Source organism: Thalia democratica, chromosome 9 (assembly GCF_965202585.1).
Source record: "Thalia democratica chromosome 9, ktThaDemo2.hap1.1, whole genome shotgun sequence".
Lineage (NCBI taxonomy): Eukaryota > Metazoa > Chordata > Thaliacea > Salpida > Salpidae > Thalia > Thalia democratica.
In genome coordinates this window covers 13,666,487-13,738,575 of record NC_139173.1, presented here as the reverse complement: position 1 = coordinate 13,738,575, position 72,089 = coordinate 13,666,487, and the positions used below count along the sequence as shown (strand labels likewise).

Sequence of the window (72,089 nt, the reverse complement as noted above, 5' to 3'; positions counted from 1 at the left end):
AAATAATTACTGTAATGAAAGAATAGAAGCATAGAGTAAAGTAGGTGTATACATGTTTTCATTAAAATAAAATATTTTATACAGATAATAGTTAATAATAGGGAAAATAATTAATATTAAATCCGACTGTTATAAAACTATATAATATTTGTGATTATTTTACTTATCTTAGACTTAATAATCACAAATAATATATAGTTTTATAACAGTCGGATTTAATATTAAGTATTTTACCTATTATTAACTATTATCTGTAGAAAATATTTTATTTTAATGAAAACATGTATACACCTACTTTACTCTATGCTTCTATTCTTTCATTACAGTAATTATTTTCTTACAGAACCCAGTTGAAGTGTGTTGATTCGTTAACACACAAAAACATATGTTGGTACAATAAAGGAAGATTACTGTACAGTTTGTTATTATAATAGTTAATTTTCTAATTTTGTTCTCTATTAACACTACATAAAGCTTTAAATATTAAGCATCCAGATCCTAATTAGTAGATCCAGTAGATCACTAGTTTTATTTACATTATTTCTTTAAGACTCGACGCTTATTGATCTGAATTTAGGGAAATATAGATATGTAACCGCTAGATTTACACCATAACAAACTTTTGACATAACTTTAAAAGGGTCTTTGAAAAATTTATTTACACAAGGAGAAATTTACTAACACTAAAAGTTTTATGACTACTTCAACACAAAAAAAAACTTTTTATAATATATGTATTTAATAATAATGAACATTAATATAGTTGAACACGATAGGAAATAGACGTTTGAAAGTTTGGTCAAATAAACTGATATATAGAAAGTTCTTTAAATCATTTAGCTACACATCAGTGGCGTAGCGTGGTATTTTGGTCCGGGGGTGCGCAAACTTTTTCTCAAAAAATCCCCTAAATTAAAACTTTTGTAATTAGCTATAAATAGATCTTTTTATAAGTAATATAAATGAAATAAATTCATTAAGTAAAATAAGTTCGAAGTAACTGTTTGTTACTTTAAAGTTTTCATGTAAAAAGTATACTTTTAAAATTTAATTTATCTGATTGTATTTGTATGAAACAAAAATTAAAAACAAAGTTTATTTCTCATAGGGCGACAAGCTTTTTCTTGTATGTTTACAAAAATAAAGAACAGAAAACTAGCAATAGTCTAAACATTTATTGCAGCATAAAAAAAAAACTTGTAAAATTGTTTAATTTTTCTTTAAGCGTGACGTATTTTTGTAAACTTTTTGTAGAAAAATCTGTCATAAGGTTATACTTTTGCGGTGCACTACATTAATTGCGTGCTTTTTGAGTCTAAATTCTTATAAAGTTATAAAATTTTTCCTTATGGAGTTTTTCATCAACATCGGTGCGCACTTTCGTTTGCGCACCGAATCAGTATATTAAGTAATTTCCCTAACTTGTCACTAATTGGTATTCAAAATTTCGTTTAACTTTTCGAATACTAGATAAACATAGTTGAAAAAATGGCAAATTAAGCATTGAAGTCAGCAGATACTGATGGCTCAGTATCTGCAAGACCCGTTAACTTATTTTTTTGTCTCAAGCCCTTCTTAGTCTTAATCATTTCTATTTGTATAAAAACCACTTAAATAATAATTTAAATTAAAAACAAAAGGTTATAAGTTAAACAGCAAAGTTTAATATACAATATTTAATAACGAAAGTAATTTAAAAAAATACGTATTAACTCAATGAAATTGTACAAAAAATTAATAAAGCTAAAGAATAATTTAATAATTTAGTACTTTCTTTAAAAGCAACAAATTTATATAAGTTCAAAAGCTTAACTGAATTCCACTCAAAGATTCAATTCAAATCAAAGTGATGGAAAGTGATGTGTCATTCATCAGAGTTCATCAGTAACTGACCGTTGCTACAACAAGAAGAGCATTTTGTATTAAAAATTGGTCGTTAAGCAAACGTCATAGTTCTTTAACAAATTTAAACTTCTCAGTGTTACAACTACTTAATTTGTAAACTTAATTACTATTATCAAAACGCAGGGACAATTAGCGATTTCAGTACAGCATAAAAAAATAAACAATAAAGGATAAAGATATTAAATTCTTTTTTTAATTTCTTTCTTTTTTTGGGTGGCACACATGCGCCAATGTCCCTCCCCACGCTACGCCCCTGCTACACATCAATTATTCTGTTTAACTATTATGAGCTATAAACTGAACGTATTAAACGTTGCAGCATTTAATGTAGTATACGCCATGAATTCGATGTAATCTTGTTTTGGAGAATTCTCCTATAAAAAGTCAAAAATAATCTTAAAAAATGGTATGGGCGTCTTCCTCATGATCTGTATTTTTGCAATTCAATCTTTGATTTTTATTTTTGACGTATTCTGTTCAAAAATGACGTCACAATTTTTTTTTCCTATAAAAAACTTGTTTTGGAGAATTCTCCTGTAAAGAATCAAAAATGGTCTTTAAAAAACGATTCTATACTTAGCTGAATATTTGAATACTTTTATTCATAATGCTTTATCTTGTGTGCGAAACCTTCAGTTTACGTTCTATCGTTTTGATACTTTGAAATTCCGTTCTGATAAGTCGTCTTAAGAGAACTCCTGTTTTTCAAATCAAATAAACTAATATTGAGGTTATAATCGACATTTATAGACCCGTATAAATCGTAAATCTACGTCTTATCTTGTGTACTAAACCTTAAGTTTACATTCTATCGTTTAGATACTTGCCACTTAGGCACGCATTTTAAGCACAGCGCAAAAACGAGTACTACATCCGCAGTGCGTACGTAAGAAATTTGGGTCTTTATTTCTTATTTATTTTTTATAGAATAATTATAATTATGTTTTATTATATAAAACTTATATATGTTTATATAATATTATATAACTATTATATAAAATTTATGTAGTTTAATTATACATTTATGTATCATTCATGGGGTATATCAATTGCAATGTCAATTATTTTTGCTAATATCGCTTTTTTCTACTCTTTCACATTTATGTTTTAATCATGGGTATTTATTTTTTAATTTCACTGCTCATTATTTTGGTTAAATAAATAAAATGCAACATGTTTGCTTAAAATATTATATTCAAAAAATATTTTGTTGGTTCATTACTTTTTTTCTGGTTTCTTTAGTTTTAATCCTTGGTTTTGAATATTTATGTATAGATGTAATTTTAAAAAGACTAAACTAAGATTTCTGTGTATCTACCTTCCTCCACTGGCTGCAAAATGCGCCCCACCAACTGTTTTAAATGTAATTAAACTGGTTAAGTTGTTTTTAAAGGATAGCTATTCTTTTTTTTGTTCTTGGAGATCTCAATCTGCCAAAAATGTATTGGAAAATTCCTAGTACAAACTTTAATTAATCTCATGAATTTTTTCTTAATGTTTGCACAGATAATTTTTATTTCAAGTAATTGAAAAACCAACTCATAAAAATGGATACATACTCGATCTACTAATTTGTAACCTTTTTGGTTTAGATAGAATAACATCTCTATTAACTAATTTCCCATTAACAACCCTGTGTGACCACAACTTGATCTCATTTAACATTAAAACTGAGAGTCAAAAAAAAAACTTAATTCTAAAGTAGTTTCATATAATTTCAAAAAGGCTGATTTTAAAAATATCAACAAATACTTATCAAACATTGATTGGACTTCATTATTCAATAAGTCAAAAAATATCCAACACTTTTATGACCAATTTATCGACTTAATTCAAACTTCAATTAAACTCTTTATTCCAACTTATCCTAAAAATAACAAATGCAAAAAATATCCATCTAACATTAAAAAATTATTAAAAGAAAAACTAATTCTTTACAAAAAATGTAAGAAAAATAAACCATTCTCCAAAGACTATAAAATTAAATCAAAAGTATATGAATTAGCTGTTAAAAAATCAAATTTAGAATTTGAAAATGCTTCTGCACTAACCCTAATTTAATTTTTTTATAGCTACGTTAAAACTAAAATTAAATTTAATACTTCATTGCATCCTTTATTTGATCACCATAAAGAAGAAACAGTAACTTCAGATTTTGAAAGAGCCTTCATTTTTCAATAAAAATTTTCAAAATGTATTTAAACAAGATCAAAATCATCAAAGTTTTAACCTACCTAAAAAAAATGCAGTAAAATTAAAAGTTTTTTATAAGTTATAAATACATTAAACATCGACTAAGAGCCTTAAAGATAAAATCACCAGAACGCCAGAAATACTCCACCTTATTTTATTAAGCATGCTATTTCATCATAAGTTTTTCCTTTATTATTAACTTTTAATTGCTCCCTAGCATTATCAGAAGTATCAAAACAATGGAAATCATCTTATGAAATTTGTTAATCTTAACAATGGAAAACATCTTATGTAAATTATAGGCTAATATCCCTAACCAGTACTTTTTCCCGAGTTTTCGAACACATTATTTCTCAAAAAATATTTAATTACCTTTTCGACTTTAATTTATTAACACCAAAACAATTTGGCTTTGTTTCCCACCGATCATCAGGAATTCAACTATTGACATGTTTACATACTTGGTTAACAACTTACTTGAACAGTTAGTCAGTCACAGTGGTCTATACTGACATCAAAAAAGCTTTTGACTCTGTGTCACACAATAGATTATTAAAAATTTTGACTTAATATGGTTTTGATGATAACTTAGTGAACTGGTTAAACGAATTTTTAAATAATAGGTCACAAAGAGTACTCATTAACTACACATTATCAGATCCTCTGAAAATACACAGTGGAGTACCACAAGGTGGAGTCATTGGTCCTCTTCTTTTTTTTAATTAACATCAACGATATTACTTTAAATACTCACATTCAAAGTGAAATAAGTCTATTTGCAGATGACGCAAAAGTATTTAGCAAGTCAGAAACTTCTTTACAACTAATATTAAATAATATTCACGAATGGCTAAAAAAAAGAAAGCTTGATTTAAATCCAAAAAATGCCAAGTTCTAATCATCAATAAAAATAAATCCTTCCCTTTTAACCTTTTAATTAAAAAAACTAAAATACTAAAATACTAGCAGTAAAATTTTTTAAAGACTTAGGAATATATATATTGAAAATCTAAAATGGAACTGTAATGTCAGGCTTATTCGAAAAAGTACAAAATAGTTATCTAAAATCAAAAGATATGACGTAACAATAGATAAGTTTTGTTGTTTTTGAAGACACTTTTTTGATATGGTTAGAGTTGAATGATAGGGCTTTAGAGTTGACATTATATGTATTGAAAGTAACATGTTAAGGCTTCAGAGAACTGCTATCTTGTAAATGCTGTTATTCTCTCTTGATTTTCTTTAATTGCAAGTTTAAATTTCTAATTTGTTTAATAATAAAATTTAGTAAAAAATAGTTGTTTATAATGTATTAGTGATTTATTTAGTATATTAGTGGTAGTTTAAGTTATCTGTATTTATATATAATAATTTAGAATTTTTAGATCCTGTTAAATGTTCATATTATTATTAGTATTTGTTATTGTTATTGATTCCATATATTTTATTCCCTATGTTGGTATGCATATTTGATATTCTGATATTCTAATATTGCCTAATATTGTAAGTAAGAGTTTATTAAGATGATCTCAAGTTACTCAGAGGCAGTATCTGTTCCGTCGTGGCTGCCAGGTCCTGCGAGCGGACAGAACGAACATGTAAGTTATTTATACAAAATTGCTCAAAATTCATCTTATCAAACACTTAAAATTTTTAAGAGCAGCTCTGCGAGTATTCTTACTAAATTATTAATAATTAATTATTTAAAATCTACCTTCGCGCTAAACTTGAATACAATACCCAAATATGGTCCCCCTATTTAAATAAAGAAACTTTACCCGTTTTGTTTATAATAGATGCAACATTTTGAATACTTCATACAATATAGATTGGTAAAGCTCGGATTGGAGTCTCTAGAATGTAGAAGATGGCAGTTTGATTTGATAACACTTTTTAAAATCATTAATGGTAAATAAAAAAAAATTTCAATCAGTTTTATGTTTTTTCTCAGACCAATTATAATTACAGAGGAAATGATAAAAAAATAAAATGTAAATATAACTTTAATAACAGTCAGTGACAAAATTCTTTTTTCTGCAGAACAATAAATTTGTGGAACAAGTTACCGCAGGATGTGGTTTCGTGTGGGAGGGTAGAACATTTTTGATTAAAACTAAAAAATAGTTTTAAATAGTATAAACACCAGTAAAATACAGTGGTTATCGATTAAAAATTCATTATAATGATGGTTTGAAGTAATTTTTATTTACTTATTTTAAAGTATTAGTATCTCTATGAAAAATTTTTCTTCCCTACGCCTTCCCCCTACAGATTAAAAATTGTTATATATAATTTTTGTAAATGTGTTTTACTTTATAGTCAATACATAAGTTTGTATATGGAAATTTATTTTGTTTTTTGTGCATACTAAGTTATATTTGATCATACAGGACTATTTGTTTGTAATTTTGTTTGATATGTTATGTTTAGTTTTTAGTTTTCATTGAATGTAATTTGTTTGTTTCTTTTTTCGTGTGTATTGTTAAAGCGGCTCAGGTTTTAATGCCCGCGTCCATCTTCGCACAATAAACTCCAATAATAATAAAAATTGATTTAAATTTAATACAGTACAATTTATAATAAAACTAATTATGTTTGTATTAGTAGTTTTATATTTATTATCTTAATTCTAAAGTAAAAAAAATAATTAAGAAATAAATAAAAATGATAAAGTAAATACTAATTTAATATTCTTATAGAACTAATCAAATTTTTAAGAACATTCAGTTACAAACAACTTTTTAATTTTTAGTTTAGTTTTTCTTTCGGAAAACAGCATTTTAATCCAACTAAATTAACCATAGATGGCAGAATTATATTAAACTAATTATTAAATCTTATAATGTAATACTATGTCTAACTAAAGTTGAACTTATAATATACATAATTAAACCAAAACACCAATTAACCTTTTTAATAATAACACTCCAAGAAAACATATACAAAAAAAGTATAACTTTAATAGCAGAAAATTAAGATTAAAAATTCAACACTCTACTATAAACACAACGAAAAGTAAAGAATTCTGAAACAAAAAAGTCGACAAATTTCTGATGTAGTTGATTGGTAGCTAGATTTTTCACACGAGCTTTCGCACAAATTGTAGAAGGTTACTATTATTTCGTCTAAATCATCACAGTTGATCTAAAGTATCTTCTTAAAAAACTACCTTTTGTAATTAACTTTTACAAAAAATTGTTAAAGGATGGTTTAAAAATCTACCAGTTTATTGCAACATTTTGTTCAAATTAATTTCGGAGAACAGTCCTTCATCAGTGAACTTTAAAACTAGTAGAACTAAACACATTCATGCAACAAAATAAATAAAAGTTAAAAAATATATTATGACGTAGTAGTTCAAAACTGTATATAAAACTAAAATTTTAAAAGCTAGACGATTTTTCACATTGTAATGATACAAATCGTCTGGCTTTTAAAATTTTAGTTTTATATACAGTTTTGAACTACTACGTCATAATATATTTTTTAACTTTTATTTATTTTGTTGCATGATAGTGTTTAGTTCTACTAGTTTTAAAGTTCACTGGTGAAGGACTGTTGTCCGAAATTAATTTGAACAAAATGTTGCAATAAACTCGTAGATTTTTAAACCATCGTTTATTTATTTTTTGTAACTACTGATGCAGGGAAAAAAATCACTAGTAAAAACAATTGACTTGTGTCCTGGACCGATTTGCGAATTATTTATAAATCTTGTAATTAACTTTTAAAACTTACTATTGAAGAAAACACATTACCGTAAAGCCTTTTAGCAGTCTTGTTATTAGTGGCTTTGTTAATATGGTTTATCACTGCTTTCATGACGTGTGATAAACATATGTGTATGATAGTTTTTTATTGTTCCCTTTCTTCTTGTAATACCTACTTATTTAAATTTTAATTTGATTACACAACATGTAATACATTTTATGCATACCTTGAGATATAGCTGTGCAAGTGTTTCATTATAAAATACACTCGAAATTGGGTGTAAAAATTGATAGAAAAAATCTACTTCGATTTTCCATATAAGAACTGTATTGAACTTTTTAAACTTATAATACAAGTTTGACAAAAATGCTTGCAAATCAATTATTTTGTGAAATCATTTCTGCAACTGGAAGAAAAGGCTTACCTCTGCCATGACCACCAAGTACAAGAGCATAATCAAACATTTTACCCGTGATGTTTAAGCTTGTTTTGTTTAACTCAACAATTTGAATTCTAAAACTATAACTACTTTAGTAACTTAGTTGTTTTGAAAATATTGTATAACTAGATTTAATACTTTATTCGTTACTAAACAATTTTGATGATTTGTTAATAAATTCAGTTTGACCTGGAACTTCAGTTGGTTTTTGATCACAATCCCTGTTGCGTCATAAAAAAGGCTTGTTTTTACTTGTGTTCTTAAATGTTTTTCTAATGTTTCCAAACTTATTATATATAATCAAAAAAACTAATTGCATTTATAGATAAATTTACAATGTAAAGTTTAATATTTATTACCCTTCTGGGTATACAAATACACAGCAAACTTGTATTTATTTAGCTGCTGAATATGGGAACTGCTCAAAATTGCACAAAGACAAATTTGCCAAAATCGCACGAGGGCACAAAATTGCACAAAGACAATTTTGCACGAGTTAAAATTTTGCACAGAGGGTCATTTTTGCACGAGAATAAGAAAAAAAACAGAAAAAAACTAAAAAAATAAATTAATAAAAAAACAAAAAGAAGAAAAAAGTTACTGACCGAGGGTAAGTTTTAAGGATAACAGTGATAGCAATATAAATTTAAAACAAAAATAATATAAAAAATAAAATTCAATCCGTGCGAAAATGTCTCCGTGCAAAAGTTTTTTCGTGCAAGTTTTGTGCACTTGTGCAATTTTGCCCCCTCATGCAATTTTGTACGCTCGTGCAAATTTAACAGATACCCGCTGAATATAGCCTTTTATTTCTCTGCTTTTTTATCTTCTGCCTTATATGCTTTTTTTATTGTTTCTAGTTCATCGAACCGATAAGTTCTTTGGATCTTTTTCCATTAACTAATGTTTTAAAAAAAAATCCTGCAGCTGCTTCACACTATAATTTTTTATGTGCCAGAGTAGAGAACATTCAATAGCTGTTTCAATAAATAGTTCCTCATCAAAAAGTCGACTCAATGGTGAAATATTTTTTTAGGCATTTTATTTAGTTCTTAAATAAGTATGTTATTTATTAACAAATATTATTATTACATAAACATCATAATTATATTTTTAAGCTAAAGATATACTTTTAGTATTTAAAATACTTTTAAAAGAATTTTCATAAATAATAGTTAGATTGTTTACCGAAAAACTTTTCAAAAAGTTTAGTTAGAGTTTGTTTTGCTGTGAAAACCTTAAACCGTATTATTATGGACTTTAAAAAGTATACTTTTGTATTCAAAGCAGCATGACAGAAAAGTAAATGTTTTTATAACTTAAAAAGGTTTTAGTAACATAACATTTAAAAAAACTTTTATAACTTATCGCTGATTAAAGAGACAAATTAGTATAAATTAATGTTCAAAAAAATCCAAAAAGATTTATAATATAAATACAGTGTCGTTAGTAAAAATACTTCTTACATAAAAGTTTATATTTTTTATCGGTTTCATTGAAAAACAAAAAAAAAACTAAACTTTTTACTTTGATGTAGCGTAAAAAAGCTATTAAACAAATTTTACTTACAAAACAATTTGATTACTGAAGGTTTCAAAACAAATTACACAACAATTTATTTAGTTTGTTAAACAAACTTTTAAAATATTTTCAAACGGATTTCAGTAAGTAGCTGACTTTTTACTTTGTTTAAAAAAATAAAGAAACTTGTTTTAGATAACTTGATACTAAATTGTTTAATTTTGTTAGTTATTCTATCAATTATACTTTGAATTGTTAAAACTAATTTTGAATTTTACTATCTATTTTACTAGTGTTTTAAGACACTATTTTAACTTTGACAGATATATATTTTATTCATTTGTTTTTATAATTAGTTTAATATTTTTTATGTGCCGTGTTTCCTTTTTTAAACTATTTGCATTTAAATTTTATATTATTAAACATAGTTAATTGTTATTGTTAAAAACTATATAAAAAATTAAAACTTTGAATGAGTGTAACATACAAAAATTAAATCTTTTTTGAAATTGTTATTTAAGTATTTAATACTTTTCAGTTGAAAAAACTTTACATGTTGATTTTATATCAGATTAGTTTAAAAATTTTATATACAATCCATTAAGGTTTAACAAGTTAACTTGAAATCTTAAAAGTATTTTGAAAAACTAAAGACCTAAAAGAAGGCGCTAATACTTTTTTGAGAATAAACTTTCATTTTTAAAAATATAAACTTTGGACAAAAACTTCTCATATGAAAATTAACTTTGTTTTGAAACGTTTGTAAAACAATCAGAAACTGGTTTGCAAAATTATAAAAATTGATAAAAATTTTAAATTTTATTTCAATCAGGTAACCCTCGTTGTGAGGAAGTACAATAAAGGAATATTTTAATAACGATTTTTTTTCTATGACTTTATTTTTTTAAATTCGATAACCAAAAACTAAAGTTCAAAAATAAAGATCTCGAGGAAGACGCCCATACTATTTTAATTAACCAATTTAATTTACAAATTTTTCATCCCAGTATGTTTGTTAAAAAAAAAACAGAGTGGAAAAAGTTTCAACCTGAGAAAGAGAAAAACTATTATTAATTATGGAGAGAGTTCAGATAGTGAGGATAAGTTTCATAGTTAAATCATCAAAAATTAAATATTCAGGAAGTTTTCAAATGAATATGAATTTCTCAGGTTTTAACCATCTTAATGTTCGGTTTCTCAGGAAAAGTTAAGAAAATGATCAGTCTTCAGATTATGACTGTTTATTTCCAACAAAAAAACGAGCTCCCCAGGATAAACTCTTAAACAATTTTGAAAACGACCTTTACGAGTTAATAAATAATTTAAAATTCCGAAAATACCAAAACTCTTTTACCCGTAAACTTAACAAAGACTTAAAGGAAATAAGGTCCACTAAAAAAGTTTTTATTTTTGCAGATAAATCTCACAGCCTATACAAAATTAGTCCGGATAAATATAAGAAATTAGTTATAGAAAACATTACATCTACATACAAAAAATCGGAAAACAGTCTAATCGAAAAAATTAATAATAAAGCAAAGGAAATAGTTATGAAAAACAAAATAAAAGGTAAAATTCCCAAACTTTCTCAACAACAGTGTTACATCACTTTAAAAGATCATAAACCAAACTTCCCAAATAAACTAAGCTGTAGAATAATTAATCCGGCAAAAACTTTTATTGGTAAACCTGCAAAAACAAATTTAGATAAAATCAACAATTTTATAAGATCAAAAAGTAATTTATTACAATGGAAAACTACTTATGAGGTATTGAACTGATTTAATAACTTAAGTAATAAATCAACTTCAAGGTTTATCAAATTTGATAAAGTTAGCTTTTATCCAGGCATCTCAGCAACAATCTTGGAAAACTCTTTCAATTTTGCTGCAAGCCTAACTGATATCATGGAAAATGAAAAAGAGCTAATTAGACATTGCTGTAAATCAGTACTGTTCCACGAAGGTGAACCATGGTCGAAAAAGCATAACAAGAACAGCTTTGATGTACCAATGGGAAGCTTCCATGGCGCAGAAATTTGCGGGCTGGTTAGCCTATATATTTTAGATATATTGAAGAAGGAAAAGATCTTTAGAGATGGTAACTTTGGCATATACCGTGACGATGGTTTAGCAGTGGTGGACATTCTACCGGGATTAGATATAGAGAGTAAAGTCAAACATCTAAGAAAAGTCTTTAAAAACATTGGTTTTGATGTTACCATCGAAGCCAATCTGTTTGTAACAGACTTCTTGGATGTAACTTTAGATCTTCAAAATGAAAGCCATAAGCCGTATAGAAAACCAAATGCGCATACGTTTTATATGAATAGCAAGTCAAACCATCCAGAGCATGTGTTAAAACACATACCGGTCGCAGTGAACAACCGCCTCCAAAAGATTTCTAGCAGTCAAAGCATTTTCAAGGAACCAACCCAACAATACCAGGAAGCTATAAGAGAAAATGGGTACGATCACGTGTTAGCCTATAGCCAGAAAAACGAGAAGGGTAAGAACAAGAAAAGAAGGAGAACAAATATTTTAATTTTCAATGCTCCATTCTGCGAAAGTGATGCAACACGGGTTGGGAAGCGCTTCCTAGAGATTGTGCACAAAAACTTTACTGAAGACCATCCGTATTGTAAAGTTTTTAACAGGAAGACACTAAAAGTGTCCTATTCCTGCATGCCAAACATAAAACAACTTATAATGGCACACAATCGAAAGATGTTAGACACGCAGTACAAAGAGAGGCGAATGTGTGACTGCAAAAAACAAGAATGCCCGGTAAATGGAAGTTGCCTTATGGAAAATATTACATATAAAGCGACAGTCATAACTGAAAATCAGACTAAGTTTTATGTTGGCTCGACTGGACTATCGTTCAAGAATCGCTACACAAAGCACAAGTACAGCTTCAAACACGAAAAACATAAAAATACGACAACTTTATCGCAGTACATTTGGAAACTAAAAAATAACGAAGTTAATTTTAAAATTCAGTAAGAAATATTAACAAGAACGAAAAATAAATACAGTTTAAAAAACGGATGTAAATTGTGCAATGCGGAAAAAATCGAAATTTTAAAAGTTAAAAAATCTGAATCTCTAAACAAAAGAAACGAGTTACAAACTGGCTGCATACATTATCGAAAGCAATTTATCTAAAAAACTCTGTTAATAATTTTGTCTAAAATCAACTATCTATTATTACGTAATACCTAATTTTGTATAATTTTATTGCTGTTCTTACAAGTTTGCTTTTCATTGAATAAAACTTGGCTGAGGACGCGTATTAAACGCAGAAACAGCTGAACCAAGCAAAAGTTTATTTTGTGTATGTTATTTCTATATATATATATAAACTTATATATGGGTTCAACATTAAACTTACTAAAAAGCTATTTGAAAAATCGAAGTCAATCAACTGCTATAAATAATGTTGTTTTCTAAGCGTGAAATTGTGAATGTTAAAATATTGAGATTGATATGAAATTGTTAGCCTGTCTAAGCTACCATCATAGTGATCCTGATTATTTGAATGAAGTTATTAAAAAGAAACTGATTAAAGTTGTTAAATGGTTGTGAGCTAATAAATTTTTGTTAAATATTCAAAAAAAAAAGTTTCTTTTCGATAAAACTTCAAAAAATTGTGAATTTAGTGTTAAGATTATAGTTTATTGAACGGAAAAAAACGCACAAAATACTTGGTTCAGAACCTGGTGCACAAAATCGAGTCACACATCACAAATGCCTTTTAACGTCTTGTCCAAGACAAAGATTACAAGTTTTCTTATTGGCAGAGTGATAATATGAATTACTTAGTTGTGATTTTGGCTTATAAGCTGAATTGGAAGAAACATATGAGTTATCTAAAATCAAAATTGTCTGGGAGTTCTTACATTCTGTCAAACTTGAGGTATTATTTAAATACAGTTACACTTAAAATGGTGTACTATAGCTTGAATTATCCACATATAGTATTTTATATCTGCTTTGGATGGTGCTGCTGACTGTTACTTGAAACCAATTGTTCGTATGCAAAAAGATTAATCAGGTATATTTGTCGTGTGCCTGCCCTGAACACAACAAACCCTCTATTTGAAAAAGCTAGTGTAGAAAAATGAATAGTATAAATTGCAAATTTTTAAATTAATAAGCAACACTTTAACAGGGTTTGATGTACAAAATAATAGATTTACACTTGCTAGTTCTTTTTATTTAGATGGTACAAGAGAAAAAAAAAAAGAATTAATTTATATAAGTGAAAGACCTAGAACAAGACATGGCTTAAACTGCTTTAGGTATTTGTGTCCAAAGTTTAGGTCTAGTGTCCTAGAATCTTTAAAAAGCTTAAAAAATATAGTTTTAAATATAATTATAAATTATACTTTATTGATATAATTTTATTTATATTAAATCAAAAAAAGCAGTATATCTAGGATGCTTTTCAATGTATGTTATATGTACACCAGATTGTGCTGGGTTTTATAATTTTACTACTAGTTGGTTAATAATAGATAGACTGTAGCAAATTATTAAAGTAAATTGAATATAGAATTAATGCTTTTTTTTTGTTACGGTGTTAGATTTTATTATAGTTTATTTAATTAATTGGTTTTTTTTATTACAAATTGGGGTAAAAATAAAATGTTAGTTTAATTTTCTTTTTTGAGTATTTTGTTAAGATATTACCAACAAACTTTATAATATTTTTTTTTTTATTAATCTTTGTTTTTTAAACTTCAAATAACCACATTTATTTATCATTATTTTTTTTTCGTATCATTGATTTTTTATTTACTAAATATTTTTACATATTTAATACATTTAGTTAGATATTTGTTCATTTAAATTTACAACAGCTGAACGTGAGTTCACACTGGTTGCAGTGACCACACAATCGGATTATTGATGTATTTTTATTGCAGCGTCGGCAAACACTTACTTTGAGATTTTAGCTCCATGATTTTTCAAGAATTTGTGGTTATAATGTTGAGATTTTAATCTTGTGAGTGTTTGCCAAAAAACAGGTAAGAAAGATTTTTTTCCATTAAATAGATAGTTTTTTCTTTTGTTAGTTTAATGTTAATACTAAAGGAACAGGTAGAATTACAGGTGATGAAAACTTGCTTGCTTGACCTTCAAAAAACGTTTATCGATGTAGTGTAGAGGTAAGAGTAAGACTGATACTATAAAAAAAAATTCAATAGAGCTGTTTATGTTTTTTGAGCAACAAAACGTCATGAAACATTAAAGTATTTGCTTACAAAAACAGTTTTTTGTAGATTTTCCTATGTATTCTGATTGTTTTAATCTCTAGAACTTAATATCTTATTATTATATATCATATACCATTAACCTTATGTTTTCTCTTTTATAATTTTAATTTATTTTATTTGTCTTTGTAATAAATGCAAACACTTATATGTAGTACATACTTTTTCCATCTTTCTCCTGACTTTTTGTTTTAATTTTAACTGGTCTCATGCGCCTGATGTAATTAATAAGGTATTTTTTTACTTGTTTATAAATTTCTCTGAAAAACTTCAGTTAGTGTAGCTTAAATAACTTACTCCTTTTAAGATACAGGTATACTCTGTATCCTCATATTGTTTTTCTAAAGAAAGTTGTCAATATTTTTAAGCCATACCAAACGCTTTTCCAATTTCTTCCATTCTGCGAAAATTTGACAAGTCTATTATTCTTAAGCTTAACATTATTCATCATTGTTTTGATAGCTCAATTATTCTTTTGGATTTCTTCAACTTGCTTAATTATTTTTTCATAACTGTTTCTTTCATGCTATCAACTACTTGCTGCTAGCAGACCAACTTTTTATTGACTATTTTAATTTTACAAGAAGTGTATCATGTTGTTTCTTTTTTGTCTAGTCGACTTTTCAATTATCTGGTTAAGCTTTAGTGTAGTCACTTTAGCTATTATCGTTTATTAATTTATACTTATACTTCAGATATAGAAATTTATATTAAGCATATTCTACTTTTTTTACCCTGTAAAAGTTAACGCTCAGGTTTTTCGTTAAAATATTTACATACATAAGTATTCAAAAAACGTTTGTTCAGGAGTTAACAGTGATTAGCTTTTATAAACTTTAAAAACTATTGCATTAAGGAAAAAAAAATAAGTACAAAACTAGAACTATACTGTATTTAATAATACTGTAAAAGGTATTAATCTATACCAGTATATGTACTTTGCATAAAACACAACTTTAAAAGATTCAGTAAGGGTTAGCACTTTCTTTACCAATCAGAAAACAAATTAACAGTCTCGAAATTTTATTCTTCCCCTTAGTTTCTTGCTAATGAGAGAGAGAGCTAAACTAACTTGCTATACAGTTTTTGATACAGTTTAAGTTAGATCATCAGTTTGATTTTTTTTCACTCATCATCTCCTACATTTAAGCTACTCAGGTCGCGCTTGCAAACATTTAGTACCAAAAAGTATTTACGAGTTCAGTAATTATATAGTGTCTTGGTTAGAGTTAATGTTAGATTCAGGGTTAGGGTCATGATGAATACGTGCAAAGTGACGTCGGGAAAAATTGATTGCTCGTGCAAAAGTGACACTTGCCTATATTCAGAATTTAAAAGTGTAAAACTATCAGACAGTTGAAAATTAAGTTGTTTTATAAAAATAAACAGTTAGAAAACTTCTGTATTAAAACACTATACTTTTAGACTTGATTATAAACCATAGTTATAAACAAAGAACCGTTATGTAATTTTAACCAAGCGAGCTTTAGTACGTTTATACTAAAGCAAATCTTCGTAGGTACTATTGGAAAAAATACGCAACCTAATCATCATATCTTAAAACTTTCTTTGACATTGTCAGTTTCAATGAGAGGTTAGGCAAACACTCGTTTTGACTTTATAAGCTATTAACGTAGGATCAATATTGTGTACTTATAAGCATCAATCTTTTTAAAGGTAATACTAAAAGCTGCATTTTATTTTGTTAAACTTATCAAAATGGACTTAAAATATTCCATAAAAACTAAACTGGAAATCTAAAAGTAGCAAAAAGTTAAACAAAAAAAAAACTTGAGTTTTTTCAAAAGTTAAATACTTACCTTTAATTTAATCAACATAGTAAACAAAAGTATCAAATGAAAATTTTTTATCAAATGCATTTAGTTTTATATAAAACCAGGTCAATACTTAGCTTAAAAATTAAAAAAATTGTAAACCATCATAAATATTTTTGAAAAACATATAACATATACAAAGATTGAAAAATATTTTTTTCAAAACTGTGGAAAAACTAAGCAGTTTTTATTTACGTAACCTTCTTATAAGTAATATCTAAAAAAAAAAATTATAAGTAGTTTAAAAAAATTTATCACTCAAGTTGAGTCATGTTATTAACATAAAAGTAGTTTAGCAATTTGAGTTTCAAGGACTACTAATTATAAGATAAAGTTTTACAGATTTTATTCAAAATTTATTTATGTAAACCTGTTCAAGCACCGGCCGGCATTTAAAGTTTTCTTAGAAAATGAGTCAAAAACTTTTACATTTTTGTAAACAAATCAGTTAAAAGTTAAATTTTTTGCGCGTAGAAAACTTATTTTGTTATATTTTTTTACATACATGTAAATCAATCTTGGCTTGTATTTAAGTTGTCAATATTCTATTGATAACTGTAAAAGTTAAAACAAACATTTATTAATGATTGTTTATAACCATAAAAATGTTAAACTAAAGTTTTCTATTTCGTATTAACTAGATAAATAAATTTAAAAAGTCAATTTTATTTAAGCAGTTTGTAACAGAATTTGTATTAAAAACTTGTCTTAAAAAACTCTAAAAACTTAAATATAATGTAGATCTTTAAAGTTTTTTATTTAAGTTAAAAAGGTAAGCTAAAACTACATTTTTAAATATTGTTGCATTATAATAATATTAAACTAGGCTTATTATTTTTCATTACTTTTCATATTTGAAAACTAAATCTAATAATCTTATGCTGGAAACTTTTTTAACATTTTTTTTAGTGGTAAATTGCTAGCTTAATAAACCTTTGCTGTACAGATTTTTTCAAATTTTGAAATTGTAAGTTGAAATACATTTATTTTAGTTGATATGAATTTATTTTAAGTTTGAACAAAAAAAAAGGAAATATTTTAAAAACTCAAGTAAGTTTTGTCTAAACTCTTTCTAAAAACACTTTAGTATATAAAAAATTAATATTTTTTAATTAGAATATTTAAGTTCTAAAGATCCAAAAAAGGCCCTCTAAATTTCTAAAATTTTCCCTTAACATATGGTATAAGTTTCAAAACTACCCTCAAATACGCCTAAGACATTTTTTTTTGCTGTTCATCATCAACTACAAAATATCTAGTGTAACTTTCAAATTATGGCTCATGGCTCCTCTGTGGCCTTCTTACTACTCACGGCCCCCCCTTTTGCCCATTTGCTGCTTATGGCCCCCTAAATTTCTGTAATGGGCCTCTTTGGGAAACCCTGATCTATAATTTCTCTTATTGATTATAAATGTTCTATTTTTGACTTATTATCTTTTTTTTAGTTTTTTTAATTTAATTAGTAATTTATTGATTGTTTTTAAGTTTAATCGTTTTTATTTGATTAATTAGTCTTGTGAGTAGTTATTTTGTTTTAAAAATGAAAAAATTAAGTTTTGGAAGCATTGGTCAAATAAACCTGTTGAATGGAAAAAGTGCTTTTAAATGCAATTGATTGGCATCCAAAATCGTGTAAACGTCTTTCATTACATTTAGTTTATTGAATTCTACTTTTGATGTTTTACTTATACCGTTATACTTTTAGATAGATATGCTTAATACAAAAATTAACTTGGTATACCACTTTTGTTTGCACACTTTGTCTTAATGCTTTTTCAATCTTTACAAACTCCGTAGGGTTGTCTATTTTTAATGTATATGTTTTTAATGAGCAGCAAAACTTACATGAAGTGTTTGCGTGCAAAAAAATCGTTTTAAATTAAAGAATAACACTTTTGGGTTTATTTACAAAGGGAGTAGAACTCCTAAAAGCGTTTTGAACATATATGTTTATTAAAATTTTGTATTTTTTTTAAACATTCAATCGATTATTTTATCTACTTAATCCCGTAGAAAAATCACAAACAAACAGAGTCCTTGACAGATTTGAGTATCATATTCGATATACAAATCTTGTTTAAGTGTTTGTCTGTGATATTTAAACTTTAAGCAATCACATTAAGTATTTCATCAAAGTTTTCTCTACAGGCTTAAAAACTTGCGGTATTTTTACTAAGCTAATTGCTCTGACAAAATATTTTGGAAGACATTTAAAAACTGTTATTACCTTATTTATCAATAAAGAAATTATCTTAATTAACTTATTAATTAAAGTTAATAGTATATTAAATAATTGTACTATAAAATGTTTACGGCGTAAGCAAGTTTTAAAATGTTTCAAAATTATTTATTTTTTATAACTAGAAGACAATTGAGAAATTTTTTAATTAAATAAACTTTATTTTAATGGTTTAGTTTGACAAACATCTGCTATTTTTCTACAAAGTAAAAGTTTTTTCGTCATCTAAAACATTTGTATGACGTTTGCTTTTATTTGTTTTAATTAGTTGATAGTTGATTTGATACTTAGAAAAAGTACAAACCGTTTTTAATTGAAATAAGTTAATTTTTAAACAAAAATCAGAAAAAGAAACTCGATACAACTAATTCACATTTAGTACTTTTTGTTAGTACTAGCGTTTAATATAGATGATATAATATAGAAATAGTATACTGCATTAGTTGTTTGTATTTGTTTAAATAACAAAGGAAAAAAAAGAGGCCTTTAGTCGTGTAAGTTTTATTATAATTTTTAGAATATACTAAAGACGTTTTGACTTTTATTGCAAAATCAGACAAATCTATGTCTATGGTCGTGCGGCTCAGCTTAGTGCTAAAATCAGATAGAATAAGAAAAAAAACTCTAGTTTTATAAGTTGCAAGAGAAACAAAGTTTAAATTATTTAGAATTTTTTTATATTAGGTATCTTGACGTAATGAAATGAATAAAAAGTTGATTAAATTTAAAGCAAATCATGTTTTTTCTAACATTCTAGAAGCGAAAAACTACTTAGTGTTTTCTGCTTAAAACTTTACAGCAGTATTTAGTTCTAGCATCATACATTTTAAGTTTAAACACTGCTTACATTACCTAAAAATTTGAATCGAAATATTATGTTTTTAACTTGTTTAAAAACTTTGATAAAACATAAATTGAATATTATTACAAGATATCTTCATGAATGTTATGCTTAAAATTATTATTTTTTGAATATTTTAAGAAAATAATTAATTTTTATCTCAATTTATTCAATTAGTTTTTTCTTATTAAAGATGAAGAATTTTTTTAAAACACATTTGAGAGTAAAAAAAAGCTATAAACTAAAAAGAAAAAAAGTTGATGCAGAATAAAAAGCGCCAAGAAAACATAAAAGTTGTCAAACGACCAAAAAAGGTAAGTGCTTAGAAGCATAAAGTTTAAGAAATCTAATAAAATAATAAATATAGTTTTAGCTTTTTTATTTTAAATCAAACGCTTAATTTTAACATTTTTTGTACGTAGATAGTATGATAGTTAAGAAATTATGAATTTATATTACTTATCATAAAAGTGAAATATATTTAGCTTTATTTAATTTTTGAATTTAAAGCATGATTTTTACAATTTGAGCTAATCTATTTGGTACTGTGTAGTACTTATATTATTTTTAGAATTACTGTTTTGAGTAAGATACTCTCCATCATAACATTACTTAGGATTTCAGAAAAACATTTCAGTTATAATTGTTAAGTAAATTATTTTTTATATTATATGTTTTTAAATAAAGTTTTTGAAATGAAATAATGAACTAAAACTTATTAAAAAAATTAAAAGGTAGCAGCAGCGTAAACCAACTGGTAACAAAACTAAAGTCAATCTAAAAGTAAACATGAAGATATTTAAAACCGCTTTTTTGTGTTGTCTCATTAGTTTGATGTTACTATCTTGTGAATCCAAAAAAGATACGGTATTCAGGCAATGTGGCAGGCAGTTATCCAAAACCATTGCAACAATATGTAGAATAAAGTTTCTTAATTATTTGGCAATAGCAAAACTGACCAATAGATATAGAATAGGATGTAAGTTTTTTATTAATTTTAGCTTATGCTTACAAAATTACTTAAAAGTATTATTAACATTTACTACTTTTTATACATTTTAGTCAACTAAGCTTATACTTTACTGTGTTAATAACAAAATTACCACAAAAGTTTTAAAACTTTTACTTATCACAATAATTAAATAAATAACTTTATAGCAAGAAAGACAAGATCGCTTGTAGAAGAAGAAGAAAGTAATGAAAGAACGTAAGTTTTTATTTACACAAAAAACTAATAAAATGATGTCTAAACTATTTTTAAATGCTTATTTAAATTTATAATAGGAGGCTTCACAGGCAGCACCACCACCATCGTAGAAAAATAACCAAAAGAAACAGTTCTACCAAGTGTTGCGCTATTCCATGTACACAATCTTACATAGAAAAATACTGGTGCAGAATTTAGTAGAATTTATAATTTAGATACTCAAAAGCTGTTTAAAAAATGATGTATGAAGTTTATAGAAAATTGTTAAAGTAGTCAAACTTACTATCATTTCTTACTTTAATTTAATTTTAAATGGCGTATAAATAATAACTTTAGTTTAGACAATTTTGTTTTTAAAGGTTTTTAGCAGTGAGGGGCTTGTTTTATAAAAATTAACTGTTACTTAACAAATATTTCATTTTTTTTTACAATAACAGAAAATAACTAACAGTTATCATATAAAATATAAATTATCAGAGTTTCTATGTTGCTTTTAATGTGAAAAATTATAGAGAACTATTAAAGATATTTTGAAACAAAATAGTAATGCAGTTTTTTATCTAGACCTCATTTGCACTGTGACTGTAAAATACAAACTTAGTTCAATACTTTTAAAGTTGAAATATTATGAAATTAGTGTAAAAGCTACAATTAATCAAAAATTTTATTAAAAACGATCATAACTTATTAGCATACTAAAACTATAAACTACTTTTTTAAACAATGCTTTCAATCACTTAAAAACCACGTTTAAATGAAAAATTTATTTTATAATTTAAGTATTTTGATTATTGCATATATAATTTTTTATAACTAATAAAAGGGAATACTGTTATGTTTTAATTTCAAGTTTTTTTGTGAAACATCATAAACCAATAAAGTGTTTACTAGTCAAGTGTTTAGTTTGTTATTTAAATACAAATTTGATTTGAATAATTAATAGTGATGAAAATATAAACATAACTTTAAGGGAAAATTAGTTTGTAAAACTAAAAAATATTTAAAACAATTGTCTATTTCCAGTCGTATCCAAACGTTAAGGAAACGATCAGGAAGTTCTAATTTAGCAAAATATACATTTTTTTAAAATTAGATTGCTAGCATTGTAGCTTATTAACTAGTAGGAAGAAAATATAAAAAACAAATTAAAATACTACCAATTTATATAAAAAATAAATATATAGACCTAAAGTAATGTGTAAGGTGAGTAGACCGCGAAAAAAACAGTTACTAAAAACTAAAGCATAAAACCACAAAAATATTTTAAAGAAAACGTTTAGAATATTTCAGCATTTAATAGTACTTTAATTAAAACTGTTCGTAATGGAAAAATTACGAAGTTTACACTAAATTGAAAAATTTAAAAACTGATTAAAATTTAAAGTTTGGTGATTTTCACTTGTATGCAAAACTGATAACATGCTAAAACTAATAACGTGTCATTTAGAAAAAAAAATAAGATTATCCTAATGATTATAACAATATAGCTTATGATTTAACTTGGTTAGTGCTAATTAATTACATAAAATGTCTTATCTAAACTATTTTTTATATAGTTTATTTTGTACTTAATTAAGAAAACTTGATTAATAGAAATACAAACACTTCATTTTAAATGTTATATAAAGGCTAAGCATTGCTAATGAAGTGATTTCCTTATTAAATACAGACAGTTATTAATTGAAGTTAATAGAAACAAATTTGAATACATTTTGAACGAACTAATCTCAATTTTAAAAGTTAATAACTAGTATCTTGATTAATAGATTTAAATAAAAACACACTTATTCATTAAATCAAATTTTATGACTAAATTCATACATATGTATTAAAAACATATAATAGATATATAGGTTTTAAAGTAGTGATGTTATTAGGTTTTTTTTAAAGTGTCGGCAGTTTTTTATAACAAACTGACTAGGTTTACTTCTTAAAGTTTTTCGAGGGCCGTTGCACTTTTGTAGTGTTATATCTAACGAAATAATCAAAACCTTTTTAGAAATACATAATACTTTTTAATTAAACTCCTTTGTAAATTTTTACTAGAAAATTTTTTTTGTTGTTTTTAAACGCTCTTTGACTAAAAGATAATACAAGTTATTATTTGCCGATCCCTGTCCTAAACATGGGAAGTATATTAAAGTATTATCTTCAAGCAGTTAAGAAAATATCAAAGTTTATATTTGTTAATAACTTATTTCACATCAAATAAAACAACTAATTGTTTGAAAAATTAAGTTATTTTTAATGTATCAACATTTTTTAGTTGACTGTTCTAACAAAACTTTTTTTTCTTATTAAAATATTTATTAGAATTAGATGTTTTACGCTTTAAAACAGTCTTATCATCTTCAAAAATTTTTATAGGCGTTATCTAATTGAACAAAAATAACTAACTGTTCTATTTTCTTAGTACATAATTTTAATTGAAACCTTAATGTAAAATATTATTCAATAGAAATTGTTTTGCTTTTTTAATCTTCAAAAATTTATATACTGCTATGAAAGTTAAATAAACAAGAAAAAGTTAACTTTGTTCTCTAACTTTTTTTTATAAGTAATGTTTGAGAATGATAAAAATTCTATCAACATTCTAAAATATATACAGGTGGTCTTACAAAAACGTGGATGTCACAAAAATGTATAAACATCTTGAATAGTTATAAACTTGAAGTTTATTATAATCCACATAAATGTCAATACTTTAGCAGCTCATAACTAAATTATTTATTCTTTCTTTGCAGATTCAATTTATAATAATTATTAGATGAGTCTAATATGGCAGCAAGCCTTTAGTTTGATAAAAGTGTATATATTGATACCCTGATACTATATATATATATATATATATATGTCTTTTTGAACCGTTTTTGAAATTTTTAGATTGTTTCTCACAATTTAGTTTTTTTGGAATTTTATTTATTTATTTTGTTTAGAAAAGCTTTATATAAACCACTACGAACCGTTAAAAACTATGTCAAGCATTAGAAAAAAAAGTAAGTATCTGTGTCAAAATAAAAAACTAAAAAAAATAAGATTGTATTATTACAAAAGTTTTATATAAAAACAAGTATAACCACATTTTCTGAACAGATAGGTATTTTTATCTAATTTTATACTTTTCTATAGACCACTTTATGATTTTGTTATTGATAGCTCCTATAGTTTCTTTATATCACTTTTTATAAATCATCTATTTCTGAGTTTTTTCTAAGCACTTAAATAATTTCTTTACAGTTTTGATACCTAATTATATTTAAATAAAAATGAGAGGTTAGTAGAAATGGTTACCTTTTTTTTTCGACGAAAAGTACTTGTGATAAGATGAAAATTTATAAGAATACAAAATATTAACTGAAATAAAAGTTTTTTTTATCGACAGCTTTAAAATTTTAGCAACGCATTATTTTTATAATAACAGAATTATTTTGTAACTTTACTGGTCAAAATATTTTGTTTGTGTTTATGTTTTTCCTTCTAGTTTTTTCAATTCTACTAAGTTTATATAGCAAAGTAAAAGTAAGTCTATAGCAAAGTAAAAGCGTCATTTGTTAAACATTATGAGTTTACTAGTTGTTCATACGGTAATAAGATTTTTTGGTAGTATTTAAAGTAAATGTTTACTAATACCCTTTAATAAACAGAAGTTTCATAGTTTATATTTTAGTTTGATATAATAAAATTTCGCAAAAATAAACTAATAATTTTTTTAATAAGATAAATAGTCCCTTAAAATGTTTGTTCAAATAAGTTATCATCATTAACAAAGTTATACCAAAGTTTTCATAATTGCTGAGCTAAAATTCGCTTAAAAAAGCTGAAATATGTTATGTAAGAAGAATTCTATTACGCAAGTCTTTACAATATCTAGCTTTTTTTAAGGATATTGAACTGTTTTTTTTGACTGATTTTTAAAATTCACACTAATCAGCAACTAGTAAATAAGTGTATGTATATATTTTTTTAAAGTTTTAATCAATCGTGCTTGACAAGTTAAATTGGAGCTAAAATAAGTAAGCTTTAGCTTTACTGAGTAATGTATGACATAGAAATATCTCATATACGAAACAGCTGTATAAAACTGTTGTTTGTTGTATAATTAATTAAACAGTATATATACATATATATAAACAACACTACGTTTTTACTAATACAAATGTTCCACTGCTCTGTTAGACAGAACAATTCTTCAGTTAGTTTATTACAATAGTATCTTAAAACTAAAATAAAAATGTACATGAAATTAAGCGAAAAACTTTAAGGGCTGTTGCGTCACTAAGTAAATCATCAAAAAATATATATGACACACTAGGTTTGAATTCATCTACTAAATATGTAATTATATATGCATTAAAATTAACAAATATTCTATTTTAAACTCTTTACTAATGATTGAAGTACTTTTAAAACCTGTCAGCAAGCATGTAAAACAATAACTGCATGAATTTTTATGCAGTAAAGTTATACCAGAAGAACGATTTGAGAAACTTAAATATTATAAAACCATCAATGTTATATATATCTATTGTGTTTTTATAGTGTATATACTATGTACACAAAAATCAAGCACAACTTTTAGTTTGTATATAATGACTCACTGTATTTAAATTACAATAAAAAGTTCAGACATAATGTAAGTTTATAAACTATTAGGATATAGCTAACCAAAGTCCATAGAAACTAAACTTTATTCTACTGACGTGTTTCTCTGCTCACTAAGAATTTAAAAAACTCGTTAGTCGAACAAAGTTTATCATACTAAGAAATTTATTTTAAAATAAATTTTGGTAATAAAGTATATTTTTTATTTATTTTTTTTTGGCTATTTACATGCTTATTTTAGACAATCAACTTTAAAAATTAAAGTAACTTAATATTTTATTTTAAATTACTTTAGTATGTGAGACGATACTAAATACTTTTACAAACTTATACATTATTAAAAGTCCTGTAAAAAAATATTTATACAAAATTGCAATTAAAAAGTTAAATTTTTTTTAAGGAGGTTTTTAAAACGGTTAAAAGTATACTCAACAATTGTAAACTATGCTTTTTTTAATAAAAATTTTCTAGATGCATACATGAATATCAAAAATTAAAAAAAAGGGTAATTTTTATACTTAAGTTTAAATTCTTTAAATTACAGTTTATGTCTTTTTAAATGTCGATGTTTAGAAAAACGTGTAAAACTTCAGACCTTAATGAAAAAATAGCGACCTGAAAAATTCTCATTATCAATTTTTAAGACAAAGTAGTTTTGTTTGTAAATTTTTTGGTAGAATTTATTTACGACATATCTATTATTTTTAAATAATTTATAAGCGAACAAACGATGTAAATTAGATCTTGTTCTAATAGCTTTAACTGTAAAAAAAATAAAACGTTCTATACAAAACTAACGGGTATTGGATTTTAATTTAAACTATACTTTAGAGTTAAGACAAAAGTCTAGTCTTGCTAGCTGCATATGATTTAAATTTTCATGATACTTAAGTTGTTTTTCTCTGAAGTAAACCTAAAATTAAGTTCATAACAAGCTTTTATCTACACTTTAAAAGTAAGTGCACAGCATTCCACCGCTCATATGTAGCAATAGTAAATCAACTGGCTGCTGCAATCATTGTTTTCGCCAAAAAAACAGCCTTACCATGACCTCCGGCACCGTGTATAAGTTCTGTTGAAGTTACCGCAGAAAAACAACAACATTTATTTTATTCGAGGTTTTAATTGGCTAAGAATAGTTTGAGTCAGATCACGGAAATTTGAGATTATGTGACTATTTTAAAGTGGATTGCTTCAAGTTACATTTAAAAAAACTGTTAATGACTATTAAAAACATGAACTAAACTTAAGAAAATTATATTATATTTAGTTAAAATAGTACTCTTATATTATAATCGCAGTAAATCAAACTAACTAAAAATAAATTACCTTTTTTAAAAATAAATTTATTTAGTTGCCTACAAAGATTTTTCATAAAATCTATATTTTTTAATGTTTAGCACGTTTTAAAGTATTAAAACTTAGTTTTTAGCACGTAAAAATGGGTAAATGCTATTTGAAAAATTTTCGAACCTTTTAGTTATGTAATATACAAGTGTTTTGAAGTCAAAAATCGTGTGGCTATTATCATACTTTGCATATTTTATTTAGCTGGTCATTTAAAAAAAATTAACCCTTAAACTTTAGTTTTATACTCAATATTGTTTTTTTCTAAACAAAATTTATACAGAAAAAACTAAACACGTAAAAACTTAAATTTTAGACTTTTGTAGTTGTATATCATTTGTGTTACCTTTGTTAACCTTCTTTGAATATAAAAACATTTAGCATAGGCATTGTTTTTAGCTTCTACGCCTAAAAATATAATTATTAAATTTTTTAATGCAAAAAAAAAGTTAAACTATAAATCTCAAAAATTAATATAGAACAAGCTTTGTCTTAAAGGTTATCTAAGTAATATGTAATTTTAAAGTTTCAAGTTTGTATAAACTATATATATAAAAAACAAATATATTAATGAAAAAATTAAAATAAACAAAACCATATGACAAAATTATGGCTTTTAAATATTTTATTAAATCAATACTTTGAATTTTATGAAATAAAATGAATGACAATTAAGAAAACAATTAAATATATAATTTTTTAAAGATTAAGTTTTGTACAAAAAACCCTTGATAAATATGAAAAAACAACATCAAACTGCAATACTATGCTTTTAAAATCTATAATTTTATAATGTAATTTAGAATAGCTTTTACTTTTGTGAAAAGAAGGCTAATGTAGTAAATTAAATAGAAATTTGTAAGTATTTTTTTAAAGACTTTATTTTATACAATGTATGTAAGGTTTCTTGTAATACTATCTTTTTGCTAAATTTTCAAGAAGTAGCTTTTTTTTTGTAAAAAGTCGTTAAAATTATATAACAAGATATAGTTATTTTATAACTAAATATTTAAGATTATTATTAAAAACTTATATGTGTTGTAGTCATTACGTTAATTATCAAATATTCTTTGTGCAGAATGCCTTAAGTCTATTATCAAACGTATGTTTTGTGCACTTTTATTTTTGAAAATAAAGTTAAATTGACATTAATTTTAGTAAAACTTTACTAATTATAAGACTTTTATTTAGTTATGTAGCAGATAATTATTTTAGAATTATTAAAAAACAAAACCCTTTACAAGACTTACGATTACTAATTTTTTCTTACAAATACTCAGTTTGTGCAAGCAGTATAGAAACAATAAACATATATCTTAAATAAAATGCAACGTTTTAATTGATACAACTGTTTCACTGCCTTCAAATGTAGACCAAATCATCAGTCATTGTACTAACAAAACAAGACATAAATCAAAATTTACACATTTTATTCAAAAATATGTAAGCGCTTTAATTTTATTTGACTATTAAGTTTTAAGTAGAAAAATATATGTTTGTAACTATTTTATATAACAATTTTTAAAAGGGGGACAATTAACGTAAAGTACTTCTTGTTTTTTTAATGCTAGACTTTTATTTAATTTTCCAACCTCAATTTTTCTTTGTTTTAAAAAGAGTACAGCTGTGTTTAAAGTTATATATATAAATATATATTATACATTCAACTTAACAATATTTATTTGGCAAGTGAGTCCACTCTACTGGATTTATAAAAAACTTTGTTTTGAAAATTTAATACTAACAACTATACTCAACTTCCGCTTTCCGCATATCTCAGTTATTTATAATAAAGAAATAAAACTGACTTTGCAAAGTTTAAAATCTATAGAAAACGGATAAAATAAAATAATGGCGTTGTATGTTATTTGTATAATTTTGTTAGTTTTAGTTTGTTTGTTTGAAAATCACTTAGATTTTTAATTAACATGTCTAGTACTTGTACATACTTAATTTTTATACTTAGTATTAATTATACATTTGAACTTACTATTGTCAAGGTGCTTCTATGGAACTTAAATATTGCATTGACAAATATTTTGTTTAAGTGGCCTAGGTTTTGGTGCATAGGTCCATCATATGGATAATAAACTTGCAATATTATAATGAATATACTTTTAATAAAAAGACAACTATTTTCGATGTTTGTTTTTATTTTTATTAGAATAAGAACTATTTTAACAACTGATGATCTCTTATATCTTAAAAAGAGTGAAACATAGTTTTTTAATAATAAACTATGAAAATAAAATATAACAAATGTTTCTATACTACTTGCACCAATCATCAAACCAAAATAAGGTATAGTTAGCCTAATCTTACAAACATGCTTATTATGACGTATAATACAAAATTAGTTAAAGTTAAAATATTTCAAAAAGGCTAACGTACATAAGTTTTATGTTTTTTTGCTATTATTTGTTATTTTGAAGTAAATATTTTTGTTATGATAGCAGGGTTTGTTTTCTTACATTTAGTGATAAATATTTTATTATTATCTTCATTACATAAATTATCTAAGCTGCATAAGTTCAACTATTTTAACAAATATTTAACAAAAAAAGTTATAGAGTACATGTAATAAAAATGGTTTAAAAACCATATATAAAAACTGTCTTAATTCTTTTACAAAAACAAAAAACAACAGATACAGAGATCTTTCGTTTATTATATAAACATTTTCAACTCTTATCCAAATAGAATCACATAGAAAAAATCACATAGATTCTATTTAAGTGAGTAAGATTTGCAATTTTTTATAAAATAAACGAAAGTCTCTGTATCTGTTGTTTTTGTAAAATAGTTTGGACATCTTTTATATATGGTTTTTTTAAACCAATTTTATTACATGTAGATTACAATATTCAAAGCTGTCCAATCCTACTATAAAAAAGGCAGACCACCTTCAAACAGCTCATTTTATGTTTATAGAGTTAAGTTTAACAACAATAAAGTTTGTTTCTATAACCTATCTCGAAAATTTTCTTTTTTAAAGCAATTTTAATGATGTTTTAATAATAATTAAAAACAAATAATTAAGTTTGTTATGAAAATTTAATTTGTCTTTTTCTTCGCAAAACAATATTTCAGTTGTTGTTTTTCACGATTGACAAACTACATGAGTCATTGAGTTAAAATTGTAATCAATTTGTTAAGGTCTAAATGCATTTAAGATTAATCCGTACAAAATTGATTAGCCTATTTCGTAAGTATATTACAATAACGTACTAAAGTAAAAGTGAGTTTAAACTTGTCTTGTAAATATTGATCACGTAGCGCAACGTAGCAACAAAAACATTTAATTTCTAAGTAAACTTTTGACGTCAGTTTGTTTTTTCACTAATGATGTGAAAAGAGTATTTCTGACTACAAAGGACGTAAGTTTTTATAAAAGTTGATCTAATCGAAAATAAACTTTTATAACCGACGCGAAAACAATTCTTGAATAATAAAAATATTTTCGAAAATTAGAAACTGATTTAAACTTTATAAAAAACAAAAAAGACTTTAAAATTGTGTCAAAATTAATCATTATTATTTTTTTTAATTTAAAAAGTTTTTGAATAGTTTTTTCTAAAATCTAAAATAAAAATCTAAAACATTTTTATTATACACGCTTTTTGTACTTTTATGTACTTAACTTTATCTATAAATTTTGTTTTAGCTAACTTGTCTACTTAGAGTTAGCTGTCTTTTATAAGTATTAGGATACTAATTTATTCGAAAATTCTTCTGAGGGCCGTAGCTTGCTAACCTCTGGTGTACTCAAGTTATTTCGTTACTTTTAAATTAAAAGTAAATTAATTGGTTATTTACTACATCTTAGTTTGATTATTAAAAAAATGGAAGAAAAATTCTTTTTAAGAATAATTATCAAACAAATGGCTTTTAAATTACTAACAATATATTACCGTATATTTACAATTTGTCAGGATGTTATGAAAAACAAAATAACGAAGCCTAAAGTACAAATTGAAAAAAAATAGTAAGTTATTTTGGTGCATTCTGTTTAATTTGTGGAAATTTGACCAACAAAATTTTGTTATACTATTTATATTGTTTTAAATAAACCTTGGTAAAGTTGTTTGCGATCCTTTTTTGATATTAACCTTGTTATAATGTTGGTTATACCTATCTTTAAATAATACTCCGGTAGGTATACTCTTCTACATCATTGTATAGTAAACAATAGCTTTGTAGACTCATGTATAAAGACATTCATCGTCAGATAAACAATGATTAGCAATTTTTTTATAATTTAACACAATGTACCAAAAAGTAATAAAATGTGTTTGATTTTAAATTTGAAAAGGTTTGCTGTTGCTGAAACTAATTCAGAAACAAATGAGCTAGTATTTTCTCGTACCACAACTTTAGTTTTTTTTTATTATTTTATAATTTTTTTTAGATACTTTTGTGTATTTGTTAACTAGTTTTTTTATTTTTTTTTTCTACAGTAAAGTTTAAAATTTATAAACTAAACCATTTCTATTTTTATGTAACATTTTATGATGAAATTATTACTAGTTGCTGTAAAACTCTAATGATTAATAATAATAATTTAGTGACCATAAGTTGATTTATAATATATTTGTTATTTAAAGATTGTCTTTGTTTTTATTGTTACTTTTTGTTGATTACTTTTATTTTAGTATCTTTGTATAAATTCAAGGCATTAATACTTTGTTTTTGATCAATACCCTAAAATAAACAACAATGTTTTTTTTTTTGATAAGTGAAAAACGTTTGTTGAATAAATTTCTAAAGTACTCTAGTTCATTGAGAAAATACAAAAAAAAAACCTTTTAGATCGAAATTCAATTACACTCAACATTATAAAAAACACAAATGTTTTAATTATTAGTCATTCGTCTCAAAATTAAGGCTAACAACTTAGTTTAAATTTTTTACACTAATAAATCTTTATTGTAAATTTTGATTAAAATCAAAAGAAGAATTGAAAAAAAAAACACTTTTAAAATAGATGACTAAGTACGTACTCTTACTACAGAACCATAGAATAAACACAAAAATACTTTTTAATAGGGTTGTAAAAATAATTCGGTCATTTCATCCGCTATAGTTGTATAGTATGTCTGAACATTTTATATAATTATCTAAAAGTTCTCTTTAATTTATATCAAGCAAAAATTATAGTTCATTTTCATTAAAAATAATTGTATGAGTATTTTAATTTTATGATAAATCTAGAAAAATGCACTAAAGTATGTACTGTTTTTTTTTCAATTGATTTAAATTAAAATTCAACATCCATAATCTAAAAATAACTACTTTTAAACACTTAAAAAGTTTTCAGGTTAAGAAAAATTTTGAGGATTTAGTGTAGTTAAAAAATTAAATGTAGTGTAACAATTTGCTTAAACAGCTATAGAATAAATTGAAATATATTGATCTTACTTATTATATTACCTTAACTGAGTTGAGTTTATTCAAAACCGAAATCCATGGTTATATACAATAAATAATACAATAAAACAGTAAGTTTATATACTTCAGTATAAGAATATGGAAACAAAAACAAATTATAGTAGAAATGATAAAGGTATTAATACTGATAACATTTGTTACTCTTGGTAAGTGTTTTTGTTTTAGGAATTGAGACATTTTTTAGTGGTTTTTTAACAAAATTTTATTTGTCAAAATATAACAAACTGTGCAATCTTTGTATAAAAAAGGTAGACTACCTGCATACCATTCATCTTACTGACTACATTAATAAATAATTCAATATTAAAAATCAAAAAATATAACAGCATTAGAAATAAAAACGATATTAGTAATTCTAATGTACTGGCGAAAATGATAACACTAATGATAGAAACTCAAGTTAACATAAATGTTTGGTCAGACCACTTCGATCATTAGACTACAAGCTTTCGGTAGATTGAGACTTCTCATTGAAAATTTTTAGATTTATCCAGTTGCGACTGACTGATGAGTTGCGAATGACTAAAGAGTTTTAATAAAAACAAAATCCGGGTCTCAGTCTACCAAAAGCTAGTAATCTGATTGATACTGGTGTGATCAAAAATTTATGTTAACTTGAGCTTGTCTAACGGTATATGTCCTAAGTCCTAACGAAGCCTAAGTCCAGGCTTAGGCTCCGTTAGACTTTCACCGATGCTTTCTTTGAGTAATGATAAAACTATTAATAAAAATCGACCTATAACTAGAAGTATTAGTAAAAGCCTAAGTTAAATTATAAAAAAAAATGTTCTTAAGTATTTATGTCCTTATAACAATAGTAAGGATTTAAGTCGGTGCTAAAACTAAGAGTAATAAAACTAAAAATTGTCGTAAGTCGAGTAAAGTAAATTGCCCGTAACAAGGTAATTAAATGATTAAAAAACGTTATATATAAGGTGCGCGTAAAATGTAATAAGTATAATGACAACAAAGACCAAAGTAATCGCGATAACAGTAATAAAAACAATAATAATAAAATAATTAACATTTAATTAACATTAGGTCTACAGGAGGCTGAATGATATTTACACTAGTCACAAATATACTTCAAAACATGTAGGTAAAAAGAACAACACTAAAACATCGGATTTTTCTCGGAAGTATTTCACCAGGATTGATACCAAACCAAAATTGAAATTGAGCATCCTTCACCACGCCATCGGTGGCGCAAGAAAGATCTTTTAAGTACGCAACCTCAAGTGCATGGCAATAGCAGCAAGATGTTTCAAACAATTGTGTACACAACTGACGATTCTCTTTCAAACAATATATTTACTTTTTATTACCTTTTCTATTTCATTTTGACACAAGCACACAAACATATTTTTTAAATATACTTGTGTACTTACATAGTTATCCTAAATTAAAACATAGTTCTTATACACCATCTTCTTTATTCTGCAACCTATTTGTCTGTATCAGTTTCATTGCATTATGTCTTTATTTGTTAAATTTTGATTATAATTTGAAGCCTGTATTTAAAACATATATAAGCCGTACTTTTTTACTTTCTGCGCATAAAAGTTTAGTGAGAAGTTTTATTTTAGCTAAAGGCTTAATTTAACACATAATTGTCTCGTTACTTTACAATCATATTTACTGTAAAACCTTAACATATTATTTTACACTCATATAAGTACTAAAATGTTTATCAACTTTTAATGTTTGAATGGTTTTGAATCGTTTTTTTAGTATTGTTTACTGAAGGACATAAAAGCACTCAAATAGTTTGGTCTAAACAACTGGTGTACAAAAAAACTAATTTGATATATTGTCATATACTATGGGTACAGTTTAATGTCTTGTCAAGGACTATTAAGAAGTTGTATTAGCTTATACGATTTATATCTATTAATAACTGTAGTAAAACTTTCAGTTATAATATTATGCCTTAACTATTATTCCAAAAGTTTATTATTTAACTATCATTTTATGCTTTAGTCACTTCTGGAAACCTTTACATTGGTATAGTTTTTTTACTTATTTTTTGATAGTATTATTACTATTTACTTACTCTAGACTATACTTAAATAACTTAAGATTTCATTAGTAATTGTTTTAAACTGTATCAAATAAGCAACATATATTTCATCGCAACACTATAGCATAAATTTAAATATTCAACATTTTAAACTAATCGTTTGTTAATAAAGATCCCAAGTTGGTCGAAATATAATAAAAGTACTTTTTCTAAACTAAAAGATATATATAAATTAAGCTAAAGTAATATGTTTCTGTTGTTAAACGAGTTAACACACTTCAACGGAGTTCTGTAAAAAATATAAATACTGAAAGGAAAAACTAGAAGGTAAAGTAGGTGAGTATGCATAATTATTAAATAAAGGTAAGCATAATTATTATATATTTGTAGTTAACATTAGATACAATATGTCTCATATAATTCGACTGTTATAAATTTAGAAAAAGAATATTTATTTATTTAAATTAAAGTACTAAGAAATTGTAAATATATACTTTTTTTTTTGTTATAAAGTATTCTAATCTATATAAATTGCGATCAATAAAAAACTTTATAATTTTAATAACATTAAAATACTTTACCTTGCATACTTGTTAACTTGTTTAACACACAAAAAAAATATGTCAGTTCAATAAGAAAAAGTATTGATAAATTTTTTTTAGCTTAATTACATTAATTACCGCATATTAACTTACTTTATTTTACACTGTGAGTGGTTAATATGTATTGCAATCACTGCTATAGTTTATTGAACAAAAAAAAAGACGCTCAAAATATTTGGCCCTAGGACCTGGTGCACGAAGAACCTTTCGGTTATCGACTTACCGTTTGGATGGTAAGACTTTCCTTTTAACGTCTTGTCTAGGGCATTGTTAACTATAATCTATTAAAAATATGACTTATATAAGTCGATAACCGAAAGGTTCTTCTTGCACCAGGTTCTAGGTCTAGGACCAAATACTTTGAGCCTTTTTTGTTGTTTAAGTAATTATAATGTATTTAGTAAACACACGTATTTATATTGCTTATCTTTTGTTCTTTTTTTAGTACACATTTTAACTCTATAGAACTGTATTTATTGTTTAAAACAGAAAAAATTTGATCCAGCTGAATAAACTTAGAACTGTAAAATTTGTTGGTTTTGTTGTTATTCCAACAAGCTGGTTTCTTTAGGGTCTCTACTAGCAAGTAAAATAGTCAGAACATATTTTTCTTTTCCAATTAAATTTTAATAATGATTATTTTATCTGAATTTAAGTTTCAAGGGAAAATGTTTTACTCTATCACACGAATCAGAGGTAATTTATTGCACAAAAATATTATTTTTTTTTAAATATTCCACTGTCCATTTTTAAATAATATTGCTCTATTTAATAAAATCTATAGCTTTTCTCTGAACTGATAGTTACTTAAAGTCACGTTTTTAAAAATAATCAACAAAAAGCAGATATTTTTCTGGTTTATATATAAGTTTGAAAAAAATTATGATGTCAAAATTCTATTTTTATATTCAAAATCCTAAGACAAATGTTAACCCGACATTCTTGATAAGTTATATATTAGGTACATTTCTACGATTACAAACTAAACGTGTAAACTTTCTATGTATTGATTTGATTTTGTTAGTATATATTTTTCGATAGGGAGACCAAGTTGAAGTGTAGGGTTATAGCTTTGGACGCAAACATTCTGTAAATAACTTTGTCAGAGTGGTAATCGTAGTAGTTTAAGAAAAAGCAACTTGGTAGGACGAAACTAATGCATTAACGTGAATGTTACTTTAAAAATTTCAAATATATAAACTACAAAAGACTTTAACAAATATTAACAATTAAAAAAACATTTTGAATAGACTATTACTTTGTGGGTGTTAAGGACTCGACATTAGTTAGGATTTAATTTCTTAACCAATGGTAAATACGGGGAATACTCACAATTTACCGTCCGCACAGTTCAGAAATATTTCCCACCCGACCGATTTCAACCCAAATTTATAGTAACTTTTGCACGGCGTCATTTTTGAACGAATATCAATTTTTTTATAAACAAAAACTTTTAAATAAGCCGTCAATTTAGCACTAGTCATCATTTTTTCAGAGGTGACATTTTTGCACAGTTTAACTTTGAGAAACCAAAGAAATTGGTTTATGTTAAATTCAAAACTCATAAACCTAAATTAAAATCAAATTAATCTAAAACTAAATTGTATTTTATGTTGAACAAAAATTTAAATTTATCTAGTGTAATTCTAATAAAATTTAAACAAAGTTAACCTAAAATTAAACTTAAAGAATTTTTATTTGTTATTAAAAGTTATTTAGTAGCAAAATATATATAGAATTAAAAAAAAACTCATAAAAGACTTACTTGTTTCATTTTTCTAAATTTTCTCAATAAAAATCAATTTAAAAAGACTTTGATTAGTTTTAAAACGAAAAAAAAGAACACGTAGACGTGCAAAATAACAAATCAGAGCTTTTGATAGTTATCTTGAATTATATTTTTTTAAGTTAAGCTGTACAAATTTCAAGATCCTTAAAAAAAATGTTGTCATTGAATTTTTTTTTGGTTGAATAAAAAAAAAAGTTTGGTAGTCTTAATTTATTTTAGCTAGTTTAACAGTATGGTAGTTTTACTACTTTTATTTTTTAAAGTTTAACTTATCATTACAGCTTAAAAAACTTGCTTAAAATCATGTGTAAGTGTACTTTTAGAACTTTTTAGAGTTTATTCAAAACTATTAGTGTTACTTTGTTAACATAGAATTAAATTTTAGTCTTAAATAATTAGAAAAATTAAACTTTATAAATGTTTGCCCCGTATAGTGTTTAAGTGCAGTTTCAAGCGACAATTTAGATAAATTACTATTTTGATACATAATTTCTACCAAGATTCGTGTATAAATACTATTAAAATAGTTTATGTTTTACAAGCTCAACCTGCCGTGGAACGAATAAGTTATTTGTTGTAAAATGTTTACACTGATTCATGTTTAAGTGTAACTTTTAGTTCTTTAATTTTACAAGTAAGTTGGTATCAACTTTTAAATGATTCATATTATTACATATAAAAAACACTTAAAAATAATCGGTTAAAGTTGTTTAAACTTATTATTTATTTTTTGAACTATTCTAACATGTAGTATACTTAAAAATTGAAGTAAATATTTAGTTTAAAGTATGTTATACAACTTTTAGCTATATCCCAAGTAAATTAAAATAAGTTATATTGGTTTTATTATCAGGAGTTAAATTTTCTTCAAAAGTCATATTGTTTTCAGATTCTTAGTCAAAAAAATGCTGCTTTAACCGCATAAAACTAAGTTCGGATATTTGAACCTGGTAGTAAAAAAAAATAAACTCAAATCAAAAATAGAAAAGTTTGCCTGAAAAAAAATGTTGAATAGTCCGTAATTCTTTTAAACCATAAATTATTACATACACTTTTTATTTTTTATAAAAATATTTTCAATTAACTTTCAGTTGTTTTTAGTTTATTTCATGTCAAGCTTCGTTCAATTTTTATTTAAGTTTAGTTTTACATTAATACGCAATTGATTTTTAAGCAGATTAAATTAAAATATAACACAATTTTAGTTTATCTGTATGTTTTTTGTCTAACTTTTTATTGTAAATTTCGTCAACTTACTTTTATCTTGTAATAGTCAATCGAGTAAAAGTGACGACTGGCGTAAAAAGTGGCATCTGTAAAAATTGATACCATGTAACTACACCCACCGCTTTGTGCAAAAGCGAAGTCATAAAAAAGTGACAACTATGTAAAATTGATCCAGGGAAAAAAAGGCCTATATACAATAACCTGCCTTCATTTTCTGTTGCTCTTAGTTTTTTTAGCTCAATAAAAGAGTAGTAACAATAATTAAAATAATAATTTATCATCTACTTGTAGTATACTTTGTTTCTAAATCTAAAAATGATAAAAGTTACATTTTTTTACAAAAACCTGTAAAAAAACTATTATTTAATAAAACTATGGTTTTTTTTCATAATTTTTGTACAAAATTCCAGTTTTTTTTTCAAAACTTCCGTAATTCCACGTTTAATTTTTTTGCCTAAATTGTCAAGCTCCAGGTTTTGTGGCCTTTAATTAAAGTTAATGGCAATTTAATTTAAATAAAAAAAAAAAAAATTAACCATTAAAAAGTTATGATTTTACAAATTGTATACCAAGTCCAATGTTTAAAGCAAAAGTATTACAGTTCATCTATTAAAGGATTTCAAGTACAGTGAAATTTTAATTTGCATGTCCCATTATTAAAAAATATGATAACTAAATACTTTTGAAAATTCACAAAAAAATAAATAAACGAAAAAATAAACGAAAATAAATGAACAGTGCATTAACATATACATGCCCTATGAATGTAGCATAAATGTAAAAAGCGATATTTTAAAAGTAATAAACAAGGCAAATAAATTTATTCGGAACTAGGTACTCTTTAAAACATGACTGGTAGAGTAGCTTGTCGTTTGGGTTTAGCAGACACTATATGCAGATAGCAAGCTCTTTTTTAAATATTTTGAAAGTTTATAAATTCTTATTGTAGTAAAATAAGATCAAACTAACCTGAGTTTAAAAAAAATTAAGTATGTATTTCTAATACATGCCTCCCAAAGTATGTTCTGTTATCATGGTAGAAGTTTTGTTTTTAATAGTGAAATTTATATTTGCTTTGAGGGCTTTATGTTAGTCATTTAGTGGCTTAAAGTAGGTAAAAAAAACCGAATTTCTTAGGTACACACCGCTGGTTGGGTATGCTCGTTCGCGCTGTGTCCAAAGTACCTAAGCTGTATTAGGAAAAAATGCGTATATAGGTCTAAGTAATATTTAAATAACTAAAATATTACTATATATTAAAACTTTTTTAGCCACATCTCTAAAAATATTAAGAAGTCTTAGGTAAAAATTAGACTTAAATATGAATTTTCTATATTTTAAAATGTATATTACTTTTTGAGTTGTTAAACTAAAAATAATTCTAATAGTCGTGCACCTGGTAAATACCATTTTAGGAAAACTACTTTTTAATAACTAGTAGTCAAAAAACCATGTACTTTTTGATCTTAGAACTTCACAACGAATTTAAAAAAATCATATACAACTGAAGCTATGCAAAATATCGCAAGGTCATTTAAAGGGATTTTTAGTCATACAAAATTTAGGCAACCTAGGGATTTAAAAACTAAATTTTAAAAAAAGGTCATCTAAACTTAAATGAGTATTTAATAAGTTTGAAAAGACTTTCAAACTTTTGTTTTAGTTCATAAAACCAATAGTTTTTCTCTTTATTTGTAAAATTTTTAGCTCTTAGCCTAATAAACCTCAAAAAATCTAGTTTTAGTTCTCAAAAGTCTAACTTTTAGTAACACATGTTTATCATTTAGTTTTTGGCTTAGAAACAGTAAAAAAAAACTTTATAAATATATATAGAGAGAAATAACTATTGATTAACTTAATAAATTAAATCTTTCACACGGAGCCCACCTTAGGGTTTTTAATAAAAAGGTTTATTTCAAGATGTAAAACTTGAAGTACTCGAGTTTCGTGCTTATGCACTCATGAACAATATATATATATATATACTCTAATTATTAATACAATAAAGGACACTTCTAAATTATACCACTTGGAGATTTATTTTGACAAATTTAAAAGCTACCTGCTATTTTTTAAAGAATAAGTTTTTTAATTGATAAATACCTAATTCTAGTTCAGCGCGACTTAGGTCTACTGTGCTGATTATTTATATTATAGGTTGACAAATTGCGGCTGCAAACGTTTTGATGTGGTAAAATCTGACAATTATGCCCTTAATTTAATAATTTATAATTGTTGTATTTTTGTTTTTTATATATTTTTTTTTGTTTCAATTAATTGTACATAACTTGTTATTTTGTAAATTTTAATAAATTAAGTATTAATAATTGGAAACTGTATAGAAATAAAGATTTTAAAAAAAGTTTTGCGGAATAAACACAAATCTAATCCAAGATAAGGTACAAACGATATAACCTACAAAAAATTGACAGGTTATCTAGATTTTTTGCTAATAGTAAAGAAAGTTTTAAGTCTATGCATAACAGGAGTTTAAACTTTATTGTAATAGCGACTTTTAAAGGATCTCGACAGGAATTATACAGCTTTTAGAAACGTATATAATATGATGTTTAAATAATACTAGGACTACTCAATTCGTATCAAATTTGATTTATAAGTTCTAAAACTACCCATGGAAAATATTTCATAAACAGTTATTCAGATGTAAAAAGAAATGCTACTACTTATACATATTTTACAAATAGTATGTTAAAAAAATGTGTATATACTTTTACAAAAGTAAATTATATTCTTTTATCCATAAAAATAATACATTTCAAGTACAATTTTAAACAAAACAAAAAAGTGATTTAACTTAAAAAACAAATCAGTTATTTTTGAGTAATTAAGTTTTATTAAATCTATTCAGAAACGTTATAACTCTATGAGAAAATTATAATTATGAAAAATAAAAATTATTACTTTTTATTTAAACTGAAGCACTAAAGTGAATATAACTTTTAATTTTAAAGACAACGGTATTAAGTGCCTATTATTATTTATAAAATTTAATACATTAAATGGAATTTACATATAAAAGCTGATATATAAAAAAGAAATTTGTCTAAATTATTAGCAAAAAGTATAATAAAGAACAATCAAAATTAACATTGTTATTGTAATTTAGTGTATGCGCCAAAAAATACAAAAAACATGTTTATGTCGAAACAAGTTAAAACGAATTTTCTAAAAACTATTGATCTAAATAAATTATTTTAAATCAAACATACATTCAGTAAGTTTCTAAAAGGTAAATTTGTCGACTTTTTAACATTAGCTTATTAATAATTAATTGTTAATATTCGATAGAAGGTTGATCAAACCTAAATACACTTTTATGATAAATATCTTCAGCTAACGGTTCTTCTCCAGCAATGTATTTTGGAAATGGTCCTACAAAAAATGTTTAAAAAGCAAATTAACTAATAACTTGTTTTTTTTTGGACAAAGACATTTAACTATTTATTATGTTAATATCATATCTTTATACTTTTCATAAATTAAAGTTTTTGACCAAGATATTTAAAAATACTGCTAATAAAAAACCCTTTATTATTGATAAATTTGAGCAATTTATCATTAGCAAAATAAAATCTACTTAATGTATTTTGCGTTTTATAATAAGGTACATCAATTAGTTGAATTCATAAATTTCATAACGATTTCGTAAATTTTTAAACAAAAATAAAGATAAAGCAAAAATGATTGAAAGTACTTACAGCACTAATAGACAATAATAAAAAAAAAATACTTTTTATATTTTTTTTATATTACAAAACTTGTAAAAATTGAAGAAAAAAATTACAGTTGGTATAAAAACTAAAAAATGTCACATAAATTTAAATGTAAAATTGCCTAAAAGCATTTAAAAAATGTAAATTAGTCTTTGTTAATCTAAAACTGGGTTTCCAAATAGGAGGCTGCTTTGGCTATTAGGAAAAAAACATAAGCGTAACTTACTAGTAAAGGAGCAATATCTAACAAAGCGGGGGAATTATTAAACTGAGGTTAGTAAACCTTAATCTAAAACTTCAAATTTGCGAGGTGCAACAATTTTTCGAGCGTAAAAAACTATTTAATAACAGCACAAAAAATTAATTTCCTAGCTGTTAGCGAATTTGAGCTAAGAACATTTGAAATTTTTTATCAGAATTTTAATAATGTTAACTTAAATCTTTTATTTTTCACAATTTATTTTTTTACAATTTTATCTAGGCTATAACCTTTTTTTTGTAACAAGCTTATTTTCAAGATGTCACAGTCAAATTTGGCAAGTTTATTTGGTTTATTATGGGAGAAATAAAATACTTTCACGAAAAAAGAATATAGGAAATATATCTTTTGGAAAGTAATGAAATGCAACCTCCTAGTTTGCAAAGTTACATGACGATTCCAATTTGGACAATACAAATTTTGACAAATACAAATTCATAAAAGTTTGTTTTAAAGGCCACAACTCAAAAAGTGATAAATATTTGAAAACAAAAAGAGTATGTAGGTCTAATTATTACCTACAAACACGTTTTTTGTTTTTGAAAAAAAATCAGAAAAGAACAAAAAAATAACAAAAACAATGTTAACCGTATCTGTAAATTATTTAAAAACTTTTAAGAAAATAACTATTGTAATTAGACCTACATACGCATTTTTTTAATGTATATTACTTTTTAGTTGTAGCCCTTAAATTTTCTTTTAAGAACTTGAATTGTCCAAATTTGAATAGTCGTGCACCCAGTTTGCAAGTGCATTTAGTATTGATTGAAAGTCGGATTTAAAAATAATTGCTCAAAATAAATCAACTAAATAGGACTAATGAAAAAATTAATAAATAAGGGTAAAATTTTTTTAGAGAGTTATTTATTACATGTCACACTTACTTTTACACAGTAGTTTTTAGTTAAACAAATTTAGTCTTATTTTCAGTTATAGTGACTACCTTTAGTATATTCTATAAATTTACTAACATAGTTTTTTTTTCCATTTATATAAGTATTTTCAACCTAAAACTAACTGATCAATTTAATTTTAGTCAACTTTAGATTTTATAATTTAATGTTCAGAGAATATTTTATTATTTATTGTTGATAAGATGAGATTTACACAGAGTATATACTAACTTTAATACGGTGTTTCACCAGTTACTTCAAATTTATACATAAGTTATTGCAGACTGACAATTTACTTCTAAGTACTGCTTTCTTATAAATTAAACAGAATAAAACTAAAAGCTGACAAAAGAGACAAAGTACTACCAGACAGTAAACTTGAAGCTATCAAAGTTACTTACTACAAAGTGAAAGTTTATTATGAATAGTCTGGAAAATAGGGAGAAAAGTGGAATGATAGTTGAACTAAAAGACTATCACCAATATGTTGTCAAGATTGATGGATCAGGTCGCTTAACTGTACGCAATCGCAAGTTTCTGATAAAATTTAATCCTCCTGGTTGCCAATCTCGAAGTAGTATCCCTTATCTGAGAAAAGCAAACATACCACTGTAGAAGTTCATCTTTACTGGTAAATTAAAAAAAAAAAAATTCAAGAAGAGTTTTGATGTTCTGTGTTCCCAGAAGAAAGTTTCTATTTGAATAAGCATTGTGTAATTTCCCTCTTTACTTTCTTCAAAATTGATGTTGAACTGGAATGGCTCGGATTTGCTTTGATCTATATTTTCTTGACTTATATTTTCTACAGAAAAGCAAACAGACCACCAAAGTTTTCTTGCAGACAACAATGTATCCGGGATGAGTGTTTGAAGTTATTGGATTATTTCCAGAGTTTCCATATAAGACTTTATGATGCTTTTCATAAGCTTCGTGACACCGATGTTGCCGATATTCATTTATTGTCAAGTTAAAATTATCACTGTTAAATAATGTTTTATGATCTAATTGATGAATTTCAGTCCAATACCGACATCATAAAGTTTGTAGTTGACTTTGCAGCAGACTTGTCTTAAAGCCGTCTGTTCAAAGTGATCTCGGATGAGGACGCAGAGATTGACTTTCAAAAAGTCGAACTGTTGGTTAGTATCGAGTATTTGGAAAATGTGAGTAGCAGTATTTTTTCAGTGTTTACTGGTATCAGTAATGCACCTTCTACTTTGTTTTAAGTTGAAAATATGATAGAGATGCTTATCAGCGAATTGAGTGAAGTTTCAAGGTGGTTAGATGTATGGCGTGTGGATCCGTTCTTCAAAGCTGAAAAGTTCAAATCGGTGAAGCAATTAAGTTTTTAAATGCTCGTACTCAGCAATTGAGTGAAGAAAAGTAAAAATTAAGTCTCAATTTTTTTGTTACAGTTTGTTTGTTTAAAATGTATTTGTTTTAACATTTTTGTTTAAGGGCATAGGGGGGTAAACACCCTTTTTTGGTTTTTGATCTTATTTTATATAGTTTTTACTAAGCTACAAAATGCTTTTTACAGATTTTAAAAATTCAAAATAATTTTTGAGATATAGCCGGTCAAAGTTGGAGGCAACAATAGGTTCCTTATGGGAGGCACAAACTAAAACGGCAAATAACTAGAAATGACTAAAAATCCATCTTCTTTTACGTTTTTTGAGATAACTACCTCAAATTTTCAGAAAATTTTCCTTGCAATATTTAAAAAATTCTGTAGGAACAGAATGTAAAAAAATAAAAAAATAAAAATTTTATAACAAAAAAACAAAAAAAAAACTGTTTTTTTGTTTGTTTTTTATATTAAATTTTTATTTTATAATTTATTAAAAATTCCTTCCGACAGAATTTTCTAAATATATCAAGGAACATGTCCTGAAAATTTGAGGTAGTTATCTCGAAAAACGTAGGAGAAGATAGATTTCTAGTGAAATAGTCTATTTTTGCTGTTTTAGTTTGCGCCTCCCATAAGGAACCTACTGTTGCCTCCGACTTTGACCGGCTATATCTAAAATAATAATTTGAATTTTTCAAATCTGTAAAAAGCATTTTGTAGCTTAGTAAAAACTATATAAAATAAGATCAAAAACTAAAAAAGGGTGTTTACCCCCCCTATGCCCTTAATAGTAAACTAAGTTTTAATTGTAACTTTTCAATGTTTTTTGTCTTTTTGAATTTAATTTCGTTGATTTTTAGAACTGAAAACTGTGTTTAAGTTGTTACAAGTTGATTTGAAATAATTTTATTTCGCTAGGTAAATGTTTCGTTTTATCTCCTTTGTAGATAAAATCTGGTGGGAGATGTGTAAGTATTTTCCTAGTTTTAATTATGTTTTGTTTTACAGACTTTATCATTCTTGTAATTAGTTTGTAAATAAATTTAACCAAGAAAGATATGTATTTAACAAGTTCTCAAAAAAAATAGGAAGAATGTGCTAAACTTAAGCAGAGTTCAAGAACCAAACTAGTGTGAAAAAAATTCATCAATTTACTTTACTCTTCTTTTTTATATAAACATAAACTCACAACAAACCTTTACGTTTAATGTACTTTTTTAAAAGCCACAACTCTAAATTATGTTTTAAAGTATTTTTGTACATAAAGACAATAAATTCTAAAAATAATTGTAAGCTGGAAATTGAAAATATAAGAAAATGACTCCTCCCGATAGATATTATCTTAAATAAGATAGAAATATAAATACATAACTAAACATATTTTTATTTTGAAAACAATGTTGTCAATGATATACAACTACTTCAAAAAACTAATACTTTTAGTCTTTTGTTAAAACTATTGTATCAAACTACATGTAGTTAAACATTATAATAGTTTTAAAAATTATTTTAATTGGAAATCAAGAACTTAACAACTTTTATATATGATAATGAATGAGTTACATGATTAAATAGTTATCATGATTAATGAATGAGTTTTGAAAAAATGACTGAGTTACAACTACGCTGCTTTTACAACGTGCAGCTAAATATATGATATACCTAAAGTACAGATACTTATTTACTTATCCGGACATGTTGGGCAAAATTTTTCTGTAAACATATCCGGATAACCAAAAAAAGTACAAAAAATCAATTTTTTCATATAATACTATAACTGCCCCATATATTGCGATGCATAATAAAAGTGTTATAATAAATACATAGTAATTGTGAGTAATACATAATAAAATGATAAATAATAAAAGCTAAATTCTAGATTAATTAATTCCTTTTTTTAAAGTAGAAAAACATCAGACTTACTAGCCCTCTGCAACGATATACGTTGTTTTAGGGTCAAGCAAGTAAAATTTATCATTTGTAATCCCAAATGCCCTAACTATTAACTTTGAAAAAAGATAAATTTTTGTTTGATAGAAAATATAAATAAAAAAAATAATTGATTAGATTAAACATTTCTAGCCTGAATTACTTTACATTCTTACAGATTAATGATAACTAAGCTAGTTTTGAACAAAGATAGAATGTAATCTTTCGTAGTATTATTACGTCATAATAATGAACTAAATTGTAGAACTTATAAAACCACTTTAAATTTTCTTACATAAGAGCTTAAATATTTGTATCATAGAAAAAGTTAGAGTTTATATTGAAAATTTTTAGAATATTTTTCTGAATGAAACTGTCCGGATAAGTGAGTGTCCGGATAAGTGAAGTTCGGATAAGTGAATAAGAACTGCACATCTTTAGTAATAAAAGTTTCAATTTTTCTTTGTTACACAGGATCGGACTTAGCTTTTCATAGATTATTTCTTACTTTGTATCATTTTAATTATTATTAAAGATACTTCTTGATTTCTAAACTATATATACAAACATGGAATTTGAGAACATTTTTAACTACTTGTATTTGGTTAATGTAAATACATTACTTAGAAAAATTAAAAAAAACTTGTTAGTAGTTTCGAATATAAATACAAGTTTTTTAGATATTCTCTTGATAAATTAATAAAACGGTGTTTCATAAACTACCTAAACTATAGAAAAACTTACTGCTTAGTTACCTAAAACTTAAGATGTTTTAGATGTGTAAAAATGTAACTGTTCAACTATTTTTAAAACTAAATAAAAATTATTTTTTAGTGTAAAAAATAACCATTGAGTTACCAAGCTAGACTAATTAATTATTAATGGTTTTTTTGATGCAATAAAAAAAGAATTTAAACATGATTTCTTAACTGTCCAGACAAGACGATTCAAGATATCTAACTGGTGTACGACTCAATAACCGAAACGTTTTACGTTCACAAGGTCCTTAGACCAAACTTTTTGTCGGTTAATAAACTTTTTTATAGCGCGTTGCTAAGTTATAAAATAAGTTAATAATAGGTAAGATTTATCTACTTCTAAATTACTAGTGTTCTAAAAAACAAATTAGCCTCTCTTAGTCTGTCTAAAATTTAATTAGAAAACCAAATTATAATCAATTAAACTAATATGATTGTTAAAAATATAAATAAAACAAAGCGAAAAAGTTTTTAGTGTAAGATTTTTTTTATGTCAAATGTTATAAAGTTAAATTAAAATGTAAAATGTTCAAAAATTAAAATTAATCGTCTGCTAAAAGATATCTTAGTGAAGCAAGTTCACTGGAATATAATAAGAAATTTTCACAGTACTTTCTTTATTAAACTAACATATGATTCTGCTTGGTAACAAGTTAACACACAGAAACATATGTTAAATTAATAAAGAAAGAGTACTATGAAAACGTGTTACTAAATTAAAATATATAAAGCTTTACTTGATTTTGCTTTGTCAAAATAAGTTTTTTTTTTTAGGTTAACCACTTTTCGAGGCAAAAAGCCAGCTTGAGCGAACTAAAACTAGTATGAGTTATATCAGGCTAGCATGACTTGGCCTAAGTTTATGAAAAAGCTGAAAACAAGTAGTATGAGTCAACAACTGAAAAAAGTTAATCAATTCTAAATATTATTAACATAAGTAAGAAACTGTGTAAAGTAGTATAAAAAGATTGAAAAGATACTGTAAAGCTACTTAAAATGTGTTTTTTAATAAACATTTTTTGGTGATGACAAAATTTTTTAATCTATATGATAAATGTTTTGAGTCAAACCGAAATTTTACTACTGAACATATTAAAATTCTTAAAAATTCCAGGTTTTTTGTTCAAAATTCCAGGTTTTACCAAGATGTTTTCAAAATTTCTTAAATTCCAGGTTTTTTTTGCCTAAATTGTCAAATTCCAGGTTTTTCCAGAATTTCAGGTAAAGTGGCATCCCTGAACTTAGCACAAATTTTAAGAACAAAAAACATTTTAAGTGATTAAAACTAGTCAGACTTTTGCAAAAAAAAGTTAAAACTAGTCTGAGTCAGCTTGAGTTTTTTTTAAATATTTAAACTCTTAACTTTTCAGAAACTTCAAACTAGGTTGAGTTATCCTGATTAGTCTTATTGTGTGGCAACCTTATGTTATAGTCTTAAAACAAAGTTTAGACCAATTGTTTCAAAAAATAAACATAGTGCTTTCCTGGTTTTGTAAAATCTCTATACCGTGGTTGGAAGAGTTTTACAAGTATCAGGCAAGTTTTACTAATGAAGCTTTTTTCCAACTGTATTTGTTAGGAAAGTATTTTGTGGTCTGCTTTAATTTAAAATAAATTCATTTAAAATATATAAACACTTTAGAAGCAAATTATGTTATATAATCACTAAATAAGCAATACTATTTACTCATAATGAATAATGAGCACTTTAAAAATAATTATTTTTTTTAATTAACTAGTTAGTTTCACATAAGTTTTCTTAAAGCTAAAAATATGTCACGGGTTAAAGATATCTGCTTGTCGGGCCGTAGCTTACCGACTCCTGCTCTATATATACATAGAAAGAAAATTCAGAAAGGAAATTATATTAAAGCTCTAATAATATGAACATCATTATATTTTCTTATCAAGGAAAATTTTTCGTTTTTAGCTTACTTCTAGTTTATTGCCATTAATTTCCTTTACCAACTCGCTAACTATATTACAGGCAATCAATAAATGTTACATCAACTATTTTACATGTAATGATGAGTAGAGGTCAACATTGCTCACTTAGAAGTGTTCAAAGTCTTCAGAAAAAATTATAAACTTTTTCTAGAAATAGAACTGTTTAGTTTGTAAAATAATAGATAAGCACTCTATATTTTCTATAACTAATCTATCAGAACCTCTTTTTTTAATTAAGCAAAACTGTTTTTTTAAATGGTGGAGTTAACAAAATGTAATATAACAAAAGTTACAAAGCTGACTAAAGAATTAAAATAAAAAGTTACCACTAAATAATTGTTGTTGCTCATCATTTTGAGGAAAATATTTTGTTAGACTAGAATCTTGTATCTTAACAAATTGATTGACATGGCCCGAAAATCTTCCTTTTAAGTACAATACATTATGTTTAGTATTCATCCGAAGCACCTATAGCATATATTGAAATTATCAACAAAGTTGCTTGTTAATTTTATAAAAGCTAATTAAAATTAGTAACACTTGAACAATAAACAACGTACAACAGCACAAACTTTTAATGTACTAATTATAATTAATTAACCATTAAAACAAAAATTAATATAATATAATTTTAATCAAAGCTATATAATAATTTTAATCAAAGCTATATAGTTTTAAGCTATAAAAAGTTTGATTAGTCAAAAGGTAGTCTGAATTTATAAGTGCAGGTGGAAACAATAAGTATCTTTTGCGTAATTTTATTTTTAGGTACACTAACTTATATCCCAGTTACATTTTCTTTTAAATAAGTTTTACGTTCAAACACAGCCGACTATACCGTATTCTGTGAGTGTAGAATTAAACTGTAAATGAGCAAGTTTAGTGTGTAAACATCTGCAACTGTATGGTATTAATTTATAAGTAAAATAACGCTAGTATGCAACGCTTTATCTAAATCTGTTTAAAAAATCTGATGTACAAAACTTAGTCCTATTCGAATTATGAGCTCTTGGAAAAAAAAAAAAAATTTGTCTGTTTAACATAAGTTGTTTTCGAGCTAAAAATATGTTGGAGTCACGAATTTTGTCGAGCCGTAGTTTGCCTACTCCTACTTGATACAAAAACTTCGTTAATGTGGACAGTTTTTTATATTAAACAAAGTTTCTAGTGCTTATTGTAAATACCTACAAACTAAAGAAACCTGCAATCCTCTAATGCATTTATAATTTCCTCCCACTTGCCCGGGCATCTTTGTTCCTTTCGGAACACGACCACTTCTATTGGCAACAGATCCAATTCTTCTGTGAGCTTTTTGGTTGCCTCTTTTGTCTGATGTACCACCTCTTACATGGAATCTTGACATAACTCCTTGTGTTCCGTAACCTACACTATAATTTAGTTATGACTATAAGAATCTTCTTTTTCACAGGGCTGTCATTATTATAAAAGACAACGAATCTAACTTTAAGGCAACATACCAAACTGGTTTTTACTCAATAATCAATATATTAACAAATGTTATAATTATTTAGTAGTTTATTAAAGTTTAAACTATAATACATATATATAATTTTATATTAGCTTGTTAAGTATGCAAATATGTAAAACTAAAGTTTAAAATTAACATAAAACTAATTATATGTATATAAGCTTTCTGTTATTTTCAACTTAAGTTTTACGTATTTTTTATAATTTCTAATTAGTGATATTTTCTATCTGCATCATTTTAAAATCAGTCATTTTAAAGTTTTTATTATTGTAGACATAACAACTTAATTAATATAACACACCAACACACTCGTAAAGATAAGAGATTGTTTATTTCAATAAACCTTAAAGTATTTTATGGTCGCTTAACTGTGGTTTTTGAGAATTTTAGTTATTTGTTTAGTTAGATGGAAGATCAATTTTGGACCGAATATGTGTACTGTACAATATTAAATTCTTACGTCATAACGGTTTTTGTTTTTTCGTATAACTTTTGCATCTTGTTTACCAAAGTGCTTTTTATTTTAAATTTGAACTAGCTGAAGATTAAAGACAATCTTTTTTGTCTTTATATATTCTAGAATTTTTTAAATTGCATTACTAATTAATTATTTAAAAGCCCTTCAAGTGGGCTCTGTAGAAAGTGATTAAATTTAAACAATCACCATATTTTCTATATATATATATAAAGAATTAAGTTATTTTTAGATAGATATATATCTATATATTAGCTTGTTTATATCTATATAGATATATATTTATCTAATTATATAAAAACTATAATTTAAATAGCTGTTTCACACATTGAAATGTAAAATTTCATGTGATCGTCAGTAAGTTACAGTTTATTATAATAGTGAACAGAAATTTCGATTTTAAAATTCTTATAATAATTATGACGTAGTAATGGTACAGTTTATTGTATCTGTAAATTACTGACGATCAAATGAAATTTTACATTTCAATGTGTGAAACAGCTGTTTAAATTATAGTTTTCATATAATTAGATAAATATTTAGCTCCAATTTAATTTGTCGAGCACTATCGATCAGAACTTGTTATAAAACCTTTAATATATAAATATGTTTGAAGGCCCTTCATGTGGGCTCGGTAGAGGGTGGTTGGGTTTAAACAATCACCTTGTTTTCTGTATATATATATATATTTATTTATTTATAATATAAAAAAACAACTAATTTTCAAATCGTTTACTTAGTTTCGATGCTTTATGCATCTCCTCAGAACCAAATAAAGAACTAAGTAAGATTTTTAAAGAATCACACAAGAAAACACATTGTGACGTTTCAACTAAAATTGAATAATTTTAGTTAGCCTATTTTAAAAACAACTTATGTACAAGTTAACTTATTTTTGCTTTGTTTGTTCTTGTTTTTGGATTTATTTTGTTGTTATTTTTTTGTTATTATTTAGTGGTTTTCGTTCTTTTAAAATACATGTTTTAATTATGTAGGCAGGGTTGCTGCCTTTCTTTTCTTTTATTTAATAATAAATCTTTTTCAATTTTTTCAATCTCGTACTTTTCTAAGCAACATAAATGGCATGTTTTATTGTTTTTCGGTTTTGTTTTGGTTCTGCATAGTATTTCCCATTTTAAATTATAGTCTTTTTTTGCGTCTTTTAATTCCAAAATATAGTTCGATAGTTCGGTATTGTGTCTTTTTAATTTGTTGGTAAAGCTTGCTTTATGGTTGCTATATCTGTTTTTAAATGTTGTACTAGTGGAACCTACGTAAAATTTTGTTATATAATCTGTTTTTATAGTTGCTTGGTAGATTATATTTTTTGATAGGCAATTATTGTTTAACGGGCATTTTTCTTTCCTGCAGTTGCAGGTTTTTTCTTGTTGTTTGAAGTTTAGGTTGTTTAATATTTTGTTATTGTGTTTAAAAATTTTTGTTTTAAAATTTTCCATACAGCTATAAGAAATTTTGAGTGTGTTCCTGTTAAAGATTTTGTGATATGGATGGTTTGTGTCAAAGTGTTTATTTACCAGGTTTATATATATATATATATATGTGTGTGTGGAAAATGGGGTGATTGTTTGTGCTTGATCACTTTCTGCAGAGCCCACTTGAAGAACTTTTGAATAATTAATGTACACAAACATTTATAATGTATAATACTAAATTCTTATGTCATATTGTTTTTTGTTTAACTTTTGCATCTCTGTTTACCAAAGTACTTTTTATTTTTTATTTGAACTAGCTAAAAATTAAAGACATTCTTTTTGGTTCATATGTTCTAGAATTTTTAAAATCGTTCTTTATAATAGATTATATATATATATATCTGTTTATAAATGAAAAGAAGAAAAATGTTGAATAATATTTTATTTAGCGAGTTAGCTAACGTTTTAGCTGTACAGTCAACAAACTGTCCTGGTCTGAAATGAGTCACATCTAATTTTGTTCCAGGTTTTAGTGCAGCATTATCAGTCATTTTGAATCTAAAACACCGCGTTTTTATTGGTATTCCAGCTTCGTGACAGAATTTCGCATAATTTTCATTTTTCTGCAAGAAAAGAATGACAGTCTACGTGTCGAAATAGAGTATACATCAGTTTAATTTTAGTTTGAATGCATACAACTATTTATTGACAAAGCCATATAAAAAAATTATAAACCTTAAATTACTCAAAATAAATAACTAAAAAACAAGTAACTAATCTTATACTTCAATTAGATGTGTTTAAATAATACAAATAACTTTTTTAGAGTTCAAGGCATAGGGTTGTCCGCCCACTTTTTACCACTTAACAAAACTAAAAGTAATTTTTGAGATATAAGCGATCAAAGTCAACGAGTCTTTAGGTTCTTAAAAATGACAAAAAATAAAAAAAGTAGCGAAAATAGAGTATTTTACTAAAAACCAGTAAGTCCATCATTAAAGTTTAAATCGTTTTAATGTATGTTTATTTCCCATTTAAAACTATTCGTTATATAAATATTTTTAAATTATAACGTTTGAATTATTTACAACTATTTATGAAACTTTTCATAAAAATTTGAGATCGATTGCTTAAAAAATAAGGTATAGATAATTTTTAGTGAATTTTTAATTCTCTGAAAAAATTTAAGATGTAAAAATGGAGTCTACACATTTGTAAAGAAAACTTTTGACACAATTACTATTTTTCAAAAGCTAATTGAATTTATTTTAAATATATTTTTATAATAAAAAACTGTTTTATATTTAAGCTTTTATTAATAATGTATATATAGACTTTACTTTATTTTTCTTAAAATACTACATAGTATTTTAAATCCATATTAGCTATGTTTTTTTGTAATTCTTCAAGCATTTTTAAATTGCAAGTTACCTTGCTGTTTTTAAGTAAAAATAAAATATTTAGTGATTACAAACGATCTTTAATTTTTTCAATTTATTAAAAGGTAGTATTAGGTTTTACAACGTTTTTGAAATATAACGTATTAAATATACTTTAAGTACTAAAAAATTATTCATTTTGTTTAAAGTAAACTATTTTATTCATTATACACAACTTTTTTTTGATGTAACATTCAAATCAATAGTTTTAACAATGTGTGTGCAAAACTGTTTGAAAACTTAGTTTTGTGGCATTAATCATCAAATCTAGCTTCTTCAAAATAAATTAACAGAATGAATATTTATCTATTTGAATTTTTTTCTTGAATCATGGTTGCCACTCTTAGAAGTAAAAATACCAAATTCAATTATATCAAGCGAGCCTGTACTGGTCTGAGTTTAAAAGAAAATTAAAAAAAACTAATATAAGCTTACAACTTTTAAAAATACTAATAATACAGTTTAAATACCTACAAGTAACCACAAAGTATTAAAAAAAGTCTTGATAATACCATAAAATTGGAGAAAAATAAAAATTTAATTCTTAAAACTATCCTGATACTTAGAAAAATGTCCAAACTAACTGAGTACTTTTCAATTTCAAAATAGCCTGAATTATCAAAAATGTGTGGCAACCCTGTTAAACGTTTTATAACTATAACTGTTTATTAGAGCATAACATCATAGCTTTATATGTATATTAGTATGAACCCCTTTTCTTTGTATTATATTAGTCAGTTATAACCAAAGAAACTTGCAGTCGCCAATTTACAAACAGTTTTTATGCGTGTTTTTGGTTTTGATTAACTGATGAGTTTCAATACGATTAAAACCTAAGGTCTCACAAGAGCTTGTGGTCTGATGATCCAAGTGGTATGATCAAAACAAGCAGATGACTTTGATGAATTTCGCTGATGCTTATTTTGCAGGGTTGCCACTGGTTACTAAAAAAAAAATTCCAGCTTTTCTGAATTTCTTCAAGGTTTTCGAAAGTACACGTTTTGGGGTCTATTTTGGTTTAAAGTTAAGTATAAGGTTAAAAATTGTGTTAAGTATTATAAAAACATTAAAAAGATACTGCATAGTTACTTTAAATGTGTCTTTTATAAAAAAATATGGGTGATGACCATATTTTTTATCTATATGATAGATTTTGTTTGTCAAATCAAAATTTTACAACATAACATGTAAAAACTGTTTAAAATTGCAGGTTTTTCTAGTTTTTTTTTTAATTTTTCAAATTCTAGGTTTTCCAGTATTCCAGGTTTTGTAGCTACCCTTTCTTTAGTAGATTAAAACAGAAGTCAGAAATTTAAAACAACATCATGGTGTGAAAAAGACCAAATGTTTTAAGCTTTTTTCATGGTATAATAAATTTAAGTCTAAATTAAAGTGAAATATTGTAACTACAAAGAGAATTTAACTAACATGAAACGGGTTGGTGTTCTTGCATCCTACAATTGCAGCAGCAGACTTTTTACTGTACACATCTTTAGGCATAAAACGAACAACATGACAATCTAGAAGCTGAAACATAAATAGTTTAAACATAAACATTTGTAATTTTATGTAAATTTGTATTAAAATTTATTATAAACAACAACCTTTGGTTTAAAAAATGTCAAAAATAACATCATAAAAACATATTGTATAGCAATGATTCACATAACAGAAATATGTATTAGGTTTAAATTCAATTTAAACAACTTTGGTTAGTTAATGTTTTGTTTTAAAAATTAAACTATTAAACTTAAATGTAATACCTTGAAAAAGAAATGAGTTTGTAAAACAATTCATGTGTTCATTACTACTATAAAACTGTTTTATAAAAGGAAATATGTACACTTTCTACAATAACATTAGATTATAACACATCAACTCCAGTTCTTTTATTTTTATAAGTGTTTTATAAATCTACTACTTATCCAACTAAAATGTACTAGTTTAGAAGTACTAAAACATTAGAAATAAAATAGCTTGACTATAAGTGTTGCGATGTTGTGCTAGGGTGTACTTTTCAAATTTTAAAAAATCAGATTAAATAATTTGAAGTTATTATAAATTTTCTCTTTTTTTTAATTCTATTTTTTTTATCATCATAAACTTATTTATTAGACGTACATGAAATTTTCTAAAAATTTTCAAACTTTTAACATTTTTTGAGATATGGCCGCTTAACTTTCTTATAATAATCTGAAATGTCTAAATATAAACTATCGTAATTTAAACTGACATGTAACCATTGTGCTATACTGTTATAAATATTTGTAATTTACTATAAATACCTTTATAATTTTTTTAAGAACATAAAAAACTTGTTTATAAGTAAGTTTATTAGTACTTCCATAAAACAATTATGGGCATAGGGGGGTTTTCCTTGATTTTTACAAGTTGATCTTATTTTGTAAAGTTAAATATGATCTACCAGACGTTTTTAACCGCTCAACAAAGTTCAAAGTAACTTTCAAAATATAAGCAATATAAGTCGGTGACCTCAATAGGTTCCTAATGGAAGGCGCAAACTAAAAACGCGAAAAAAGCTATTTCACTAATAATCTATCTCCTCCTTCATTTTTTAACCAATCTTCTTCAAACTTTCACAGTAAGTCCATTACTAATATCTAATATGATTTAATGCAGGAATTTTTTCAATTTTGAAAAAAAAATAATAAAACACCTGTTTTGTTTTTTGTATTTAATTTTTTTTATTTTTTTTAAAACCCAACATCAAAATTTTTTTAAATTATGAAAGGAATGTTTCCTGAAAAGTTGTGGTCCTTAGCTCAAAAAATGAAAGAGTTAGATTTTTAGTGAATTTTTAAATTTCTGAGAAAATTTACCCTGAAAAATTTGTAGTTCAAACGGATTTATTTGAAACTTTTTACAAAAACGTCTATATCTCAAAAGCTTATCAAATTTTTATACTATATAAAAACTAATTTGTAGTTTCAAATTTATGCTTTTGTATTAGAGCCAATGTAAATTTTTGTAAAAGAAATGTTGGACTCCCCTATGCTCTTAAGCTGAACTGATATACATATATACTAAGTTTTAAAATGTATTTTGGTATGTAGTTACAAATCATTAGACTTAAATTGTAGCAGATTTAAAAACTAAATTTATTCAAAGAAATTGCCAGCATTAGAAATAAAATATTACCGAAAATAGGAATAATATTTAATTTTATAACTTAAAATTCTCTAAAGTAGGGTAGACAAACTAGGGTCGTATTTTATTTTAAAAGTAAGTAAGGCACCATCGTCTTTTCTAAAAATTAAATAAACAACAGTTTTTTTAATTAAAATCAAGCAAGTTATATTACACAAGCTGTGTAAAATGTAATAGCAGTAAGTAAAATTCTAAGTAAACCAACAGTACGCTTATGAAATTACTTTCAATACCATTCTATAACTTATTACTTTTTCAAATTTCTAAAACAGCTTTAGTAAAGTCAAACAAAGTGAGCCGCAGAACTATGCTTGATCTAAGTGTAAAAAAAGGAGCAAGCTAAAACAGATAAATTTAGAAAAACCTTTATTAATGACAATTTAAAAACTTACAATTACTTATGTTCAATACTATACATTTGCTATATCTTCTTGTCTAATTAGGGATTGATAGCTTCTTACATCTCCTTTTACTCAAAGTAAATTTAAGAAATACCACTATGTCTAATTTAAATAGAAGATAGTTTTAGTGATTAAATTTTATGAAAAATACTTTTTGTCCAGAGTTAAGTTTTTAATATTGTTCAATCATTTCAAACAAATACAATCCCTAAATTTGTTAAAAAAGAACCAACTTGAACTAGTGTACAAGATGCATGACTTCCATCCTTTAACCACATAGTTTGAACTCCTAGCTTTACACCAACTGCACCACATCGAATTGAACCTAAAGTGCATAAGTTTTAATTTTCCTGAAAATAAGTCCTATAAGATTTCAAAAAGCATACAGATGCGTGGTACACACGCTCAAGATAAAATATATATACTACTTAAAATATTTTAATTTTCTTTTAAAAGTATTCTTCGTATAAAAATTCTACTTCGATGTTGGAGAGTTTTTTTTACATAATCAGGCACATTCTTCTTATTTGCGCATAGCTTTAGATTGGGCTGACAAAATTTCTTTGTAAGTAAGCAAAAGTATTAAATTATTAATTCAAACTAAACTATTAAATTATTATTATTAATAAAGTAACTTTCTACAAGCTATTGTCAAAATATAACCAAACTATTTATTTTTTAAGCTTACTATTAGTAAAAAATATATTCTGTTAAAGGTTATTATAGATATCTTAAAATGTGAAGCTTTAAAGAAAAACCTCGGAAAACTATGGTAAAAAAAATTAATAAAATTGAATTTATACTACTTATTTTTTAAATGTATAAAGGTAAGCTTTTATATCAATATTTATCTTCTATTTAAACATTCGTTTTGAAAATTTTGCGCAATAGTATTTTAATACCCACATAAAAATATCTTATGTTAACATTTTCATAAGTATCTTAAATTTCATTCAATTCTACAACTACTTCATGCAGCTTCAATTTTATTAGTGGAGTACATTATTAAAAAAGTATAAAAAGAGATAAATATAAAACAATGACTGCAAGTAGTATACAAATATTATTTAATACAGTTCTGCCTAACTTTAAAAACTATTTGTTTTTTTAATTAGCTAAAACTATACTAAATCTTAAATATAAACACCTTTTACAGAATTAGCATGAAAGTTTTTTCAAATGAATGCAAATTATTGTACTAAATAAAACAAAAACTTTGTTACTGTGATAATAAAAAAAGATACACTTATGCTGCAATATTTTTTTTCTGAGTTTAAATTATCAAAATAGTTCTGTTGGTCTTAATATTTAAACTATCACTAAATATTAAGAGGAAGAAAATTAGTTTTAAATACACGAATATTTGTTAAATCCTGTGGCAATTCAAATAAACATTTTAAAATATGCGTACAAACTGAGTATGCAGTTAGTAAAATAATTAAATCATTTGAAATGTTACGTTATGCTGAGTAGAATTAAGTTTATTGAAAAATTCAAAACAACTTCTGTGAACAAAATAAACTTCTTTGATTTTTGGTGTTTTAATATTTTAACTAGAACTAGCACTTTTTTTCTAAACCTTACAAATTATGGCTTATATTAGTTTCGATTTTCTAAACCAGCTAATTACTTTTTTCAATTCAATAGTTTGACTAATGAGGAGGAAAGAATGGAAATTTAAAGAAAAGGCGCTTCGTACAAGGTCTGTAAAGAATTTGTAAGGCCATAACGGGGTAAAATACTTTTTTCACAACTTGAACTAATTTGTAGAGTTTAAATAGACACGAGTTATTTTATTTTTAATTTAAACTTAAAACTTTTTTTGAGATAAAGCTTGTTAAAGTCGATGAGTTATACAGGTTTTTTATGGGAGGATAAAATTAAAACGGCAAATAAATAAAAATAACTTTAAAATCTATTTCCTATGTTTTTCAAAATAAATACCTTAAATTTTCAGGAAATTGTTCCTTTTTGTTTTTAGAAAATATATCCTTGTAAAATTTGAACATAAAAAAGAATTTATAACTGTGTTATAATAATAAACATAAAACAGTTTTTTTTTTTCGTTTTTTTGTAAATATTTATTCAAATCATTTAAAAACTTGTTATGACATATTTTTCTAAATATTTTCTAAATAATAATTATTCTACTTGTTTGCTGACGAACCATTTGAAAGTACTTAAGGGCATAGGGGGTCCACCTTGATTTTTACAAGTTGATCTTATTTTATAGAGTTTTATCTGAGCTATCAGACATTTTTAACCGCTTAAAAAAATTCAAAGTATTTTTTGACATATGAGCGATCAAAGTCGGTGACCTCAATAGGTTCCTAATGGGAGGCACAAACAAAAAATGCAAAAAAAGACCATTTCGCTAAAAATCTATCTCCTCCATCATTTTTTAAGCAATCTTCTTCAAATTTTCACAGAAAGTGTATTATTAAATTTTAAAAAGATTGGATGCAGGAGTTTTTTCAATTTTGAAAAATAACATTTTTATTAAAAAAAACCACCTATTTTTTTTGTTTTTTTTATCTAAAATTTTTATTGTTTAATATTTTCAAAATTTCAACATTCAAAGTCTTCTGAATTACAAAAGGAACGTTTCCTGAAAATTTGAGGTATCTAGCTCTAAAAATGAGGGAGAAGATAGATTTTTAGTGATTTTTTAAACTTCCGAGAAAATTTATGTTAAAAAACTCGCGGTCCATACGTTTGTATTGGAAATTTTTTATAAAAATGATAATATCTCAAGAAGTAAAAACTGGCTTGTAGTTTGTAATTCAAGCTACCATATAAGATACAATGTTATTTTTAGTAAAATAAAAATGTCGGACCCCCCATGCCCTTAAAGCAATAATAATAAGTTTAAAATAAAAGCTTTGTTTTTTTTTTAAGTATATTAATTTTGTATATAGCAAATTGTAACTTAGTTAAAACTATACAAAAAAAGGTAAAGTTTTGAAAAAAGTGATTTACCCCTTCCCTTATGGCCTTATAGAGTGGAGACCTTTTTCATTGGAATAAACGCCTACTACAGAATCAGAGTGGCACTTATCGGCGAAAATTGAACAGGAATGGAGTGATTATGGAGGTGACACCACTATCAATTTAGTCAGAATCAACAGGTCACAGAGACTCACTCGAAGATAAAGGAAATTCCTAAGATTGTACAATACCATATAAACCAGTATTGATTCTAAGCTATTCCATGGTAGCTATGAAAATCAATTAACTAATGAAACTCGTAACTCTCTGTATGATATTGTTCACCTTTCTAATGTTGCTGTTATCGGTGAACCAGTTTCGAATCAAGTAAAAGAAGGGCGTGATCCAGATACAAGTCCAGTTGAAGAAAAGTGCTGTTTCAATGATTTTAACAGAAAATAATAAGTCACTTGCCTTACACCAATTAAGGAACCATAACGTGCAAGAGAGCCCTGAACATAAAGTAAAAGGTAAGTAGCTCATTGTATCTTAATTCATTATATAATATTATCCATTCAGATTCTTCTTTATTTATAAATAAACTAAAACAAATTAAATAAAGAGTTTAATTGCAAAAACAGTACAAATTTTCAAGTGTTTTTGCAACATAATTTAGTTTTAACTTTTTTATAATGAGCAAAGCTGTAATATACTAAAAAAGTTTTACAAACTTACATTTAGATATAAGTTAATACAAATACTGTTTGTAATTTTTAACTTTACATAAAATTACTACTTAACTGTTTTGTGTAAAAAACTAAAACCTTATGTAGCATTAAACTATGTGGAAATTAAATTCTATTAAGTCCTAAATGGTTCTAACACTTCATTACTAAAATTTAAAACAGATCCTAATTGAAACAAGGTTGCCAAATGTTTTAAGAAAAAATTTTCCAGGTTTTCAAAATTTCCTCCAGGTTTTTAAAAGTAATAATAACAAATTGTACAGTATCCTCCTTTTATTACACTGACATATGTTTCTGTGTGTTAAACGAGTCAACACTTTTCAAGGGAGCTCTGTAAAAATAAATACTGTAAGGAAAGAATAGAAGCTAAAGTAGGTATGTATATGTGTCCATTAAAAATATAAATAATTGCTATAGATTTTTATAGGTTAATAATAGATAAAATACTTAATGTTAAATCAGACTGTTATAAAACTATATGATATTTGTAATTATTAAGTCTAAATTAATTAAGTTAAAGTAAAAATACAAAACAAGATTACAAATCATAATATAAACTACTTACATGAATTTGAAGGAAGTACTAATTCTAAATATCTACTGGTTACTAATCATTAAAAAAACGTATCTAATAATTACGTCACAGTTTATTTGAACATTAGGACTAGCTAGTTAATTTATACTACTAAGTTAGATAATTTATTCCTTATATTAAATGGTAGTGCGCTTTAATATAAAAAAGTAATATGTATCTATTGTGAATAAAAAGTAAAACAACAAACATTAATTATTGAATAAATAAATTAAATTGTAAAGACAATAAAAGCCATTATACTTTAGTGTAAAAAATATAGTATTTATTGAATGCATGGTTGCCACAGATCAAGCTGAGAAAAATTTCCTGACTTTTTCCTGACTTTTTACCAAAATTTTCCTGATTTTCTATATCGAACTCTTAAGTTAAACTTATTATAAAATACACAATCTAACACTTGAAACTATATAAAGCTTTCAATCTAATTTTAATACAGGTTAAAACAAGTTTTTTGCTGAATTCAATTATAAAACTTCCATTACACCACTTGAATCATCTGTGTATGATTGATGTATTTGCAATAAACAGCTCTATCAGCAAAATACTTATATTATAAACACAGCTTGTCCATTATCATTCCAGCAAGATGTTTTCGAAATATCGTCCAAGGCCAAGGTCATGTATGATAATTTTCTTCGGGCCATCTGACATGACTATGCTATTGCACTGTCTGGAAACATATTTTTGTTCAGCTCCGCAGGTTTGTTACACGAACTAGCTGAGTAATTGTGCTTGACAGTGTGTAACGCCCATAAAATTTCAGCGGTTGTGTTTTGTGACCAACTTACCAAACCTATTGATGGGCTTATACGACTGCCCTCACAACTTGCTACTCTGCCGCTGCTCTTACCACTTACCCCACCGGAGCTTGACCCAGCATTATAGAAAAACTATTGGATTCGGTGAATTCCTGGTCTTTTATTTCTATGTCCAGCTCCATTCATATGTACAGTAAGTGCTTTTCTCCCTATATTTGACAGTGACAGAGTACATGAACAACACTTGCATTTAAACTTTTGTGTATATATCACAGTTTCACTATTGAAGTATCCTTGCTACAGATCATCAATACTAAAAAGCTTACAAAATCTGCTTGTTCAAGTAGGGTACATGTTTAATATGTTAATAGAAAAATGTTGCAGTTTTATAAAGGATATTTTACTAATCTATACCATATGAAGGCATTGGAAATTAAATAATTTTGTAAATTTTTAGGAAAATTATAAAAATCTTTTCTGACTTTAAAGGATTTTTAATTAATTTTTACCATTTTGAAGGCTTTGGAAAACAGGGAAATTTGTAAATTTAAACTGACAAATTTGTTTTTGTTTAATCAAATTTCCTGACTTTTTTTCAAAACCCCCCATTTTTTCCTGACTTTTGTCATTTTTTTAAAGTTTTCCTGACTTTTCCAGACCATGTGGCAACTCAGTGAATGTTTATAATGGTTAAATCTAAATTATAACAATATTAAAGTTAGATACAATTAGAAAGCAGATTGAATTTTAAATTTAAAAATTAAAAATAATAATAAAAAGTACAAAAATCAAACTTGTTACTAAGCTTTCAAAGTCCTGACCAATAATTAAGTTACAGCACCATAAAAAATCATCATGACTTAAACTACATGTATATTATACAATAAGTAAAATAATTAACTAATTATTGTTTTAGAAAGGAGCAGTCGGGTATCTAAATTAAAGATCTTATGTTGACTTGTTTATCACACAGAAGTATATGTCAGTGTAATAAAAGAAGGATACTGTATAATTTGTAATTATTATATATTCCACTGAACTTGTTTTGCTAGGATCTTTTGTTAACAAACGCTTAAATTTTTATTTTGAATGGGTTTTTAAAAGTATACATTTTTGGGTCCATTTTTAGTTTAACATTAAGTTTAAGGTAAAAAAAACTGTGTTAAATACTTTGAAAAGATACTGTAAAGCTACTTAAAATGTGTTTTTAAAAAAATCAAATTTTTGACGATGACAAAAAAAAATATCTATATGGTAATTATTTTGTGTCAAATCAAAATTTTTCTATTTAACATGTAAAAATTATTTAAAATTCCAAATTTTTTAGTCATTTTTGTTCAAAATTTCAGGTTTTTCAAGGTTTCTAAGTTTTTTGGCAACCCTGTTGAAAATTTAAGTATGATCTTTTAGTCAGTTTTATATATAATTTTCAATTAACAATTGAGATATAGTCATTTATGTAAAAAAGTTCTGATACAAGCCCATGGAACCCTACTTTTTTATGGTCATGTTTTTTAAAAATGTCGAAAAAATCAATCTTTTTTTATATTTTCAATATGAAGACTTCGGCATTGTAGGAAAAATCTTTAAAATACTTAAAAAAAATTAAATTTGAAAATCTAAAAACCAAAAACTTTACATCAAGTTAATGAAAAAAAGTCTTTTTTTAGAATATTTTTGAACGAATAAAACTATTAAAAATTTAGACACTTAAAAATATATTTTTATTTTTACAAACATTAAACTGCTTTTTGTAACAATATTATATAGTTATATTTAAATTACGATCAATTTAAAAATTTATTAATCTTTTGGAAACCATTAGTTTTAATTGGTCTTAAAAGTAACTGAATATTTGCAAGAATTAAAATCATAAAATAGATTATTTTCCCTTAACTTAATTATTATTTAAAAACATTGAACACATTTTATTTTGAATCACCTCTTATTTTTCTGTTATAATTTAAATTTTCTTTCTCAAATCACAGAGTGCAATTACATAAATCTTAAAAGTTGACTAATATCTAAATAAAACCCAATAAAGACTTGAACCTGGTGTCCAAGGTAATAAGGGCCAATCTTCATTTTTAAGTGGTGACAAATCTTTGATTATTTGCTCGTTTTGCTTCAAGTTTAGACTTTTGAGAAAATCAACATTTTCATCTGTCACATCGTAATCCCAAATCATTCTAGGAGCAGGTAGCTTGCTGCATGGTATAAATTTTGTAGACCTTTCATTAAAAATATTTGTATATCGATCTCTATCCTTTTCCCCTCTTCTCAATGAGTGTAATCCTTCCATAGGAGTTGTTGCATTCCTTGCAACACCTTTCCTATTCCTTTAAAAAAAAGCAAGTTAATTATAGATATTAAGCACATAAATTACCTTTAATAATTGTACAACTGATTTTCTCAGAAATACTTCATTTACAGCCAAAATTTTGCTATACATAAAATATAAGAATCTTTACAGTATTTGAATAAAAGAAGTGTAAACTATTTATGTTTGAGATATATTTACTATAGAATAAAATAAAACATATATTGTATACTTTAAGCTTATTTCAAGAGCAACAATCAAAATTGTGATTTGAATCAAAGGAAACAAATTTAAGTTCATATTTTAACAGTTGTTTAACAGTTTTACTCATAGTAGCTTTATGCTTTTCTACCAGTTTTCATTAGCTCTTTGTTATGAGTTTAAACATAACGATTTTAAGCTGAGCCTTTATTTATTCTAAATTTCAGAATATAATTGTGACTGAGGAAGATCTCATTAATTTCATTGATAAACTGAGTGAAACATCTTTTTATAAAAAGTTTGTGAATCAATAAATCTATATATTTTCTTATTTGTTTAATTATATAACAAAAAAAAGTTTTATACAGCCATTTCGTAGATGAGATATATTTATCTCATATATTCCTCAGTAAAGTTTATGAAAATTTAGCTATACTGAGATATATATGGGATAATATAACTTGTATATGAAACGGTTGTATAAATCTATTGTCTGTTAAATAATCAAAAAAATATAAATATATAATAAATAAATATTATATATATATATTAAAGATTTTGTATAAAGTTCTGATCGATAGTGCTCACAAATTAAATTGGAGCTAAATATTTATCTAATTATATAAAAAAAACTATAATTTAAACAGCTGTTTCACACATTGAAATGTAAAATTTCATGTGATCGTCAGTAAGTTACAGTTTATTATAATAGTGAACAGAAATTTTGATTTTAAAATTTTTATAATAATTGTGACGTAGTAATGGTACAGTTTATTGTACTATAGCTGAATTTGAAATACGCAGTAACTTACTGACGATCACATGAAATTTTACATTTCAATGTGTGAAACAGCTGTTTAAATTATAGTTTTTTATATAATTAGATAAATATATAATTAGATAAATATATATATATATATATAATTTATTGAAATGGCGATTTTAAAAATTCTGGTACATATGTTTCATAAAGCTTTAATCATCAGCCAGTTAAATTCAAAATAAAAAGCACTGTACTAAACAAAGATACAAAAGTTATGCAAAAAAACAAAAAACAGTATGACGTAATATTGTGCATTACAAATATTCAGTACAAAAATCGATCTACCATCTAACTAATCAAACAACTAAAATTAACGAAAACAACAGTTAATTGACTATAAAATACTTCAAAATTTGTTGTATTTTAAGAGAATACAACATAATCTTAAGCTTCTCTTAAAATACAACAAATTTTGAAGTATTTTATAGTCAATTAACTGTTGTTTTCGTTAATTTTAGTTGTTTGACTTAGATTTTATAGATATAAAAATCATATGTTAATCTTATCAAAAATAATAAACTGGATTTAAACATTATAAGTTAGTTTTTTTCAAGATCAATAGTATAATTTTATGATACATAAAAATTTCAAAAATAAAATGGAGTATAGTTAAAAAAATCTATAGTATCCTAAATGGTGCAAGCAGAATTGAAAGATGTAGAAGATATATTTTTTCTTTTCTTTTTATTTTTAGCCTTCCATAAAGAGTTTATTCAACTCAATACTTTTGATTGATTGCTTATATCTTTAATAAAAAATTGATTAAAAAATACACAAAAACAAATGGTAGCTTAAGTTAGTAAAAAAATTAGACTATTTTGTAAACAACAGTGATCTACTTCCATATAGCCTACATTTGAAAGTTTTAAGCAAAATATTTATAATATTTTTTAAAATGGAATAAAACAACTTCAAAAAACGGTTTACTATCATTTCTAACTCGCTATCATTTCTAACCTGATCATTTCTAACCCGATCACTTCTAACCCGATCATTTCTAACCCGATCACTTCTAACTCGATCACTTCTAACCCGATCACTTCTAACCCGATTACTTCTTACCCGATCACTTCTAACCCGATCATTTCTAACCCGATCATTTCTAACCCGATCACTTCTAACCCGATCACTTCTAACCTGATCACTTCTAACCCGATCATTTCTAACCCGATCACTTCTAACCCGATCACTTCTAACCCGATCGTTTCTAACCCGATCACTTCTAACTCAATCACTTCTAACACGATCATTTCTAACCCGATCAATTCTAACCCGATCACTTCTAACTCGATCATTTCTAACCTGATCACTTCTAACCCGATTATTTCTAACAAGATCATTTCTAACCCAATCACTTCTAACCCAATTAAACCCGATCATTTCTAACCCGATCATTTCTAACCCGATCATATCTAACCCGATCATTTCTAACCCGATCGTTTCTAACCCGATATTTATTTAGCCGATCTGTATTAATATATTAATTTATTATTTATTTAAGATAAGGATTTGTTTTAAAAACAAAATTATCTCAACAAAATTGTTTTATTTAGATGTTTAGTTTTTTTTGTTTAAAATAAAACCTAATGTTCTAGTTATACGAATAAAAGTGAAACAAGTTGTATGGATAAAAGTTAAACCAGTTACTCAAATGAAGGCTGAACCAGTTGTTGAAATAATGTGAAGCCAGTTGTTCGAAGAAAGTGAAACCAGTTTTTGAGTAAAACCATTTGTTCGGGTGAAGTTGAAGAAGGATATTAATGTTCTCTTTTCGGAAGCACCGGAATTATAAATTTTGTGTTAAAATTTTTGTGTTTTTATGTTAATTTATAAACTTTAATTAGTTAAACTTTTTTTTTTTATTTTTAATGTACAATTTTGGTTTATTTTTGTCTTTTTGTTGTATGTCTTTCTGTATAAGTGGCCTAGGTTTTGATGCCTGGGTCCTTCGTATGACAGTAAACTTACAATATTAATGTTCAGATAGCTTTTGTTTAAAATTTAATTGTTGATATTAATTGGTTCGTTTATTGTTTTGACACTAAGGCTTAAAATTTGATTAAAATTAAGTGTAGTTAATTATTTAAAAAGCATTAGGAAAAGTATAAGTATTTTGTATTCTAAAGATTAAATATTAAATTTTGATAGTCGTCAATGTTAGGAATATATTGAGTATCGCAGCTGTTAAAGTCTATTCTGAACTTTCTTTTGAAATGATTCTTTATGGTTAATATATATTTTTAAGTGTAGAAACCAGATTGTCAATTTGCCTTTAAATTCAGGGAGAATTTATACGAAATACAACTTTTAAAAAATATTAGTATCAGCGTTTATGAAACTTTAAGTTGTACAGTTAATAAAATTTAGTAATTGTAATGGTGGTTTTATTTAAAATTAATATCATTAAATTCTAAGCTTTTTAAACGAAAGTGTTTACTGTTTAATACAAAGCCAAAAGTAGAGGTAGAAGGTTTTTTAAATACTTAGAACTTGTCATTAACTCGAACTTTAATTTAAGTTTAATTCTTAAATCAACTGGTAAATTGTATATAAAAATTAACTGTAATTAAGTTTAATTCATTATAATAAACTTAACTATGAAAGTTTAGTGTCGAAAACTTATTATTACGCATTTTTTCTTTTTCTTTTGAAATAAAACTTATGTAGGGCAAAATAAATTTACATTTTTCATAAAAAGTTAAAATTGCAAAAACACGATTATTCTCACGATTAATAATAGATATTTCTAAAATAATTTTCTTGATATCTTTTAAAAGTTATTGTTTTACAGTTTTTCAAAAACACAAAAACTTATAGATTACATAGCGATCATTAAATATGAAATGTAAATATCAATTATTAGATTAAACTATATAACTTAAAAACTTATAACAGAATAACAAAACCAGTTTGTATTGTGAAACCTATTATATAGGTTTAAACTTTTAATAAAGAAAAAACTCATCATATCTACATAAATTTACAGGTGCAAAAGACCACCGAGAATAAAGTCAATAGACTGCAAGCTGGCTTTACTAAAATGAATAAAAAATAAATATGTTTTGTGTAATAATCGTCTGGAAAAATATTTGATTAAAAGAAACAAAGAACTTAACGGAGTTTTTATAAATTTCTGCTCCTAATTATACTTAATTTAACTATAATTAATTTATTGTTTTATAAAAATTTTTTTTTTTAATACTTATTTTGTTTTTACTTACGTTATTTCAACTGCTCATCATAAAGTAATTTTAAAGAAATGTTTGTCAATTAAAGTACTAATTTAAGTCGCAATTAAAACATAGGCGAGATTTAATTACCCTCGAACTTGTTATAAAAATAAAATTGTCTGTTTAACTATTAGTGTTAAACTTTTTTTTTGTTCTAAAACAAAGTAGGAATTTATTAATGAATTGAAATCAAGACGGTCAATCGACATAACAACTTTTGCGGTTTAGTTATATAACATAAGTGTTTTAATAGCTAGTTTCTATTAAAAACCATGCTTTTCCACTTAATATAACAAAAGTTTTTAACTTCTCCTAATGTTTGTTTGAATATTATTATCTTAATAGGCCTATGCAAATTGCATAACAATTTGTATAAGTTATTAAAATGAAACTTAAAACTACCCTACTATAAAAGGTTAATACATTAGTAAGCAATAATAAAAATTTTACGTCAGACTTTCAATGTAGTTTTTAAACCGTAATATAAAAGTTTTTGTATCTGGATATTACTGTTGTAAGAGTTTAATTTTAAAATTTGCTTATGTTAAAACTATTGTAGTCACGTCAATTACAATGAGATCCAACTAAAATATAATTATCACTGCTTTTTTTAAAATCCTACAAAGAAGAGTTCAAAATACTTTGAAGTAAACTATTTAGTAAATTGTATATGATTAACGAAAAACGTCTCTTAAAGTGTATTGAAAAAAATAATAATAATAATAGAAAAAAACTAAAATTATGTATAGGACAAAAAATCAAAAAATGAGGTAATAAAAATGTATTAAGATTATGTTAAGTTAATACTAAAATTAAAATCTATATTTAAAATAATTTTATGTTACACAACAAAATCATTATGTTTTAAAGTAACTAAAAGTTTATTTTTTTATTGATATTTTAATAAATTCATTAAAACTAGTTTGTTTTTGCATGAAATCCAGATTAAAAAATAAAAACGTAACATAAATAAAATGGGTTAGAAACGATCGGGTTAGAAATGATCGGGTTAGAAGTGATCGGGTTAGAAATGATCGGGTTAGAAATGATCGGGTTTCATTGGGTTAGAAGTGATTGGGTTAGAAATGATCTTGTTAGAAAAGATCGGGTTAGAAGTGATCGGGTTAGAAATGATCAGATTAGAAATGATCGGGTTAGAATTGATCGGGTTAGAAATGATCGGGTTAGAAGTGATCGGGTTAGAAGTGATTGGGTTAGAAATGATCGGGTTAGAAGTGATCGGGTTAGAAGTGATCGGCTTTGAAGTGATCGGGTTTGAAGTGGTCGGGTTAGAAATGATCGGGTTAGAAGTGATCGGGTTAGAAGTGATCGGGTTAGAAGTAATTGGGTTAGAAGTGATCGGGTTAGAAGTGATCGGGTTAGAAGTGATCGGGTTAGAATTGATCGGGTTAGAAGTGATCGGGTTAGAAGTGATCGGGTTAGAAGTGATTGGGTTAGAAATGATAGCGGGTTAGAAATGATCGGCTCCCTCAAAAAACATAAAAATAATAAATATTTGTAGTAAAATATTCATCAAACAGTTTTGAAATACCAAAAATTTTAGCTAGATAATAACCATTTTTTAAACTCTGTTACATAATGAAAAGTAAAAAATTACTTAGTAACCATACTAAAATCTAAAAAGTAGATTATAATATATTATATTATAAATAAAACACGGTGGTTTTCAGGAAACAAATGTTTCACTGGCCTATATAATAAGCTAGTTTGTCAGTCATATTTACCAACTAAAAACATAAACAATAGGCAAAACATATACAAATTAAACCAATAATTTTAAGAATTATTAAATAATTATATTAAAAAGTTTTAAATCTATTCAAAATATAAATTCAAGTGTTTGCTAACAAAAGATCCTAGTGAAACAAGTTTACTGGAATATATAATAATAAAAAATTATACTATATCCTTCTTTTATTACACTGACATATGTTTCTGTGTGTTAACGGATTAACACACTTCAATTGAGCTCTATAAAAAAAATAAATACTGTAAGGAAAGAATAGAAGCTAAAGTAGGTGTATACATGTGTTCATTAAAATTAAAATAATTTCTATAGATTTTTAAAGGTTTAGTTAATAATATATAAAATACTTAATGCTAAATCTGACTGTTATAAAACTATATAATACTTGTGATTATTAAGTCTAAATTAACTAAAGTAAACTAAAATACACAATAAAATAACAAATCATAATATAAACTACTTACATGAAATGGAAGGAAGAACTAATTCAAATTATTAACTGGTTGCTAATCATTGAAAAAAATATATATTATAATTACGTGACAATATATATGAACAATCCTAATGAAATGTAAAGAAGTGTATATAACTCTAAAATACAAATAAATTTATAAAACCAAAAAAAAAAATATTGGTTGTATTGTCACAAAAATTTCAATCACCAAGCAAAAAATACATAATTTCTAGGGATTTTCACATATTTTTCAGTTTTTACTATGATTTCTAGAGATTTTTCAGAATATTTCAAACTTCTAGGGATTTATAGGGAAGTGGGAGCACTGATTTTATTTTTGAACTTGTAACTTTTTATATTGAACATTCTTAAAGTTATTAAATCAATAGTTTTAACATGTTATAAATATAGTGTTTAAAAAACATAGCCCCAAAAACATCACAAACATTTCACTTGCCTTTTAGCCAAATACTTCTTGTTTCCATAAGTTGCATAAGATCTTATAGAAGAAACTTCTCCACAAGCTTTGACTAGATTACAATTTATAAATTTAAGCATTTTAACTAAATATAAGTTTAATAACTTATGTCTATAAAGATATTATTAATTAAATTGTTGTTAAAACATTTACATATTTTATACTAATTTGCACATGAAACTTATATACAATTAATTAATAACCTATTAAGTTAATGTATATGCAAAATTTTAACACATTTTAGCAATAGAAATTAAAGTTTTAGTTCTATGAAAAAAATTTTCAGTTATTAGCTATATATAAATTGT

General features: G+C 25.3%; 2 protein-coding genes across 2 annotated transcripts; one reads left to right on the top strand and one right to left on the bottom strand.

Annotated features, from left to right (window-relative positions):
- Positions 1-20,697: 20,697 nt before the first annotated feature.
- Positions 20,698-22,058, top strand: LOC145844270 (uncharacterized). Its single transcript, XM_082951654.1, has 3 exons — positions 20,698-20,941; positions 21,121-21,169; positions 21,247-22,058. The coding sequence occupies exons 1-3, from the start codon at positions 20,752-20,754 to the stop codon at positions 21,365-21,367; spliced, it is 360 nt and encodes a 119-aa protein (XP_082807780.1). The 5' UTR covers positions 20,698-20,751; the 3' UTR covers positions 21,368-22,058.
- An 18,993-nt stretch (positions 22,059-41,051) lies between these two features.
- LOC145844038 (large ribosomal subunit protein uL3m-like) lies at positions 41,052-71,887 on the bottom strand. Its single transcript, XM_082951366.1, has 8 exons — positions 71,761-71,887; positions 64,560-64,846; positions 57,714-57,805; positions 55,340-55,438; positions 52,935-53,095; positions 50,277-50,463; positions 49,402-49,543; positions 41,052-41,597 (listed from the first exon to the last, which is right to left on the bottom strand). The coding sequence occupies exons 1-8, from the start codon at positions 71,859-71,861 to the stop codon at positions 41,500-41,502; spliced, it is 1,167 nt and encodes a 388-aa protein (XP_082807492.1). The 5' UTR covers positions 71,862-71,887; the 3' UTR covers positions 41,052-41,499.
- Positions 71,888-72,089: the final 202 nt, after the last annotated feature.

Excerpts from the sequence above, each read along its gene's own strand:
- LOC145844270 (XM_082951654.1), top strand. The coding sequence starts at position 20,752 with ATGAAGATATTTAAAACCGCTTTTTTGTGTTGTCTCATTAGTTTGATG. Across the intron at positions 20,942-21,120 it reads CAATAGATATAGAATAGGAT|CAAGAAAGACAAGATCGCTT; the intron begins GTAAGTTTTTTA and ends ATAACTTTATAG. Across the intron at positions 21,170-21,246 it reads GAAGAAAGTAATGAAAGAAC|GAGGCTTCACAGGCAGCACC; the intron begins GTAAGTTTTTAT and ends AATTTATAATAG.
- LOC145844038 (XM_082951366.1), bottom strand. The coding sequence starts at position 71,861 with ATGCTTAAATTTATAAATTGTAATCTAGTCAAAGCTTGTGGAGAAGTT. Across the intron at positions 50,464-52,934 it reads GTTGACTGTACAGCTAAAAC|TGTAGGTTACGGAACACAAG; the intron begins GTTAGCTAACTC and ends ACTAAATTATAG. Across the intron at positions 49,544-50,276 it reads AATGCATTAGAGGATTGCAG|GTGCTTCGGATGAATACTAA; the intron begins GTTTCTTTAGTT and ends TATATGCTATAG.